The sequence below is a fragment of the Gastrolobium bilobum genome, unplaced genomic scaffold (genome assembly GCF_033153095.1).
Source record: "Gastrolobium bilobum isolate Gb01-03AN ecotype WA unplaced genomic scaffold, APGP_CSIRO_Gbil_v1 utg42413, whole genome shotgun sequence".
NCBI classification, from domain to species: Eukaryota; Viridiplantae; Streptophyta; class Magnoliopsida; order Fabales; family Fabaceae; genus Gastrolobium; species Gastrolobium bilobum.
Window position 1 is genome coordinate 10,303 of NW_026899412.1, and position 72,089 is coordinate 82,391.

At 37.6% G+C, this 72,089-nt stretch overlaps 2 protein-coding genes across 2 annotated transcripts; one reads left to right on the forward strand and one right to left on the reverse strand.

Annotated features, from left to right (window-relative positions):
• Nucleotides 1–1,744: 1,744 nt before the first annotated feature.
• Nucleotides 1,745–43,003, reverse strand: LOC133290382 (protein FORGETTER 1). Its single transcript, XM_061488453.1, has 27 exons — nucleotides 42,314–43,003; nucleotides 29,028–29,093; nucleotides 28,724–28,897; nucleotides 28,513–28,643; nucleotides 28,229–28,305; nucleotides 27,225–27,406; nucleotides 27,030–27,107; nucleotides 25,506–25,638; nucleotides 25,044–25,104; nucleotides 24,870–24,951; nucleotides 22,088–22,213; nucleotides 21,830–21,973; nucleotides 21,636–21,735; nucleotides 21,421–21,552; nucleotides 20,731–20,801; nucleotides 20,472–20,644; nucleotides 11,218–11,311; nucleotides 7,112–7,209; nucleotides 6,898–7,033; nucleotides 6,605–6,711; nucleotides 3,266–3,361; nucleotides 3,080–3,167; nucleotides 2,857–2,977; nucleotides 2,575–2,686; nucleotides 2,375–2,498; nucleotides 2,016–2,093; nucleotides 1,745–1,924 (listed from the first exon to the last, which is right to left on the reverse strand). The coding sequence occupies exons 1-27, from the start codon at nucleotides 42,818–42,820 to the stop codon at nucleotides 1,745–1,747; spliced, it is 3,471 nt and encodes a 1,156-aa protein (XP_061344437.1). The 5' UTR covers nucleotides 42,821–43,003.
• A 22,492-nt stretch (nucleotides 43,004–65,495) lies between these two features.
• LOC133290383 (uncharacterized) lies at nucleotides 65,496–69,935 on the forward strand. Its single transcript, XM_061488454.1, has 4 exons — nucleotides 65,496–65,741; nucleotides 65,925–65,999; nucleotides 67,491–67,565; nucleotides 69,837–69,935. The coding sequence occupies exons 1-4, from the start codon at nucleotides 65,496–65,498 to the stop codon at nucleotides 69,933–69,935; spliced, it is 495 nt and encodes a 164-aa protein (XP_061344438.1).
• Nucleotides 69,936–72,089: the final 2,154 nt, after the last annotated feature.

Sequence of the window (72,089 nt, forward strand, 5' to 3'; positions counted from 1 at the left end):
AGACGGGATTCAGCAGTTAAAACAGTATTTGTTTACTCATTTCAAACAAAGGATCTTGGTAAACTTCGTTACCTCTTAGGGATTAAAGTAGCACAGTCTAGGCAGGGCATTTCTATTTGTCAAAGGAAATATGCCTTGGATATCCTAAAGGAGACTGGTATGTTGGGGTGTAAGCCGGTTGATACACCCATGGATCCTACTATCAAATTACTACCTTGTAAGATTATTGGAGTGGGTCGTGAGTCACAGGGGCTTTACTATCTGGTTGTGTCTCGTCCTTCAGTGGCATGCTCTCTCACAGAATCTTCACAACTTATCCACAGTCGACTCGGTCGTCCAAGTCTTTCGAAGTTGCAGAAGATGGTTCCTCTTTTATCCGGACTTCAGTCTTCAGATTGTGTCGTATCAGCAAGGGGAGCATACACGCTCCTCCTTTGCCAATCGAGTCAATAAACGAGCTGATGCTCATTTCTCTCTTGTTCATTCAGATATTTGGGAACCAAGTCGTACTTTGTCTGTTTTAGGTTTTCGGTATTTTGTTACCTTTATTGATGATTATTCCCGTTGTAATTGGATTTATTAAATGAAAATCGTTCTAAATTATTTTCCATTTATAAAAAGTTTCCTGCTGAGATTTATACTCAATTTGGTGTTTCTATTCGTATTCTACGTAGTGATAAAGCTAAGGAATGTGTTTCTATTGATTTTTCTAATTTCTTGGCTACACAAGGTACTTTATATCAAACCACTTGTCCTTACACTCCACAACAAAATAGGGTGGCTGAACGTAAAAATAGACATATCATTGAAACTGCACGTACCCTTCTTCTTATTCATATGAAGAGTATACACTAAATAGAATAAATAACTATAGTAATTAGGATAATATAGCAAAGATAATTGTATTTATTATTTTTTGGCTATATAATCCATACTGTGATGTGTTATTTAGACACATGGATTATACTAAATGTCTCTTGCTCCATTGAATGCCAAATGTCTCTTGTTCCATAGAATGCTATTTTCTCTTAATTGTATGGGCATCAAAGGGAGGGAAAATTAGCACAAAACTCAAGTCGGATAAAGGAAACTTCTAATATAGTACCCAGAAAAAGGGAAACAAAAAACAAAGGAAAAAATGAAAGCAAACGAAATTATAAGGCTAGTTCTCACTATATTTATGAGATGAACCCTTCCTATATTCTACAAGGTCCCTTTTTAGTCATTTTTCTCTTCATCTCCCCCTCCTTATTTTCCTTTATCTCTTTTCCCCTTTCCCATCTTTTTTTTCTTACTTATTTATTTATTTTTTCCACACCTTTTTTTTTTAACTTTTTTATTTATATACATATACATTTTTTTTTTATATTTTTATATTTATTTATTTATTTATTTTATTTTTGGTCTTACTTTCTTACTCTTTTTTTGCCCTCCTATATATCTCTGTCTTTAGTTTACCTTAATATACCTTCCCTTTTGATTGTTTACCTCTATATATATATATATATATATATACACACACATATATATATATATACACTTAAATTTCATTTTTATCTTTTTTCAAACTCTTCATATCTTTCATTTGGGATCATCTACCACCGACCCCAGTTAGTTTGGGATAAAGGTGGTGTTAAAGTTGATGCATCTGTGAACATAAAATAAGCTCAGGGATTTAAATTGGCAACCTTAACACAGAAGAGACAGAGGTGCTCGATAATTAAAATCAACTTCAAATTTAAATTTAAGGAAATGAAATCTGAATTAAGGAAACAGGAATACATAACAAAATCCATGAATGATACCTTTCAAATGCTAAAATGAAATGACGTTTTCCCAACCATTCCCTCTTGGACTCGTAGAAGCCATCATTGGCTGAACCAAGCCCATCCTTCTGCTTTTCATTCAGCATGGTACTTGCCAACTGACATGTAAATTATAAATATAAGTTAGCATATTAAGTTTGTTGGTGTAAAGCATACCATTAGATTGCCCATGCAGAAAAGAACAAGCACCTCCCATGTGATTCCGCGATCCAAAATGAATGTAAACAGAATTGTCGAAGCCCCAGTCATTTGATCAACATGAACTGTCTGCATAAAAATAAAAATTTCTCCCATCCATATTAGTTATATAATAAAGTTAACATGAATAAGAGAGCGAGCCTGGAGCAATGGTAAAGCGGCTCATTGTGATTGAAAGGTCACAAGTTCGAATCCAGAATACAGTTTCTTTGCAAATATACAAGAATAAGGCTACGTATAAGGATTTCCCTCACCAATATCCTCGCTAGTCGAGATTTAATCGAGAGTGATTTAATAAAGTTAACGCAAATAAATGAGCTGAGCTGCGACGAGAAGTATAGTAAACAAACCTTTGGAGTCCCTTGTAGTTCAATGACATTAGCTTTCAAGTCAACAATGCCCGTGTCAAGGTTACCTTCAATGCGAGCATTCCGAACAAGAAGATCCAAGATACTCACAAAAAATTCAAATAGCCTGTTGATATAGTAGTATTTAGCATATTAATGAACCTAATACTAAAAACTAGAAGCATCATGTCATAAAGACAGACCTATTCTGAATATCAGGAGGAAGTCCCAAAAGCCGGTTGAGGAATCGTCCAACTTCATGCATATCTGAATCAATAATGCGACCAGATAACCTTCCAAGATCTTTACCATTACCTACAAATATAGGAAGCACGTGTTTAGTCATAAGGTTGGGCAGTCCATTACGTGGTATCACAAACAATACTTCAACAGTCAATGGCCAACCGTGAGAGACAGGTGAAAAATTTACTATTATTATCAAACCACTCCATCTAACTTTCAGATGAGAGTAATAAATGAATTACCAAGAACAGTGTCCCTAACTATTCCAACAGATACAAGAGCAGCTTTTGCCTGCACAATAAAATCTTGAATTGTATCTGGTCTGTCAGATGAACATCCTGGAGGTACAACAGGCAGAGAATCCTAAAAAACAATTTGTCAGTAGATGGATTTGAGCATCCTTATCCAATTCCTAATAGGCATTTCAATATACATATTTTGCATTTTCAAAGAATATTATGAAACCTGCTCCATTATTCCTTTGTACATAATCATCAGAGCCCTCTTTCCGTAAGCACTATCATAATTATAAGCACTTAACGAAGGTCCAGCCCTGTAAGCCATCAAGGAAGTCAGGAACAACATAGGCAAAGATGTCAGCATTCATCCATTCGAGCTAATTGGAAACAAAAACTGATAAATCCAACATGCCTGCGGTCCCCTTGAGTCAAAGCACCAAGAGTTTCTAATCTCTTAGCAACAATCGATGCAAACCGTCGCTCTCCACCAAGATTAGTAAAGAGTAACCTGTAAAGCATTAATGAAATAGAGATTAGGTAAAACCTGAGTAGCATCAAGATAGAGCATCAACAAAAAACTGACTGCAACCATTTCAGATCAGGTCTAAAGTTCTTCCATCTTAACTTTATAGGTTTTCATGTTAAAATAGACAGACAATTTACACCAGCAATAAAACTTTTGACAAAGCAAGAAAGCATATCTTGTGTCTTAGGTATAAAATAAACTTCCACATATGGAAACATATAAAAACAAACACATTGAGGAGTTTAGCAGAAAGAGGACATCAATACAACAAAGCTCGAAAGTTTATTAGTGTATCAAAAAGAGGACACCTTGGCAGCTACACTTAACAGGTTAAAAACAGATGTCTTGTTACAGATTCGTAGACCCGACACAGCTCTTTCTCCTGACATGTTCTGAGCAAGTTAAGATTTAAAACAGATGGACATTTATTCATGAATTGTAATTATACTGTTTCCTTTGTAGCAACCTTTATGCTAACTATGCTCAATGATTTTGGCAGAAACAAGGAGGCCAAAACTCCCCGGCAGTTCGTGGTTTTTTGCTGCATCTGGTTAGAAAGAAATGCACGCATAAAAGACACCTAGTTGTCCATAAATATGCTTTGAGAAAGGATTATGTTCTGTTGTAGATACAGAACTACCATATGTAATTAGTGACAAATCTTGACCTTTGTACCAACATTAGTCTGTATATTCGAAACATTTGTGCATCAATGAACAAGCAAAAATATCCAGATTCAGATTTTTAAGTTTCAACTTAGTATCAGAGCTCTTGATTTGAGAGATTTTGCTTTAGCAAAAACCGTAGTCAACCTTCATTGTGGCCAAGCTCTCTTGACCTATTGTCCATGCCTTCATTGCACCCAAAGACTTTATTTTTGGGCTAAAACACTGCCCTTTGCAAGCCACCAGCAGCTACATCATGCCTTGGCAATCCATTCCTAAGAAACCCACTTCCAATACCACGACGAGGCCTTAACCGTTGCAGACATTGCCGACCGCCACCTTCTTTCTGACCAAACAACCTTTCTCTATTTTGGTAAAAGAATATGGTATTATTCATGAATGCACGTGTGCATAATCAACAAAATGGTGTGGCTTAAAAAAAGAATAGGCATTTACTAGAAAGTAGAAATTACAAGAGCTATACTCTTCCAAATGATTGTTCCTAATTCGTATTGGGGGGAAGTTTATTAACAGATGCCTCCTTAATAAATTGGCTGCCATCTCAAGTACTTGGTAATGCCAGCCCTCTTCACCTTAAGACTACTATCTTTCCTTCCATCCTTGTCATGTGGTCTTCAGTCCTGTGTCTTTGGTTGTGTGGCCTTTGTCCATATTCACCACCAGCAAACCCTGCAATAAACTTGATCTTTGGGATTGCAAATTGTCTTCTTGGGTTATGCTCTAGGCTAGAAGGGATATAAATGTTATGACCCTTCTAATTGTCTCTTCTTTATTTCAATGGATGTCACTTTTCATGAAAATCTGTCATCTTCCTCATCTTCAAGGGAAGAGTTCTTATAAAGAACCACTTGAACCCAAAACCTTAAGGTACTGGGTGAGGGTCTTTTTAATGGTTTATATTATTTTCTAACACACCCCCTCACACAAGAGCTCTTTGGACTTGAAGCGTGGATATTGCATAGGCTCAATTTTATTTTATTTTGGGGTTTACCATTTGCTTATTTAATTTCACAAGTGGGGGGCGGTGAGAATCGAACTTGTGACCTTATGGTCATTAAAGCTCTGATACCATGTAAAGAACCACTTCAACCCAAAACCTTAAGGTATTGGGTGAGGGTCTTTTTAATGGTTTATATTATTTTCTAACAATTCTAGTTCACAGTTGAAACTCAGTCCTTCACTAATCGCCCATTCCTTTAATGTCTACCACTACTAAAATGCATGGACTAGTGCCTTTTTCAGGTGACTTACTTGAATTAGCTCTTGACCTAGGCTGGTCCACCACAACTTATCTATGGAAGTGTATACTAATGTTGATTATGCAGGATCCGTTATTTATTGGAGATCAACCACGAGCTATTGTTGGTTTCATTTGAGAATTTAGTAACATGTAGGAGTAAGAAACAAAACAAAGTAGCTTGTTCAAAGTGTTTGTGAAATGCAGATGCTTTCGAGCCCAAGATCCGGCTTTAGTCGAGGCAGCATGTTCAACAAAGCTCAACATCACCCATCCCAAGTATGGTGCAGCCTAAACAAAGCTCTATATTTCAGTAACCTAACCAACCATTCACCTTGAGGAGAGGGTGATTCGTGTGGGAGGAAGTATTATTAGAGATTCCCAAATATCAATAGTTACAAGTAGTTATATTAGGGTGCCAATAATTAGTTAAAATAATTAGTTAGTTAGTTAGAGAGGTTGGAAGAATAAGGGTTTAGCTTAAATATGAGGAGGGATACAAGGGAGACGGGGACATATGTAAGTTTAGAAAAAAACAGGGCATGCTCAGTTGTGAATGGGAAATACTTTGTAAGGGGAAACCCTTGAGGGAGATTTTTTTCCTTTGTTCTTTGTTTGGGAATCAATAAATACTACCAAAGAATTCTTTTTCCTTTCCTTTAACTGTTATTCTCAGCTCTTTCTCTCCAAAAACAAATAACCCATTTCTGGATTCCTAATAATTTTCTTCATATATAAACTTAATTTTTTATCGAACACCCTTGCATTCTATATGCCAAACACCACTGCACTTGCTGACATACACTCAAATATGGAGGGAAGCTCCTTTAAGAAACAATTTATAACAGAAATGATTATAATATATTCTGTTCCCTAACTGTACTTCCTCTATTTCTCCTCTTGCCTCCAAATGTCATCAATCAAAGTCTGTTAAGAATGGCATGGGAGAGCCCAAAACCCTTTACAAAAGATACTTCTATCAATGGGTCAAGCGAAAAACCACAATAAGTGGCTTGACACCACATCTCAACTCAAAACCATATGGCTCAAGCTGTATAGGTCTTTTTTGCACTTGTATGGTCATCAATTGGTTCATGTTTAACCGATGTGGGACTTCACTACTACTCACACTTGAATTTCTAACAAAATCTTTATCCGTTAGGCTCAGTTTTAAGTTAAATATTTTGCAGATATTAAACCGTAGAGAAAATTAATTAGGGTTTAGTCAACAGTAATACCAACATGAAAAGCAAGCAAACAGAAGGAACGAAAAACCCATTTTAATCAATAATGCTCAATGACCTGTATTGGGGTGCTGAAGCTTGATTCGATCGATGAGTTCTTCCAAACTGCTGAATTGCTCGATCAGCACTCCATGGAAGTTCTAGAGTTAAATGAACCCTTCTTTTCTGTTGTGTAAAGGTTGAAGAGCACAGAATGAGGAACACATGACAGGAAATGAAGCATAAAACAGATAACTAAAGTTCAGCCTATCACAAGTTTTCAAGCAGAACATTTGCATAAAACATCATAAATATAGGACAGGCAGCTAATGATATCAGGGATGAAAATACTTTGAAGTCAGTTTGACATACCTGATTTGTGGCTCTTCTATCTGCCTGCAAAGAAACACCAGCTGATCCAGCTTCAGAGATAATAGCAACTAATTTTTTACCGTCCATAAAGAGCTGCTTTTCGTGCATGTTAACCATTTCCATACTGACATCCTTTCTAAACGGACACACAGAAAGATAATTCAGCTACTATGAAATGTTTATCAATAATATAGGGAGACAAACTACAACTCACGTATTACGAGCCTGATAAGTCACTCCCTTTCCATTAGGGGCCCTCACAAGCATGCCTCTCCTTCCTGTCATTTCTGCAACTTTGTCAGGGCCTCCTAGCTGTATATAAATAACAATTATAGTAGCCAGGAAAGAGTTAGATTTTTTGTCTTTTTGGATAGACAAAGAAATTATTATTAAGAGGAAAAAGTATATGAAATGAAAGAGCATAAGACATCTCACAAGAAGACAACCAAAAGAGAATAGAACCTATGAGATTGACCAGTGTAACAAAGCATGACAATCTCTCTGCATGATTGACAGAGAAACACCTCTAAGGAATAACGTGACCATAACACCAAAAGGAAGCTAAAAGAATAACCCTATCCAAATGAAGTCTAGACACAGAAGCATTCCTTTCCAGCCATAAATGCCAGAAAACCGCAAAGACTGAGCACTGCCCATACTTATTAATGTCGGATAGCGGCGCGTAGCGGCTAACCCTCCAAACTGCTATAGCGCTATAGCGGGTAGCGCTACAATGCTACTGTGCAAAGTATACCTAAGTGATACACTAAATTGTACTCCACAAATATAAAACTTAAAATATGAAAATGTGACATAAAAAAGAAATTTGAAGGATCAAACTCAAACATAAATGATTTCAAACATTATAATTCAAATCACAAGCAAATTGAAGGAATTAAAGTCTCAAATAATGTAACACAACAAAATAAAGTGGCAAAATTAGTCAAAAATCGAACTGCCACGTAAGTGAAATGTCAAAATCAAAGAACTTAAGGAACTAATCATAATTGAAATCATGAACATCTAAATCTTTCATCTTCACTTTCACTTGTATCTAAGTTGTAAATCTCTTCCTTCTACGATGAGAACACTTTTATAGAAACTACTATAGTGGCACAATAGCGCCGCGATTCAGCTGCAATAGCGTCCGCTACACTTCGCCTAACCGTCGCGGCGCGGTTTGTGGCGGCCGACCGCTGCAACGCTATGCAACTCCGCTATAGCGCGCTAAAGCGGGGCTATTCACAAGTATGGCACTGCCACAGGATCTTAGCTTCTTTACAAGAACCAAAACCTCTAAAATTAATAAGGAGAACAATGCAAAACCTCTAAAACTTCCCAAAAATCTCAAACACCTTATTCCAAAAAAAAACCACAGCAGAACAATGCAAAACGGAGATGAGACCCAGTTTCAAACTACAACAGCACATTGTACACATATCAGGAGATAGAATTCAGGAAAAAACAAAAAAGTGATAAGGGAACAGAATAAAGAGAAAGAAATCATAGTGAGAGTCTGAGAGTTTTACTATTCTGAAACTGTTAACTGAATAAACTAAATGAACCACACAAGTTCTGTTACAGAACCAGTTGCAAGCCTGTGGCATGAGATGGGTTGCCCATTTGATACCCTTTATGAGTAACAACCAGACAATTCTGATCAAAACTCATGATCTTCCATTTTCATTCTGCCCTGATCTCAACCAAAGTCTCCAATCATTCCACTCCAAGAATTAGATCAAGACCACCTAATTCGAGGATATAGGCATCCACCAGGAAGTTGGTTGTACAAACTTAGATCACCAAGTTCTTAGACCTCCCCTGTGAAAAAACCTACTGACATCCCCTAAACTCACTCCAAACTCCTTGGTCATGGTAGCAGGCAGTCCCAAGGAGATCACCATTTCCTTGGAAATAAAATTGTGACTAGCTCCACTATAAATGAGGAGCAGAATTAGAAATCCTTTTAGGTGTTATTTTGGAGGAAGACATGCCCTGTAAGTTCATTCCTTCGTCATCCACTACCCGGCAAACCATCTCCCAATTGCCTTGATCACTAACTTCTACTGCCCATTGGGAACCCTCCTGCACAGTTCTCTACAGCTTCACAGATCATAAGTTTCAAATGTTGATCTGGACATTGATGTGTATGGCTATAATTTTGTCCAAATTTGAAACACAGACCCTTAATCCTTTGATCTATCAACTCCTGATAAGACAAGTTCTGTGTACCAGAAGCGTGGACTCCAGTACTTCTTTCTGGACCATTTCCTTGTCAAGGCAGCTTCTCAAAATGCCATTGTAGCGAGTTTACATGCTGGCCTGGTCAGGATATAGCAGTCCTAGAGTACTTTCATTCCTTAAACCACTCCGCATTAAACCCTGACTTGCGAGGGTGGGGTGAGGGCAATCCTTATACGCATCCTTCCTCTTCCATATTTATATAGAGACTTTTTCCCAGATTCGAACCTGACCTTTCAGTCACAAAGGAGCAACTTTACCACTGCTCCAGACTCACCCCCTTTACTTCATTCCCTATATCCCAAAAAAAAAAAAGTGTACTACATTTCTGTAGTAGCTGAACCCAGTGATAGAAATCCTTCTCAAGAATAGTATTTCACTGCCAACTGGTTGGACTCGTGAGCATTCCTGAATGCATTAACTTCCTCTCTGTTGGAAATATTATTCCTCCTTGCTACCAAAATAATCTTATAATAATCTAGAGGCTCAAGAGTGAAGACCTCTAATCCCATCTCCTTCGACCATCCCAAGAAAAAAACCAAGTATTGATCATCGGGCATGGGGAATATTGGCTGCTAGCATATTGAAATATGAATCCGCTGAACCTTCCTGCTTCAACAGGGAAAATGGATTACTATTTAATGTTTGCCACTACGACTGAAAATGCTCGCTTCAACTTCTCCCAATCCAAGCTTGGATCTATGTCCTTCATAACATTAAACCAATGCAATTCATTCCCTCCATGAGGAGTCTCCTGTGCAAAGTATCTTTCAGCTTGAGACACCAATCCAACAGGATCATCCCCATAGAAGACTGGAAACTCTAGAGCGAGTTGTTATACTCCCAGAATGAAGGTTTGCCGCATTCTTGCTCTGTTCACAGCCCATGCTGGAGATGTTGGACATGTTGGACAGAGACAACTGTTGACACAGGAATCCATCTCGCACCTCAGCGTGCAATGCTGCAATTCAATGGACTTGGTGATGTCTCCAATGCTAGTTTGCATACACTACAAACAATCACCACCCAAACTCTCAACGAAAGCACTAATTGGATAGGATTCTGGTTCCTATCAATAAAACCAAATTGTATAACTGAACAAAATTAGATCAATACACAGAAATGGCAGATCTATCAGACTTGTTTTCTCTTTCCGCTAACTAATGTTCCCTCTTAATTCCTCAGACAAGCCATTCTATACTGTTCGCCTGTTCCCAACTAAATTGTTTTCTTCGGCATACAAGAACAACTTGTAGGGGCTTTTTGGGCCCAGCTTTGGTGGCAGCTCTGGGTCAGTAGAGTTCAGATTCCTATCAGATACAATATTTACATACTATGCAATCATAACCAGTAGCTTCCACACTATAAACAACCTCAGTTAGTTAAGATGACATTGCTCATAATTTTTAGTTCCAAAAGCAAGTCACTAATCATCTTTATTAGGCCACCTAACGAAATAGGTCAAGACCACAACTAATCTCAAATAATTCACAATTCACATCAACAAACAACCAGCGTCAAAGTTGTTTCCTCTTTACGTAAACAATGAATTGTCACCAGATCAACATCAGCTAGATGATAAGAGTCCTTGAACAATTGATTACACATTTAATTGACAGAAAAAACAATGCCATAGACTACAGAAAAACATCTTCAAATGCAAAGTTAAACATTCCATCAAACTATGGGTGCAGAGAAACTTCCTGATCCCTAATATCATGCATTATAAACAAAAAGTGAAACTATTCTGTGTGCAGGCAAGGATGAAGAAAGGAGGGAGACTCAACTAAAGCAGCAATCTGCATTGGATAATTCAGTACACGATACACCATTTTCCCAAAAATGGGATGTTAAATGCTTCAAACAATTAGGGATATCAAACCGCACAAGAGCAAAGACCGGAAGTTCTAGAACTTCTACAACACCAATCTGATGAGGAAAAGGGCAGCATCTTTATTTTACTGCCCCCAGCATCTATTTATTCATTTTAAAATAAACTGTAAACTTTATAATTAAACTATTCTGCCACATATAAGCAACTGTTCTTCAAAAAGGGGGGATCAAGCTTGTGATCACTACCTGGTCAATAATATCATCCAAAGGATTATTTGGAAGATCCAAAGAACGAATGATCTCTAAAATTTTTGTCTTGCGTTCCAAGGCTGCATCATACCTGTAATAGTTTAATAAAACATTAATCACTTCATTGTTTTTTTTATTTATTTCCATTACCATATAAATGCGTGTGTACTTTGATCAGTTACTGTTGAAAATTAGCTGCTGTGTATTGGACTTGGTCTTAGTCTAGTTTGTGCTTCATCTGATCTTTTCTCTAAGTTAGTTAGTTGTTAGTCTTTTGTCAGAGTTTGTTAGATCTAATTATTGCTCAGCCTTAGTGCTGAATCACATCCCTTTTTTCTCTATAAATAGAGCTCTCTGTATGTCGCTTTGTATCATGAATTCATTTTCTCATAAATACTCAATGGAATTTCTTCTTCTCATTTTCTCTCTCTCTCCTTCATCTCTGTTATGGTCTCATAGCCTTCAATCTGAAGGCCTGATCCATTTTGAGTCAAACAATGTCTTCCACATCAGACTCTTCTCATTCAAGCAAAGAATCCTCAAAAGCAAATCGAGATTCAACAATGGAGAATTGAGATATGGAAAATAAAGCACCACAACTCTTCAATTTATGGAATTGACGGAGAACAACTATTTGTGTAATCAGATGGGGGAGCCTATTATCATGTCACACCAAATGCATCGGTTCTTGATGAATCCCAAAATACCACTTCAATTTGAGTCAGATGAAGATCTCATTAATGGAGTTCAGATTCCAGCATATAGAGTTCCAAGTTCCTTACACAATTGTTTCACACCCCACCTGATTATAAATTTCTTAAAATCTTTGGTTGTGCTTGTTTTCCTTTCCTTAGACCCTCTAACAAACATAAACTGGAATTCAGGTCACAGGAGTCCAATCACAAAGGTTATCTTTGTCTAAATCCAGATGGTCGTGGGTATATCTCAAAGGATGTTCTATTCAACAAAACCAGGTTTCCTTTTTCTTTATGGAAGGACAAAGCACAGTCTCCTAGTCTTACTCCTACTGCTGCCTCTCTTCCCCTTACTTGTCCTGCCTAAATACAACCTTCATCAACCATCTTCTTTTAGTATTGATGTAACAGGTGTTCCATCAAGTCCAGACACTTCCACTGCTAGTGAAAGTACAGCACAGGTTGTCACAACTCCTCATCACATGTCTACTGATTCTGCCTTGTCTATTTCTCCCTCAATTTCTACTCTTGGTTCAAATATGTCTTCTGCATCAACCCTTACTGCTCATAACAGTTCAGCCAGCTCTTTGACCCAAATCAGTTCAGGTCAAACTTCTTTATCATCATCTTCTTCTTATCTTGCTTCATCTTCCTCTGAATATCAGCCTTCCATCCCTGTTAGCCGTGCCTCTCCTACTCACTCCATTACCACAAGATCAAAAACTCATGCAAGATCTCTTGCTCTACTCACACACATGGAACCTGTTAGAATAGTTCATTGCATATATAGAATAGTCCCACATCTTGTGGGCTTAGCCCATTAAGTCATTTAGTCTCTTTAAATAGAGAACTCTTGTACAGTTATAATAAACAATTGTTCAATCTTAAGTTGGTATCAAAGCTCTTTGTTCTGGGAACTTTCGCTTCCGCTAAAACCCTAAACCCACTGCTTAGGTGTTCTCTCCTTCATCTATGTCGTGCGTCCCTCCAGTTTGTTTTTACAACTGTCAGAGTACTGTTCATCAACGGTATTGTTCATGAGGTTACTATTCATCGACGGTACTATTCATGCGGAGCGTACTGCTCACATCGGGTACTGTTCATCGACAGTACTATTCACTCAATTTTTCCTCCTTTTTCCAAATCTATGCTTGGTTCTTTGTGGGTCTCACATTCGGCGCGGTTTCTTCTTCATTGGATATTGTTTGCCTCCGTTTACTTGGTTCTGCAAATTTTTCTATTGCATTTATAATGTGTTTTAATGACAGCATCATCCCCTGATAACTCGGAGGTTAATTCTCCTCCTCCTCCTGCCAAAACTTCCTCAGGTATCATCTCCACTAATGTTGGGCCCATTACCTCTTCCAAATTGAAGGGTTCTGATAACTACAAGAATTAGGCCACCTCTGGTCGTGTTTGGTTATTTGGACAGGGGTATGGGCGTCATCTCACTGTTCAACCTTCTACTGTCCCTAAGGCTGAGAAATCTGATTGGGAAAGGATTGATATAATCAACTTCTGAGTATTCTTTGGCAGTCTATTAATCCAATTGTTTTGGATATTTTCTATTATTTTCAGACATGCTATGACGTATGGGAGGAAGCCAAACACCTCTACACTATTGATATCCAGCAGCTCTATTCTATTATGTCTCAGCTCATGAATTTGCGCAAATCATCTGATATTCAAATGGAAACATATGTTGAAAAAAGTCGATCTTTGATGCAAGCGTACTTGGACATGTTGCCTTACCCTTCTGATGCTTCTGCATATCAAAAACAGGTGGAAAGTCACTTTATGGTTACAACTCTTTTTGGTCTTCCCGAGGAGTATGATGTTGTCCGTTACACTATCTTGACTAGTGGGGATCCTAGTCTATCACTGACCTACCAACGCCTCTTGAAGAATAAGAAACCAATTCTTGCTCCTGATTCATCTTCTGTTGTTGATTCCACTGCTCTTGTTTCCCGTACTGACACTTGTGGGAACAATAGACGTGGTCGCGGTCGAGGCCAAGGCCAGGGCCTTGGCAGTCGTGGTCAGAGACCTTGTTGTAATTATTGTCAGCAACTTTGTCATTTTGAAAATCGTTGTTACACGAAGTACCCTCACCTGCAACCTTCTCTTGCTGCGAATATAGCTCAGTCAGACACTGCATCATCTGGTCCACTCCCTCACTTGCACCATTACTTTCTCTAACCATGCTCTCTCACTGAATCTCCACAACTTATCCACAATCGCCTTGGTCATCCAAGTCTTTCAAAATTACAGAAGATGGTTCCTCTTTTATCCGATCTTCAGTCTTTAAATCGTTTGTCGTGTCAGCAAGGGAAACACACACGCTCCTCCTTTGCCAGTCAAGTCAATGAATGAGTCGATACTCCTTTCTCTCTTATTCATTCATATATTTGAGGTCCAAGTCGTACTGTGTCTGTTTTAGATTTTCGGTATTTTGTTACCTTTATTGATGATTATTCCCGTTGTCCCTAGATTTATTTAATGAAAAATTGTTCCGAGTTATTTTCCATTTATAAAAAGTTTTCTGCTGAAATTCATACTAAAAAAGTTTCCATTTATTTAATGAAGTGTATCTGCATATGAAACTTCTCGTACACTTCTTATTCATATGCAGGTTCCTCTTCACTTCTGGAAGATGCTGTACTTGCCTCTTGTTTTCTCATCAATCACATGGCTTCATCTGTGCTCAACAATGACATTCCCCATAATCTATTGTTTCCAGATGCTCCTCTTTATCCTCTATCTCCATGTCTTTGGTTGTACCTGTTTTGTTCATGATTTCACTACTGGTAAGGACAAGTTAACATCTAATGCTAAGGAATATGTTTCTTTTGACTTTTCTAATTTCTTAGCAACACAAGGTACTTTACATCAAGTCACTTGTGCTCATACTCCACAACAAAATGGGGTGGCTGAACGTAAAAACAAACATCTCCTTGAAACTGCTCGTACACTTCTTATTCATATGCAGGTTCTTCTTCACTTCTGGGAGATGTTGTACTTGCCTCTTGTTTTCTCATCAATCACATGCCTTCATCTGTGCTCAACAATGACATTCCCCGTAATCTATTGTTTCCAGATGCTCCTCTTTATCCTCTATCTCCATGTCTTTGGTTGTACCTGTTTTGTTCATGATTTCGCTCCTGGTAAGGACAAGTTAACATCCAAAGCCTTTAAGTGTAACTTTCTTTGTTATTTTCGTATTCAAAACGGTTATGGTTGTTATTCTCCTGATCTTAAGCGTTATATTATTTCCGCTGATGTCACTTTCCTTGATGAACAACCATTTTATTCTATCCCATCTCAGTTGCCACAGATTGATCAGGTTCTTCATGTTCTTTTTCTTGACTTGTCTTTATCAGTTGCAGGTGACTCTCTCCCAGAGGAAAGACCTATTTCCTCCATCCCTACAAATCGCCATTTTCTCACCAATTAACGTAGTCAGAAAGTGCCTCCTGCAGACTTGACCCTGGGTGACTCATCGCCTTCTCCTGTCATCTCTTCCCTTCTAGACCCTGCAGCAGAGGCTCTTCCCATTGCCCAAAGAAAAGGTACACGTACTACTCATAACCCTTATCCTCTTTATACCTTTTTAAGCTATGACCGTCTTTCTACTTCTCATTACACCTTTGTTTATAGTCTTTCTTCTGTTTCTATTCCTAAGACCACAAGTGAAGCACTTTCCAATCCAGGGTGGCGCCAAGTGATGCTTGATGAGATGACTGATCTTCATTCCAATGGCACTTGGGATCCTGTTCCTGCTCCTCCGAAGAAGTCTATTGTTGGTTGTCGGTGGGTCTTTACGGTCAAAGTTGGACCTGATGGCCATGTTAAGAACCAATACAACCCAAGAGAGCTACATTAATGGTTTTTTTATATATCTGTAACACGCCCAATCACAAGAGAGCTCATTGGGCTTGAAAGGTGGATTATGCATCAAACTTAAGATTGAATAATTGTGTATTACAACTGTACAAGAGTTCTCTATTTAAAGAGACTAAATGACCTAATGGGCTAAACCCACAAGATGTGGAACTACTCTATATATACACAGAACTATTCTAACACTTTCCCTTAAGCTGGTGCATATACATTGTACGCACCGAGCTTGTTACAAATGTATTCAACCCAAGGACCTCCAAGAGTTTTACTGAAGACATTCGCGAGTTGATCATTGGAGTTAAAAAATGCAATTTGATTTCCCCTGACTGAATCTTTTCTCGAATAAAGTGACAATCGATCTCTATATGTTTGGTTCTCTCATGAAATACAGGATTAGATTATATATGTAGCGCAGCTTGATTGTCACAAATGAGTGTCATGGGCTATTTCTGTTCACAAAGATGCAGCTCCTAAATCAACTACTTTAATCAGATTAGCTCGCAGGTAGCAACAACAGTTTGTTTCTTACTTTTCCAATTCCTTCAAAGAAGACACAATAGCCTGAAGTAGAGCACCTATCCGAAGGTGATCCTACCCAATCGACATCTAAATAACCACAAATTTCTGTATTTCTCTGATTTGAATATAATAAGCCTTTCCCTAGTGCTCTTTTGATGTACCGGAGGATCCTCACAGCAGCATCCCAATGAGAATCACAAGGAGAGTCAAGGAACTGATTAGCCATACTAACAGCAAAAGAAATGTCTGGCCTAGTCACAGTGAGATAATTGAGCTTCCCAATCAAGCTTTTACAACGTCCAGGATCAGATAAAAGCTATCCCTGTTAGGGTAATAATTTGATAGTCGGATCCATGGGTGTAACAACTAGCTTACACCCCAACATACCAGTCTCCTCTAGGATATCTAAGGCATATTTTCTTTAATAGATAAAAATGTCTTGTCTAGACTGTGCCACCTCAATCCCTAAGAAGTAACGAAGCTTACCAAGATCCTTTGTTTGAAATTGACTGAACAAATACTATTTTAACTGGCGAATCGCCACTTGATCACTCCCAGTGGTAATAATGTTATTGGCATATACTAACAGATAGAGGCACTTATCAGGAGATGTGAACCTATAAAACACAGAACGATTGACCTTACTGCAGATTAAGCCAAAAGTCTGAACGGCATAACTGAAACGGTTGAACCATACCTGAGGAGACTACTTGAGGTCATATAAGAACTTACGAAGTCTGCACACCATCCCAGACTCCCCCTGAGCAACAAACCCAGGTGGTCGCTTCATGTAAACCTCTTCTTGTAAATCACCATGAAGAAAAACATTTTTAATGTCTAGTTGAGGGAGTGGGCAATGACGAACAGCAGTGAGGGCAAGAAACATGCAAACAGATGCCATCTCAGCGACAGGAGAGAATATGTCACTATAGTCAAGGTCGAAGATCTGAGTAAAACCCTTGGCGACTAAGCGCACCTTACGACGGTCAACATAGCCATCAAGTCCAACCTTGACAGTAAAGACCCACCGACAACCAACAATAGACTTCTCTAGAGGAGCAAAAACATGATCCGAAGTGCCATTGGAATGACGAACATTCATCTCATCAAGCATCGCTTGGCGCATCCTGGATGGGAAAGTGCTTCACCTGTGGTCTTAGGAATAAAAACAGAAGAAAGACTAGAAACAAAAATGCAACGAGGAATAGAAAGACGGTCATAAGCTTAAAGGTGAAATGGTTCTTTACATGGTATCAAAGCCTCGGTATCCCAGATTCGATCCTCGTCGCCCCCCATTTTCTTTATGAAGTTTCTTGACACAGGTGGGTTGGGCCTGATGCATCATCCACCTTTCAAGCCCAATAGGCTCTCTTATGAGGGGTCGTGTTAGAGATATATAAAAAAACCATTAATGCAGCCTCAACCATTAGCTTAAGCTTTTGGGTTAAATTGGTTCTTTACAGAACCTACTACCGTCAAACAAGCCTTAGCCAGTCCACAATGGTTGGATGCTATGAAGGCATAATTTCATGCCTTGCAAACTAGTAAAACTTGGAATCTTGTTTCACTTCCACCAAATAGTAAACCTATTGGGTGCAAATGGGTGTTTAAATTAAAGAAAAATCTAGATGGTACCATCAACAAATATAATGCCTGACTTGTTGCTAAGGGGATTCATCAACAAGAAGGTTTAGATTACACAGACGTTTTCACTGGTGGTTTGGCCAATCACAGTGCGAGTAATGCATACTCTTTCTCTTCCTTTTGGCTGGCCACTAAGACCGTTAATGGTGACTTGATTGAAGATGTATACATGCAGCAACCTCCGAGTTTTGAAGCTTCTGATAGAAGCTTAGTTTGTGAACTCAGTAAGGCATTATATGGGCTTAAACAAAAGCACCAAGAGCTTGGTTTGACAAGTTCAAGCAGGCATTAGTTCTTTTTGGTTTTTCAATCCAGCAGTTGTGATCCCTCTTTATTCATGCTTCGTCATGCCAAGAGATGTGTTTATATCTTAGTATATGTTGATGATACTATTGTTACAAGTAAATGATGTTGCATTTATTCAGAATCTCATCACTGATTTAAATTCAAAGTGTGCTCTTAAAGATCTTGGTAACTTGGAGTATTTCTTGGGGGTAGAAATCAAGAAGCATCATTTCGGTTTAGTCTCTCTCTCATAGTCTAAATACATCAGGGATCTCTTAGCTCGTTCGAATATGACAGATGCTAAAAGTATTACATCTCCTATGGCTACAAGTTGCATGTTGACAAGACATGGTTCAAATTACTTTGATAATCCTCATCAATATTGGTCTATTGTTGGTGCATTGCAATATGCAACTATTACTCGAACAGAGATTAGTTTTGTTGTAAACAAAGTATGTAGTTTATGGCTGAACCCTTACATGACCATTGGAATGCTATCAAGCGTATTCTCAGATATCTTAAAAGGGACAATTTCATATGGTCTCCTGATTCAACCTCCTCCAGCTGCCCTCTCACCTTGATAGCTTTTTGTTATGCAGACTGAGCTAGGGACCCAGATGACTGCAGGTCTACGTCTAGTGCTTGTCTTTTCCTTGGTCCCAATTATGTGCCTTGTGGTCCAAGAAGCAGACCTTGGTGTCTAGGTCCAGTACAGAAGCTGAGTATAAAAGCGTGGCCATTAATTCAGCAGAGATTCTATGGATTCAGTCTCTTCTTTGTGAGCTTAAAATATTGTGACAATATCAACATTGTTGCTCCTTCTCATATTCTTGTCCTGCATGCTAGGACCAAACATATGGAATTGGATATCTTTTTAGTTCGAGAACGTGATTGGTCCAAGGATCTAATTGTGACTCATGTTCGTGCTGAAGGTATATCATCAGAAACGCGGAAGCGCATCGTACCGATGCGATGAGGAATGAAGACACCGCTTTGATTACCTGAGGTGAAGTAGCGAGCGTGACACTTTCTCACGCTCACGATCTGCAGCAATGCACCACGAACGGTCGCAATTCCGCTCTACGATTGATCTTCCAGGCTATGACTCAAGGGGATCAGGGGGTCGTGTGGGCAACTGTTCAGATGATGAACGTCTGCCTCTTTGGTGTGTTTCTGATGACGGTAACCCTAGGAGGCACAAGGGAGAAAAGAGTGTTTATATACCCTGCCCAATCCAAAACTAACCCTAAGCTTCATGGGTTAAAATTGGACTTTGGGCTCACTCTCACTAAAGCTATTGGGCTTAACTGAAAAGAGCATACTAAACCCAACACCTGCCTCAGATCAACTTGCTGACACATTGACCAAGCCTTTATCTGTCCCTCAATGTGTTGCGCTCAGAGACAAACTCAGAGTTATGGATGCTTTTCAACTCCCTGACTCATGAGTTTGAGGGGGCATGGTAGCATATTAAAGCTTTGTAGTTTGTTTTATACGTGTGTACTTTGACCAATTATTGTTGATGATTAGCTGTTGTGTATTGGACTTGGTCTTAGTCTAGTTTGTGCTTCATCTGATCTTTTATCTAAGTTAGTTGTTAGTCTTTTGTCAGAGAGATAGAGACTAATGTTCCTGCCTCTTATCAACTTGCTGGCACATTGACCAAGCCTTTATCTGCCCCTCAGTTTGCTGAGCTCAGAGACAAACTCAGAGTTACGGATTTTTTCAACTCCCTAACTCATGAGTTTGAGGGGACATGTTAGCATATTAAAGCTTTGTAGTCTGTTTTATACGTGTGTACTTTGATCAGTTACTGTGGATAATAAGCTGCTGTGTATTGGACTTGGTCTTAGTCAAGTTTGTGCTTCATCTGATATTTTCTTTAAGTTAGTTAGTTGTTAGTCTTTTGTCAGTTTGTTAGATCGAATAATTGCTCAGCCTTAGTGCTAAGTCAGATTCCTTTTCGCTCTATAAATAGAGCTCGCTGTATGTTGCTTTGTATCATCAATTCATTTTCTCAGAAATACTCATCGGAATTTCCTCTTCTCTTTCTCTCTCTCCTTCATCTCTATTAATTTCCTCCTGATTTTGTTTAAAAAAGGATAATGTGTATTGCAGTTTCTTTTGCAACCAGTTATTCAACATAAAATGATAATTAACAGCATTAAACCAGACCCAAATAACTCGAGAAATGTTTAAATTCTACACCTCTTCTGGAGTTCAGTTATGTAGGCCTGTCTTGCTTGAAGATATTCATCTGTTTTTTCCTTGCACAAATGGCATGACCACTCTTCAGGAACAATATCACCAATTGGTGGCATCAAGCATTCGGAATGGACTAATTTACCACAGCAGGAGCACTGTAGCAATTTTTTTTTTTCCTGCAGGGAAAAATAAGTGATTCCTGCATCATCAGCATCAAAACATTTAACAGATATATGTATTGGAATAATCAAAGAAAAATTACCTCCTCAGTGGTGCAAATTTCACATATCTGAAACTCATCATCAGAATCAGTAGATTCAACAGCAGAGTCAGCTGCAGCAATCCAGAGGAATCTTAATAAAATGCAAACAAGCAACCCCGCAAGTTCAATGTCTTCCAAAACCATCAAATTTAACACAACATTTTTAATAGATATCGTTAGAAGAAAGAAATTATATTCTTTTAATAGCAATGCTGCCTTAAGGTTAACGTGCCCAATCAAAACAGCAAGTTCCATATACAATGACATGGAAAAGATAAATATAAATATCAACATCAACATCAACAACACCTTTATCCCAAATTAATTGGGGTAGATGGTAGATGAACCCAAATGAAAGATACAAAAAGGTTGAAAAAATAAAAAATAAAATAAAATAAATAAATAAATAAATATAATAGTAATAATATATATATATATATAAATAAAAGTAAAAAAGAAAGGGAAAAGAAGAAGAGGGGGAAATGAAGGGGAAAAGGACTAAAAATGGACCATCACAAATCAATGGTACTGAAGGGATACATATCAAAAGAGCAAAAACAAAACATGATACATTTCAAGATGCCAATGAAACAAAAAAAATCTACAATACAACTATAACAATATAAGGAAACACCATAGGAAAAAAAATAAGTACACAAGATTCATCAAAATTTGTTTCTGGAAACTCACTTTCAGATTCTTCATCACTTTCAACATCACTAGGAGGCTGCCACTTGGCTACTTTTCTGACCCTTCCTTTTACTGAAACACCAGGAGTTGCAGAGTGCCTCTTCCTTTGGAGCTCCTTTACCCCATCCTCTCCTATCACAGAATTGAAAACAAGAGCTAATAAATGCACAATAATGAAAATAAATGAGAATCATCTAGCAAAACAAGGCTCAAACCTGGGAGAAGTTCGGGTTTTTCTGGTAATGGATAATTTTCTTCCACAAATTTAAGCAGCAATTCTCGAGGTCCAGAAACAAAGTCATCAAGTTCAGAACCCTATCCAAAAAAATAATAAAACCTGTGAAAAAACTGAACTGCAGAAAACAAAAATTGATTTGTATGGAAATGAAAACAATATTCAAATAGATACATATTTTGTCACAGCTTCCTCTGTCCTTGCTTCTCCAGTACTCTGAAGACCAACAACTACACACTTGTCTTCAATTAATGCTTGCTTTGCTAGTCTCACAGTAGCAGGAACTTTAGCAGACATACACATGTGTCTAAAGAAACGCTACAGCATTACAAGGAGCGTTAACAAACAAAAGAATCAAAAATATTTTTAGTACGCATACAAGAGACAATAAAATAGAACTTGTATATTTAGGCAATACTTAAATTTTAATACCTGGTGGCTTGCCCAGTATAATCGCCATAGTTGACTAGAATTAGGTTTATCGTTTAGGAAGGCACTGGCTGATAACAATTCTACTCGTAATTCTGCCCAAAATTCTGCTGCCTTTTTATACATGTCCTAAGAAGTTTGATATGATCAGTAAGACCATTAAAAGAAAATAATGAATTTATAGGATATACGAATGCATCTACATACAATATAGATGGCTACACATGTTATAATTACATGAAATGAAAGTTGAACAGTCTACAGGCAGGAGATATCTATAGTTTTCTAAAACACCAATCCCATTCTCCTACCCTACTTAAAAGCAAAAGGAATTAAAATACACAAAAGAGAATGACAAAGTATATTCCTAATTCAACATACTGAAAATACCTATCAAATGTGAAATTGACATACATACATCTAAGTGAGTGTCTCTTATAATGTTGGTATTTGTTGATACAAATAAATATGATTGATAATGACAAGAAAAAAACCAAATGAAACTGATACGTCCCCACCTTTCAAGCAAGAGAAATAAGTGGGCTGAAGAGTCATGCTGAGTCAGCAGAGAGTTTGTTAACAAAAGAATATTCTAGAGAAGGCTAAACAGAAAACAGTTAGGGGCTTGGACATTGGCGGGAATTTCACAGGACAAAAGGAGTATGAAGGGAAAGTCTGGGTATCTTGAATCTGAATTGGGTCATGGGATTTGGGACAAAGTAGAGCCTCTCTAATTGCTCTAAACTATTATTTCCATTTTCCGTTACCTGTAATTTGTGTGGTACTGTTCAATTAGTTAAGCTTGGATTTTTTTCTTAGCTCTTTATACTGTTGAGACACTATTAGTAATACAAATATCGGTTTCTTCATCCATTTTCCTTATTTTGTGTTCTGTAAATTGTTGTTACTAGCGGGTTTCTATCAATTGGTACCAAAGTTATCCGATCCGGGTAGCTTTGAACCATGGCCATGCTAAGAAAAAATTTAAGGAGAAGAGAAATTCCCAGTCTATGGAGAAGATGATGAAGCTTGGGGAAGGCTAATCAATCTTGAACAATTTTTCCAGGCAAAAAGAACATATAAAGAAGAGAATTTAAGCCCGTAATTCTAGCTCAATTCATGAGACATAAAACACATGTCACGAATCAGTTCCGACTTCCCTCCATCGTCTCCCTCTTGGATAGCTACGAAGCTGTGCTCCACCATGATCCCTTCGAGCTCTACATCCCTGGGTCGGGTTTGGGTTTAGGTAACCCCATGTGGCCTTGGAATTCTCCCGGCCTGCTTGACTATAAGCAATTAGCTTTGATGGAGTTTTACGCTGCTGACTGGAGTTCATATGGGGAGCAAATTCTGACTAGACAAAGTGGGAGTACACAAGCAAAGTGGAAATGCAGGTCAGACATTGGGCATTCAACAAAATATAATTTTCCAAGGAAGGAAAACCAGTTGCCAGAAGAATTGCAAAAAGAAGGGCAACTGCTACAGGAATGGAGGTACATTTTATATCATACCATGGGGAGCAAGAATATTCATTTTGAGTCTTTCTTTCAGCTGTGGATTTTTCTTCATCAAATCTATACCCAAATTCTTAAATTTCAAACCAAAAGATTACATCAGTATTATGATAGTCAAAAAAAGTTGCTATCCTTTTTTCAAGAGGGCATAGTAAGTCCAGACAGTTCTCGAGAGGAATTGGAATCTGGACCCTGTTTTGAGGATGAAATTTCGATGATTATGTTTTGCAAGGTTGACAAGATTCACTACATTATCAAATATATGACGGATTCATAAGTTGGAATGACTAGTTCCATAGACCTTGAAAAGTACAGGATCATTGGAGAACAACTTTATCATAATGCTTGCGAACTGAATCTGAAGATTAGTTATTTAGAGACTAATAGATATTACTTTCCTGTCCAGCCACTTGATGTGAGTCAATTACAAGGTTGGCATGAATATATAGATTTTATTGAAGAAGAGCAATGGGAATCCGATACAAGTTATTTTCTTTCTCACATAAATTGGTTCTTACACTTAGAACAATGGAATCCAAGAGGTAGGTTTTTTGAAGGCTGAACTTCACCTTGAGGACAAGGTGAAAGCTTTAGGGGGAAGTATTGATCTATCCCCACCTTTCAAGCAAGAGAAATAAGTGGGCTGGAGAATCATGCTGAGTCAGCAGAGAGTTTGTTAACAAAAGAATATTCTAGAGAAGGCTAAACAGAAAACAGTTAGGGACTTGGACATTGGCTGGAATTTCACATAATAAATAGGAGTATGAAGGGAAAGTCTGGGTATCTGGAATCTGAATTGGGTCATGGGATTTGGGAGAGTATAGCCTCTCTAATTGCTCTACACCATCATTTCCATTTTCTGTTACCTGTAATTTGTGTGGTACTATTCAATTAGTTAAGCTTGTATCTTTTTCCTTAGCTTCTTGTACTGTTGAGACACTATCAGTGATACAAATATCAGTTTCTTCATCCATTTTCCTTATTTTGTGTTCTGTAAATTGTTGCTACTAGTGGGTCTCTATCAAAAAACACAAACCAAATGTAAGAAAAAGAAAAAGCTAATCACTTTATACCATACCACAAAACTAACAAACAGCATGCTGAAACTGGTTGATAGAATTCCTTTTCATTAGCTTATGCTCACCTCATTATTATTTTCAGATGCCAGTCAATATTTTAACAGATAATCTCCATCAGTATTTCTTCTGTACGACACTTGCAACTTCAGTAAATAATATTGTGTAAGTAAACAAATCAGTGCCTCATACCATCATTTTATCTTCTAATGGTGCTTCAAGAACTTCAAACTCAGCACCCTTGTAGCTAAGTGTCCGACATAAATACATCCCCCTACAATGAGAAAAGTGAAGCAAAACAATGTCTTTCATAAGCATATATGCTCACAAGGCCAAGGGTTGGTGTGTACGTGAAAATATTATAACCTTGCTTTCATGTCCATGGCAACTAGTTCTAAAGCTCCAACACCCCCTCTATCAAGAGCACCTGGATGTATAAATACAAGTAAGTTAACTTTATACATTTAGATGGGGCCATTGGGGGCAACTCATCACATGTAGCAAGCAATTATTTATGAATAAGAAGTTCTTGAACATTCTATACTATGTAACAATATTAAGTTTAATTAAACAATTGCAAAATATTAATTATTTCTCTATATATTCATATTTAAATGCCTTTAAAGTAATAATACAGGTAAACAATGGCTGTCAAGCAAACAGCAAGACGCTAAAATACATCATCAACTAGACTAGAGAAACTTAAATAACATCAAAAATGTTGCAGCAGAAAGTATTTCAAAAAAATAAATTAAAAAAAAAGAAAAAAGATCACCAGCTATGAATTGTATTTCATTAAAAAAAGGAAAGAATGTAGAAGAACACTACCTAGAAATTCACGGAAATCAGAGAAAGAAGTCCCAGCTCCCCAAAGACCAAGTCGAACCATATAACCCATATTTCGAGGTTCAGATGCACCAGTTGCTGAGCAATAAAGAACACGAGCTTCAGGAAGTCGATCCTGTGAATTAGACTGCAATAACTCAGAGTAATCCCAGTTTTCTATCCAACATTTCAATGCTAAATATTGCAAAGCAATAATTCGACTTTAACATTCATTGATGCAGATAGAGCAGGAGACTATAGACACATGCAAGAGACAAATAGAGGGGCATTAGGAAGCAGAGAGGTATTTGCAAAATAAGCCAGAAATAGCAGATAATTGTATAGAAGCCATTCTAGTTTCAAAACACAAAACAAAAATCAAAATCAAAATCAAAATCAAAAACAAAAACAAAAACAATAAACAAAAAAATCACTTTATGGATTACAGTTACAACTATTTATTTTCTATATGGCCTCAAGTTGCAGGGGTGGGGGAAGGGATGTTTGAGATAGTCAGCTTGTAAAGCCTTTGTTATGGGAGAGCAAAATGTCCCATCCAAACTTTTAATTTTAACAATTATAAGATAACTTCTGTAACCTTACAGATAAACCATCATTATTGTTTTTGATGCTGTTAAAAGTTATTAGCCACTTATCAACATATAATTAAAATTTTAGGGCCTATATCAAGTCATCTGATTATGTAAGTTGTTTTGACTTTTGAAGCAAAAAGAGCTTCGGAATGCCTTTGCAAATCCACTGTTATAATAGTCCCAAATCTGTCATGTATCTGTTAAAATCTAATTGAAATTACCTCAACTGATTATATTAATATTAACAGAAATATGAGAAACGGTCTCTGTTACAGTTAAAATAGAAATCAACGGCAACAAGCAGTAACGAAAGCAATTAACCGGTACAAAATAACAGCAAGGCACATATGAGACGCCCTGAATATCTCCCAAGCCTAGCCTAATTCCAATGACCCCAAAAGGTGCCTCTACCCATGCAGCAACACACCTAAATAACAAACTTCCAGCCTCCTACTCACGTAACCAATTCACTCTCCAAAAGGGGTGTTCCTCAGCTGAGTCAGCACCCTTCGAAGACCAATTAATCTTCCTCCTATTTTCATTTCGTACATAAGTCAGAATGGGTTTAGATGATTTGGGCTCCTTGGACCTATCAGTATCCTTTAGCACATAATATTTTTTGTAGATCATTGTAATTATTCTAAAATATTCTGTTATCATTGATTAATTGTTTTCTGCTTAGATATCTCCATTTTTTACAATGTACAATACTGCAATGTTCACATAGCTTCACCTTTTTGCAAAATATTCCAAAAGCATTCATTACATACATAAGAAATAACAAAATTAGGATTATAAACAAAGCCAAAAATATATAAAACGATAACAAAAATATACCATAACATAAACTCAGAGAGTATAATTTAGAAAAACAGAGCAAAGAATATAGAAACTTTTGGTCACTATTCCAAGAGAACAAGAATGAAGAACAAACCTGAATATCAACAACTGCTTCTCCAGTTCGTGTTGGCTGACTGCCAGATTCAGGGACCAAATTTTTTGCTTTGTGGCACTACAATGAACTCATTAAACCTTAGTAAAAAAAGGTAAAGAAATAAAATTGAATCCAAGAACAAATGACAAAATATACATTGGAAATAACAAATGACATTACAAAATATTTCCATACCTCATCAAAAATTACAAGACCATCAAACCCTGGTCCACACCACTGCACAAGCTGCTGGAGACGAGAACGACCTTTCTCAGAAGATGCTATGAGGCTATTGTATGTCAAGAAAACAACTCCCTCCCTGACCCCAACAGACTTCGAATCGAGCTTAGAATAAGGCAGTTTGTTCAAAGCATGCACTGGATTAAGGGAAAAGACAAAGAAGAATTTTAAATTCATAATAACATTAATTGCAATATAGACAAAACAATTGCCCAACTTTTAAAATTAAACTCTACATAAATACAAACATCTTAAATGGACTACAAAAAGAAATTTCTTCCAGAAAGTTTACAAAGAAATTTTTCATTCTTTGGATAAAAGAGGTATAATTGGATATAAGAATGAACCAAAAAAAGAGGACAATAACAAATAATGCACTACAAAGCAGCTAGTGCATATGACCCAACACAATAGCAAGGGATGAAGGGGGCTACGATCTTTATATACCATAACTCTTATTTGTAATAATAATCAAGGTCAAGTACTATTATAGTGCAACTAGTACAAGCCTAGCCCTTTAACACCAACACTACTTACGAAATTAGACTCCTAAAACAATAAAAATCCTAATATTGTAACAGTGTTGATCTTGTGGGCCATGAACCACACATACACATCCCTAATCTTAATTTCATATGTGAAATTTACAAAAATACTTCATGAACTACCCATACATATCCTAGAATTTGAAAAACGAAAAATATCAACAAGAAATAAATTCCATAATAAGAATTATTTTGCAACAATTACGTACTTAACAGCGTATGCAAACAGATTGATGAATATGCCATAAAAGTTGTGATACAACTTTCAATATTAACATCAACAACACGTTTATCCCAAACTAGTTGGGGTCGGTGGTCAATGAACCCAAATAAAAAGCAAGAAAAGATTGAGAGAAAGAAATAAAATATAAAAGATAACAAGCTTTATCCATATAAAATCACCAAAGAATATACCATCAATGCATGTTGCACCCACATCATCCAAGTCTCTTCTAGCATCAAACTTCAAGTCTGAACCAACAGAAATCCACCTGTGTAAGATCATTGGAAACACGAAAAAAGCATCAAAACATTTAAACTCCCTGAGTATAACCAGTCATTTGAAATTACAAACAAGCATGTTCATATTGCTCAGGTAAATGGGTACGAATGTGCATCCTGAGCATGAAATAGCGTTTATCTCAATTGTCAATAACACGCAAGCATGATTGCATGTAGGGACTGTGACCTAAACTCACAATGCTTTTCTCCTTCCATGGTGCCAGTTCTCCCAAATTAGACCTGCAACTGTTCGACCTTTACCCACACCAGCTCCATCTCCAATAAAGAATCCTGCTCTAGCACCACTGGGGAGGTGTTGAAGGTGTCTCTGTTATAAAAATAACATTATACACAATAAAGGCAAAGCAAAACATTATCATATATTGTCAATTATGTCAAAGAAGAAACCTGACAAGCATAGACCAATGTCTCAATTTGCAAGCATGACAAAGCCTTTGAACTTTCTAAATTATCTTTAGTTTTTGGATCATAAGTAGGCTCAGGTGGCTGCACTGCAGACAACGAAGATGTCTCCACAACGGGATCTGGGTGTTGAGGTCCAATAGATACTTTTGGTGGTCGCTGCACAAGGAGACATCTTAATACCACTAAAATGTGCTTGCATAACTTGAAATAACAAGTGAATTGTTAATTCAGCTAAAAGAACCTTCTAACACACAATTCAGTTGAAAGGAAACAATTAGTAACTCACATAATCTGTAAATGTTTCTCCAACCATGCCACCTTCATCTTCATCCCGCTCCACTTCAACAGCTACCTGATTTAATTTAATGCAGAAGAAAACAAAATATAGATATAAGAACTAAGAAGGCCAGAAGAATATACAAACAACATTTTCAAAACAAAGAGCCTTCACATAAAATCAACAAGCCATCAATAAATGAATAAAAGGAAGGAAAAGTCACTGGACTGCTGGAGAAATAATTGAAATATAAAGAGGGAAGAGGGGATGTCATCCATTCTCTTGCCTGAAGGAGGATTTAAATTTAACAAATTAATCTTCCTATTCAAAAACAAAAACACAAAAGATTTGAAAATATGAAATAAATACACAAATATATGCATATAAGTAAGTACAAAACAGTAGAATCAAGAACCCTCCTAGTCCCATGTGCACGTCGAAAACAAAAGAGGCAAGAAAGCAAAATTGAAAACACTTGAATATAAAATATTGTGTTGTGTATTAATCTAATACAAAGAGTTACAATATATAGAGACCCTAATGGGCTTAAGTGAGAAGCCCAGATCTAATCCAAAAAGAATATTTACAGATAGGAAGTAATCTATTCAAATCTAATCATATCTAATCGTATCTATTCTAACACTCCCCCTCAAGTTGGTGCGTATATATTGTGAGCACCAAGCTTATTACAAATGTATTCAATCCGAGGACCTCTGAGAGCTTTAGTGAAGACATCCGCTAGTTGATCATTAGAGTTGACAAAAGCTGTCTTGATTTCTCCTGACTGAATCCTTTCTCGAATGAAGTGACAATCAATCTCTATATATTTGGTTCTCTCATGAAATACAGGATTAGAGGATATATGTAACGCAGCTTGATTATCACAAATGAGTGTCATGAGTTGTTTCTGTTCACAAAGATGAAGCATGAAGCTCCTAAATCAACTGCGTTAACCATATTAACTCACATGTAGTAATTGTCATTGCACGATACTTAGCTTCTGCACTAGATCGAGCAACAACAGGTTGTTTCTTGCTCTTCCAAGAAATTAAGTTTCCTCCAAATAAGACACAATAGCCAGAAGTAGAACGCCTGTGTGAGGGTGATCATACCCAATCAGTATCTGAATAACCACAAATTTCTGTATTTCCCTGATCCGAATACAACAAACCTTTTCCTGGTGCTCCTTTGATGTATCGGAGGATCCTCACAGCAACATCCCAATGAGAATCACAAGGGGAATCAAGGAACTGACTAGCCGTACTAACAGCGAAAGACATGTCTGGCATGGTCTCAGTAAGATAATTGAGCTTCCCAATTAGCCTCCGATAACGACCAGGATCAGATAACGGCTCCCCTATCCGGGCAATAACTTGATATTGGGATCCATGGGTGTATCAATTGGTTTACACCCCAACATACCAGTCTCTTCTAGGATATCCAAGGCATACTTCCTTTGACAGATAGAAATGCCCTGTCTAGATTGTGCCACCTCAATTCCCAAGAAGTAACGCAGCTTCCCAAGGTCCTTTATTTGAAATTGACTGAATAAATACTGTTTTAACTGACGAATTCCAGCTTGATCACTCTCGGTGAGAATGATGTCATCAACATAGACTAACAAATAGATGCACTTATCAGGAGATGTGATCCTATAAAATACAGAATGGTCAACTTTACTGCGAATTAAGCCAAACGCCTGAACAGCAGAACTGAAGTGACTGAACCATACCCGAGAAGACTGCTTGAGACCCTATAAAGATTTGCGAAGACGGCACACCTTCCCAGACTCCCCCTGAGCAACAAAACCAGGTGGTTGCTCTATGTAAACTTCTTCTTGTGAATCACAATGAAGAAAGGCATTTTTTATGTCAAGTTGAAGGAGTGGCCAGTGACGAACAGCAGCAAGAGAAAGAAATAGGCGAACTGACGCCATCTTAGCGACCGGAGAGAATGTATCGCTATAATCAAGGCCGAAGATTTGAGTAAAACCCTTTGCAACTAGGCATGCCTTGAGACGATCAACATGGTCATCAGGTCCAACTTTCACAGTAAAAACCCAGTGACAACCAACTATAGACTATTCTGGAGGAGCAAAAACAAGGTCCCAAGTGCCATTGGAATGAAGTGCAGTCATCTCATCAAGCATATTGGATGGGAAAGTGCTTCACCTGTGGTCTTAGGAATAGAAACAGAGGAAAGACTAGAAACAAAGGTGAAATGAGGAGGAGAAAGACGGTCATAGCTCAAAAAGGTATAAAGAGGATAAGGGTTACGAGTAGTACGTGTACCTTTTCTTTGAGCAATGGGAAGAGCCTCTGGTGAAGGAGCCGGAGGGGAAGTATCAACAGCAGTGGGCGATGAGTCAGCAAGAGTCGAGTCGATAGGAGGCACAGTTTTGCGACGCTGATAGGTGAGAAGTGGACAATTCTCAGGTATGGAAGCAATAGGTTGCTCATCTGGAATAGATGTACCTGCAGCTGGGAAAGACAAGTCAAGAAAAGAACAGAAAGAACATGATCAACCTGTGACAATTGAGATGGGATAGAATTAAAGGGTTGTTGATCAAGAAAAGTGACATCAGCGGAAACAAAGTAACGTTTAAGATCGGGAGAATAACAACTATAACCCTTTTGAAGACGAGAATAACCAAGAAAAATACATTTAAAGGCTTTGGATGTTAACTTGTCCTTACCAGGAGTGAGATCATGAACAAAACAGGTACAACCAAAGACATGTGGGGATAGAGGATAGAGAAGAACATCTGGAAGTAACAAGTCATAAGGAATGTCATTATTAAGCACAGATGAAGGCATACGGTTGATGAGAAAACAAGAGGCAAGGACTGCATCGGCCCAGAAGTGAAGAGGAATGTTAGAATATTAGATATGATATGATTAGTTTTGATTAGATATGATTGGATTCTGTCTTATCCGTAAATAGTCTGACTGTATTCTGACTGTATTAGGATTAGGTTTGGATTAGGTTTGGGCCTTACACTTAAGCCCATTAGGGTCTCTATATATTGTAACTCCCTGACACAGATCAATACACAACGTATTCTTTTACATTTAACTTGGTACCAGAGCTATTTCGTTCTGGGAACCCTCGCTTCCGCTTAGAAATCTTGTTCTTCGCTTTAAAACCTAAGCCCACTGCTTAGGAGTCATCTTTTCTTTGCCGTGCGTCCTTCCGGTAAGACATCAAAGGCTGTAAGTCCTCTTCAGGCATCTTCTGCACGTGTCCACATCCCCAAACAGTCACCGAAGCACCATCAGCCACCGTCAGCCACTGTTCAGGCTGCCGGAGTACTTTTCCGGCGAGTTTTCAGTCTGGAACGAACGCGAACAGAACCCTCTCCTCCCGGCGGCCTGCTCTGTGGAAGTCCGGCCACCATCGGAGTTGTCACGCGCTCTCACGCGCCTCCAGTCTTCTCTGCGCGTGGGCTTCACGCGCCACATTCTGCCGGCGCGTGAGCACTATTCCGGCGACTTTTTCCGGCCGGTCTTGGACAGAGAAGCTCGTCTTCTCCTCCTCTTTCTGGATCTGTGGTTGGTTCTTTGTGGGTCTGACTTTTTGTGCGCACCTCTTCTTGATTGGTGATCAGGTTCGTTTCTCTTTATTCGGTTTGTATCTTTGTGATTTGATACTATGGCAGCAAACCTTCCAATTCATTCGGAGGTCAAGTCTCCATCTCCTCCTTTGAGAAATTCTCCCAATATCATCTCTACCAATATTGGGTCCATTACCTCTTCAAAATTGAAGGGATCTGTTAATTACAAGAACTGGGCCACCTCTGTTCGAGTTTGGTTCTTTGGACAAGGATATGGGAACCATCTCACAACTAAGTCTACTGATGTCCCTAAGGAGGACAAGTCTGATTGGGAAAAGATTGACAACCAGCTTCTGAGTATCCTCTGGCAATCCATTGATCCGATTGTCTTGGATATCTTTTATTCATTTCAAACTTGCACTGAAGTGTGGGAGGAAGCAAAAAACCTCTACACTAATGATGTTCAGCAGCTCTATTTCATCATCTCTCAGTTTATGGAATTGAGCAAATCATCCGACATTCAGATGGAGACATATATTGGCAAGAGTCGCTCTTTGATGCAGGCATATTTGGATATGCTGCCTTACCCTACTGATGCTACTGCATATCGGAAACAGGTGGAACGTCTCTTTATGGTTGCCACACTTTCTGGCCTTCCCGAAGAATATGATAATGTTCGTGATACTATCTTGACTAGTGGGGAGCCTGATCTATCCATGACGTATCAGCGTCTTCTGAATTTGAATAAGAAATCTGCTCCTGCATCGTCTTCTGCTGTTGATTCTACTGCTCTAGTTTCCCGTACTGATTTTCGCGGGCATATTGGAGGTGGACGTGGTCGTGGTAGAGGCCCAGGAGGCCGGGGCCCAGGAGGACGTAGCCCAGGAGGCCCAGGAGGTCCAGTCGGACGTGGTCAGCGACTTCGTTGTCATTACTGTCAGCAACTTGGTCATTATGAGGAACGCTGCTACACCAAGTATCCTCACATGCGACCTTCTTTTGCTGCTAATGTAGCTCAATCGGATACTGCTTCAAATGGTTCAGTCTCTCTCTCCTCTGAAGAATATGCAGCATTCCAGGCCCTTCTCAGGAAGTCCTCTCCTCAATCTCAGGCCTCTGCTTCAGAACTGGTAATCTTGTTGCTTGTGTTTCTCATTCTGCATCACTTGGTCCTTGGATATTTGACTCAGGTGCTACTGATCACCTCTGTGCTAATAAGGAACTCTTTTCTTCCCTTACATATTCTAATAATTTACCCTCTTTTACTCTTGCTGATGGAACTAAGGCCCCCGTTCATGGGATTGGACAAATCTGTCCAACCTCCTCATTGACCTTGACATCTGTCTATTACATTCCTCACATCCCTTATAATTTAATATCGGTTAGTAAATTGATCAATTCTCTTAATTGTATTGTCACATTCTCAAACCATTCTCTTAATCTGTGAGTCACGGGGTCTGTTCTACCTTGATGTGCCGAGTCCTTCAGTTGCTTGTTCTCTCACAGAATCTCCACAGCTCATCCACAGTCGTCTCGGGCATCCTAGTCTTGAGAAATTGCAGAAGATGGTTCCTCTTTTATCCGGTCTTCAAACTTTAGATTGTCAGTCATGTCAGCAAGGAAAGCACATACGCTCCTCCTTTGCTAATCGAGTCAATAAACGAGCTGATGCTCCTTTTTCAATTATTCATTCAGATGTTTGGGGTCCTAGTCATAGTGTGTCTATTTTAGGTTTTCGGTATTTTGTCACCTTTATTGATGATTTCTCCCGTTGTACTTGGATTTATTTAATGAAAAACCGTTCTGAGTTGTTTTCTATTTATCAAAAGTTTTCTGCTGAAATTCATACTCAATTTGGTGCTTCTATTCGTATTTTACGTAGTGATAATGCTAAGGAGTATGTTTCTGTTGACTTTTCTCACTTCTTAGCCAAACAGGGTACTTTACACCAAACCACTTGTCCTCACACTCCACAACAAAATGGAGTAGCTGAACGTAAGAATAGACATCTCATTGAGATTGCCAGGACTCTTCTTATTCACATGCATGTTCCTCTTTACTTCTGGGCTGATGCAGTCCTTGCTTCTTGCTTTCTCATCAACCGCATGCCTTCATCTGTGCTTAATAATGATATTCCTCATAACTTATTGTTTCCAGATGTTGCTCTCTTTCCTCTATCCCCACATGTTTTTGGTTGTACCTGTTTTGTTCATGATCTCACTCCTGGTAAGGATAAGTTAACATCCAAAGCCTTTAAATGCATTTTTCTTGGATATTCTCGTCTTCAAAAGGGTTATCGCTGTTACTCTCCTGACCTCAAGCGTTACTTAGTTTCCGCGGATGTCACCTTTTTTGATCAACAACCCTTTAATTCTATCTCATCTCCATTGTCACAGGTTGATCATGTTCTTCCTGTTCCTTTTCTTGACTTGTCTTTGCCAGATGCAGGTGCTTCTACTCCAGATAAGCAATCACCTATTGCTCCAGTACCTAAGGACCGTCCACTTCTCACTTATCAGCGTCGTAAGACAGTACCTCCAGTCGACTCGACCCCTGCTGACTCATTGCCCTCTGCAGTTGATTCTTCCCCTCCGGATCCTTCACCAGAGGCTCTTCCCATTGCTCAAAGAAAAGTTACACGTACTACTCGTAACCCTTATCCTCTTTATACCTTCTTGAGCTATGATCGCCTTTCTCCTCCTCATTTCACCTTTGTTTCTAGTCTTTCTTCTGTTTCTATTCCTAAGACCACAGGTGAAGCACTTTCTCATCCAGGATGGCGCCAAGCGATGCTTGATGAGATGACCGCACTTCATACCAATGGCACTTGGGACCTTGTTTCTGCTCCTCCAGAGAAGTCTATAGTTGGTTGTCGCTGGGTGTTTACTATGAAAGTTGGACCTGATGGCCATGTTGATCGTCTCAAGGCACGCCTAGTTGCCAAAGGTTTTTCTCTCCAGTTGCTAAGATGGCGTCCGTCCGCCTATTTCTTGCCCTTGCTGCTGTTCGTCACTGGCCACTCCTTCAACTTGACATCAAAAATGCCTTTCTTCATGGTGATTTACAAGAAGAAGTTTACATGGAGCAACCACCTGGTTTTGTTGCTCAGGGGGAGTCTGGGAAAGTATGTCGTCTTCGAAAATCCTTATATGGTCTCAAGCAGTCTCCTCGAGCATGGTTTAGTCGCTTCAGTTCTGCTGTACAGGCGTTTGGCCTAATTCGCAGTAAAGTTGACCATTCTGTATTCTATAGGATTACATCTCCTAACAAGTGCATCAATTTGTTAGTCTATGTTGATGACATCATCCTCACCGGAAGTGATCAAGACGGAATCCATCAGTTAAAACAACATTTATTCAGTGCATTTCAAACAAAGGACCTTGGGAAGCTGCGTTACTTCTTGGGAATTGAGGTGGCGCAATCTAGACAGGGCATTTCTATCTGTCAAAGGAAGTATGCCTTGGATATCCTAGAGGAGACTGGTATGTTGGGGTGTAAACCAGTTGATACACCCATGGATCCTAATGTTAAGTTATTGCCCAGACAGGGGGAGCCGTTATCTGATCCTGGACGTTATCGAAGGCTGATTGGGAAGCTCAATTATCTTACTGTGACTAGGCCAGATATTTCTTTCGCTGTCAGTACGGCCAGTCAGTTCCTTGATTCCCCTTGTGATTCACATTGGGATGCTGCTGTGAGGATCCTCCGATACATCAAAAGAGCACCAGTAAAAGGTTTGTTGTATTCGGATCAGGGAAATACAGAAATTTGTGGTTACTCAGATGCCGATTGGGCAGGATCACCCTCGGACAGACGCTCTACTTCTGGTTATTGTGTCTTCTTCGGAGGAAACTTAATCTCATGGAAAAGCAAGAAACAACCTGTTGTTTCCCGATCTAGTGCAGAAGCTGAGTATCGTGCAATGGCAAATACTACCTGTGAGTTGATCTGGTTAAAGCAGTTGATTCAGGAGCTTCATCTTTGTGAACAGAAACAACCCATGAGACTCATCTGTGATAATCAAGCTGCGCTACATATATCTTCTAATCCTGTTTTTCATGAGAGGACCAAACATATAGAGATTGATTGTCACTTCATTCCGGAAAAGATTCAGTCAGGAGAAATCAAGACAGCTTTTGTCAACTCGTCTAATCAACTAGCAGATGTTTTCACTAAAGCTCTTAGAGGTCCTCGGGTTGAATACATTTGTAACAAGCTTGGTGCTCATAATATATACGCACCAGCTTGAGGGGGAGTGTTAGAATATTAGATATGATATGATTAGATTTGATTAGATATGATTGGATTCTGTCTTATCCGTAAATAGTCTGACTGTATTCTGACTGTATTAGGATTAGGTTTGGATTAGGTTTGGGCCTTACACTTAAGCCCATTAGGGTCTCTATACAGATCAATACACAACGTATTCTTTTACATTTAACTAGGAACATGCATGTGAATAAGATGAGTCTGTGCAGTCTCAATGAGATGTCTACTTTTACGTTCAGCTACTCCATTTTGTTGTGGAGTGTAAGGACAAGTAGTTTGGTGTAAAGTACCCTGTGTGGCTAAGAAATTAGAAAAGTCAACAGAAACATATTCCTTAGCATTATCACTACGTGAAATACGAATAAAAGCACCAAATTGAGTTTGAATTTCAGCAGAAACTTTTGATAAATAGAAAATAACTCAGAACGGTTTTTCATTAAATAAATCCAAGTACAACGTGAAAAATCATCAATAAAGGTAACAAAATATCGAAACCCTAAAACGGACACACTACGACTTGGACTCCAAATATCTGAATGAATAATTGAAAAGGGAGCATCAGCTCGTTTATTGACTCGATTGGCAAAGGACGAGCGTATGTGCTTCCCTTGCTGACATGACTGACAATCTAAAGTCAGAAGACCAGATAAAAAAGGAACCATCTTCTGCAATTTTGAAAGACTAGGATGACCGAGGCGACTGTGAATGAGTTGTGAAGATTCTGTGAGAGAACAAGCAACTGAAGGACTCGGCACAACCAGGTAGAACAGACCCCGTGACTCACGGCCCACTCCAATCGTCTTCCCCGTACCCGAATCCTGCACAGAAACAGAATGGTTTGAGAAGGTAACAATACAATTAAGAGAGTTGATCAATTTACTAACAGTGATTAAGGGATATCAAGAATGTAATAGACTGATGTCAAGGTCAATGAGGAGGTTGGACAAATTTGTCCAATCCCATGAACAGGGGATTTAGTGCCATCAGCAAGAGTAAAAGAGGGTAAATTATCAGAATATGTAAGAAATGAAAAGAATTCCTTATTACCACAGAGGTGATCAGTAGCACCTGAGTCAAATATCCAAGAACCAAGTGATGCAGAATGAGAAACACAAGCAACGGGATTACCAGTTTCTAAAGCAGAGGCTTGAGACTGAGGAGAGACCTTCCTGAGAAGGGTCTGGAGTGCTGCATAGTCTTCAGAGGAGAGAGATATTGTACCAGTTGAAGCAGTATCCGATTGAGCTATATTAGCAGCATGAGAAGGTCGCAGATGAGGATACTATGTGTAGCAACGTTCCTCATAATGACCGAGTTGCTGACAATAATGACAACGAGGTCGCTGACCACATCCTCCTGGGCCACGTCCACCCTGGCCTCTACCACGACCACAACCACCTCCAATGTTCTCGCGAAAGTCAGTACGAGAAACTAGAGCAGTGGAATCAACAACAGAAGACGATGCAGGAGCAGATTTCTTATTAAGATTCAGAAGACGCTGATACGTCATTGATAGATCAGGATCCCCACTAGTTAAGATAGTATCCCGGACATTCTCATATTCTTCGGGAAGACCAGAAAGTGTGGCAACCATAAAGAGACGTTCCACTTGTTTCCAATATGCAGAAGCATCAGTAGGGTAGGGCAACATATCCAAATATGCCTGCATCAGAGATCGACTTTTGCCAACATATGTCTCCACCTGAGTGTCAGATGATTTGCGCAGATCCATAAACTGAGACATGATGGAATAAAGTTGCTGAACATCATTAGTGTAAAGGTGTTTTGCTTCCTCCCACACGTCATTGCAGGTTTGAAAAGAATAGAAAATATCCAAGACTGTCATAGAATACTCAGAAGCTGGTTGTCAATCCTTTCCCAATCAAATTTTTCTTCCTTAGGAATATCAGTAAATTTAGTTGTGAGATGGTTCCCATGTCCCTGTCCAAAGAACCAAACTCGAACAGAGGTGGCCCAATTCTTGTAATTAAGAAAACCCTTCAGCTTTGAAGAGATAATGGGCCCAACATTGGTGGAGATGACATTAGAGGAACTTTTGGCAAGACGAGAGGGAGGACTGGTCTCCGAGTGAACAGGAGAAGATGCTTCCATTATAATAAATCACAAGGATAAACAACCAAGCGAATAGAAACTAACCTAACCGCGAATCAAGAAGAGGTACACACAAAAAGTGAGACCCACAAAGAACCAACCACAGATCTAAAAAGAGGAGGAGGAGGCGAGCTTCTCTGTCCAAGACCGACTGGAAAAAGCTGCCGGAACAGTGCACACGCGCCGGTTGAAGGTGGCGTGTGAGCACCACGCGCAGAGGAGACGAGCGGCGCATTGAGGCGCGTGACTGACGCGACGGTGGTCGGACCTCCACAGAACTGGTCGCCGGGAGGAGACGGTCCTGATCGCAGGTTGTCTGGGCTGAAAACTCGCCGAAAAAGTTCTCCGGCGGCCAGAACAGTGACGGACGGTGGTTCCGGTGGCAGACAGAGGTGCTGACGCGTTCGGAAATCACTCAAAAGGGGCTTACAGCCTTAGATGGCTTGCCGGAAGGACGCACGGCAAAGAAAAGAAGACTCCTAAGCAGTGGGCTTAGGTTTTAAGGCAAAAACAAGGTTTTAAGCGAAAGCGAGGGTCCCCAAAACAAAAGAGCTCTGGTACCAACTTGAATATAAAATATTGTGTTGTGTATTAATCTAATACAAAGAGTTACAATATATAGAGACCCTAATGGGCTTAAGTGAGAAGCCCAGATCTAATCCAAAAAGAATATTTACAGATAGGAAGTAATCTATTCAAATCTAATCATATCTATTCTAACAAAAACATCAATTCAAAATAGCAACCCAACTCCTAGGCAGGCACAACCTACATATACTTTTAAAACAACCATGAGGAGAATGCTTCTAGCAAGAAACTTCTTCCTCCACAAATTTTTGTGGAACAGGCTTGTCTTCCTAGCCTCGTAGTGGATTTTTACTCATGGGTTTATTGAGTTTTTCTTAGTCACTCTCACACAGAGACTAGCAGGCTGCATTCAAATCTTAATTGTTTCTTTTTCTGTTTTTTTTATCCCTCGTACCCCTGAACATCAGATCTCATGGCAATCTCAACATTATATAAAAGATCTAGGGTCTGCTTAGTTGATTAGGTGAAAAGTTACATCAACATCAACATAAACATAAATAACACCTTTATCCCAAACTAGTTGGGGTCGGTGTTAGATGAACCCAAATGAAAGGTACAAAAAGTTTGAGAAAAAGATAAAAAAAAAAATAAAATTAAGTGTATATACATATATAACATTATACATTAAAAGCAGTAGACAATTAAAAGAAAAAAATATAAATATAAATATTTAGGAGGACAAAAAAGAATAAAGAAATAAAATAAATAAATACAAATAAGAAATAAAAGGAACATAGGGAAAAAAAGAAAAGAACACATAAATAAATAAATATGAGAAAAAAGATTGAAAGGAAAAATGAAATAAAAGAAAAAAAGGAAGAAAGAGAGGGAGATAAAGAGAAAAAGGACTAGAAAGAGACTATCTAGAACATAGGAATAAAAATAGGTCAAACCTTCCACCATGTTTATAGCTTTTCTCCAATCCGTCCTAGGACACACTGTCCGCCAATCTATATCCCACTCCATTAAGTCTTGTCTTATTACTTTCTCCCAGGTAAATTTTGGTCTACCTCTACCTTTCTTTGTATCAAGCTCTTGGTAACAAACTTTTGTTCTTACAGAAGCATCCAGGGATCTTCTCATTACGTGCCCAAACCACCTTAATCTATGTTCTCTCACTTTTCAGCCACCGGTACTACTCTTACCTTTCATCGAATATCTTCATTTCTAATCTTATTCATCCTCGTATAACCATACATCCACCTTAACATCTTCATTTCCACTATGCTCATGTTGCTTATGTGCTGGCCAACATTCAGCTCTATATAACATTGCAGACCTTATTGTTGTTCTATAGAATTTTCCTTTTAGCCTAAGGGGAATTTGTGGTCACACAAAAGCCCAGATGCACCACGCCATTTCACCCCCTGCTCTGATTCTATGATTTATATCCTCATCAATCTCTACACCTTTTTGCAAATTTGATCCCAGATATCTAAAAGCATCTTTCTTGAGTACCTCTTGTCCAAGCATATGCAGGGAATCTTAATCTCTGTCTCTTGTCAGAGAAAACTCACACTTCATATATTCAATCTTGCTCCAACTCAATGTAAATCCTTTAGACTCCAAAGTATTTCTCAACAACTCTAGTTTTCTATTAAAACCAGCATTGATCTCATCAATAAACACAATATCATCTGTAAAAAGTATACACCATGGCATTTCCTCTTGAGTATCTTTTGTTAGTTAGTCCATAACTAAGGCAAAGAGATAAGGACTTAGAGCAGAACCTTGGTATACACCTACTATGAGGAGAATGCTTCTAGCAAGAAACTTCTTCCTCCACAAATTTTTGTGTACAGGCTTGTCTTCCTAGCCTCATCACATTTTTACTCATGGGTTTATTGAGTTTTTCTTAGTCACACTCACACAGAGACTGGCAGGCTGCATTCAATCTTAACTGTTTCTTTTTCTGTTTTTTTTATCCCTCATACGCCTGAACATCAGATCTCATGGCAATCTCAACATTATATAGAAGATCTAGGATCTGCTTAGTTGATTAGGCGAAAAAGAGAGGATAGAGTGAAAATATTTTCAACCAAAGTTTTGGCTCAGTGTGAAAAATGAGTACACTTAATTTTCCACCCCGTATTTCTGTTACACCAAGTAAGTGTAAAGTTATTTTCATTCCAAATTTTCCACCTTCCCACTTTCCACCTACTTGTAAAAGATAACAGATCAAAGATCAAAAAAGCAGGTTTTATCACAGGAATCATAGATTGTTGCAGACTAAGGGTCACCTAATTGCAAAATTTCAAGGCCCTAATATAATTTCACTTCCCTGAGAAATGAATCCAAATCCAAGTTTACAATGCATGAAACTTCTATTAATAGCAGTTGCACACCCACCTCGGCACTGACACTAGACATCTTCAACCTAAAATGATGAAAAAATTCCACGCAAAAGATGGACTATAGTGGTAACAAACCCGGAAGGTCACAATCAGTACCTTAACAAGTTCGACTCATATTACCCATAGTAAGTAGTCTATCCCTATTTTCTCATTAATAAACTATTTGTTTCCATCCCAAAAAACAAAATAGCATATTCTATTTACTCTTCACAATTCTCGTCCATCATTATTAACATCTTTACCTTATCAACTATTAAGCATACTCCTCACTAGCTACATTATCTTATCAACCACCTTTACTAAACAGAATCAGCCTACACAGTAAAGCAGTGACAAAATCATCGTTTGCCATTTTACAATTCCAAAACACAATTTTCAGAGTTACAGAGAGCAATAGAAGCCAGGGAACGGAGCCAAACCTCGTTGACTTCTTCGGGAGGAGGCGCAACCGCCGAAGGGAAGAACTGCTTGACCTTGGAGACATCGACGGCGAGGTCAACACCGCATTGAGGGCAAGCGAAACGCGCGAGGCCGTGAGGGACGTTGAGGATGGCCTTGCAGGAAGCGCAGGGAAGCTGGATCTTGGTGGGATCAATGCCGTGAGCAGGCACGTGCGACGGTTGCTGCAACTGCGAAGGTTGGGGAGGGGGAGGAGGAGGAAGCAGCGGCGGATGCGGCGGCGTTAGCGGCGGCGCCGTCGGGTGAGCCCTAGCCATGAGCTCCGGGGGAAGCATCTGCGGCATTCGGCAAGTCGGGCAAGCGAACTCGGTCAGTCCGGGGGCAACGGTCAGGATCATGCGGCAGCCGGCGCAACGGACTCGGACGCTCTCAGCGGCTGGCTGGGACGGCGAAGGAGTCGGCGGAGGGGGAGGGGGAGGGGGTGGCGGTGGCGCCAGCGGCGGCGGTGGCACCGATGGCTGTGTCATTCTTTGTGGGAAGGAATCGGATGAGAGAGCGCGAAAGGGTTTCGGGAAAAATAATGGGTTTGTTTGGCGGGCAGAGAAATTTTTTTCTTCTTCTACTCTCTCCGTGTCTCTTCCTTGGCTTCGTGTGTCTTCGTGTGTGTGTGTCTCTCTCTCTCTCTCAACTGCTTTTCGTTGTTGTGTGGATTGTTGTTGTTGTTGAAGTGTTAGGAAATGAAGCCCAAATGTTTTTTCTTTATAAGAGTTGGGATTGGATTATGGAAGTGTGTGGCTTGTTAAGGAAGTTGGGCTCGCTTCTTTCAAACTGAAATAGTGCAGTGACATAACTACGGGACAAATCATTGAAAACATTTTATTTTTTTTCTTGTTCGTCACTTACTGAACTTTATTTTGAGTGGGTTTGTCTTTAAAGTAAACTAGTATGTTATCCGATGGACCAAAAAAAAAAAGAAATGGGTTCATCTTTCTTGTAGAAGTTAACGTAAATTGTAAAAGTATATCTCTACATTTTATTTAAATTAACATTACGAGGTATCTAACTTCAACTTTTTGTATATATAGAGTTAGGAAATATTTGAATTAATACGTTTAATAATCTAACAAACACTTTATAGTTGAAGTTGAATGTGGTAATTCAAAAGATCATTCATGAGCTTGATTGCATAAGTATTAATTGAGTAATCAATAAGAATTAAATTTTTTATTAGTTCAAACGAAACTCTACTCCATGTATAAAATTCTATACTTGTAGGCTTAGTGATTCCTTACGGTCCACCATACTTTGCAATGGCATCTTGTTTGATCATTTGATATAAAATACAAATGTCATTTATTAGCTTGTCTTATAGTAATTCAAAAATTACGTATTTTAACTAGGCTTCTTTTAGTATTTATCAGAGATAGACTTTCATTTATCATAATATAATTGTTCATTTTGTTTAGATGCTTATTTCTGAAATATTTGCAGCAGTAAATCCAATGATCTTAGTCGCACAAAGACGGGTTTGTTAGACAGTAAATATAAGGAAAAAAATGTGTTGGCAAGCAAGCGAGGTGGGTGGGCCCTTCGGGCCGAGCATATTTTGTCATATCTAATTGTCAACATTTTATATCAACATGGTTTGTTAGACAGTAAATATAAAAAAAATAAAGTGTTGGCGGGTGGAGTTGGTCGACCCTTCGGGCCGAGCCCATTTTGGCATCTCTAACTGTCAACATTTTATATTAGCATGTAATATGTTTTTATATTTATCAACAACAAAAAATTCTTATAGTTGCGTCTATATTACTATCGATTTGTATTTTTTATAGTTGCCTTTGAATCAACTTTATCAAGTGTGTGTATTTGTGACATATATATCAGATGAAGAGTTGATAAATATTTGAGTTATTACGTTTAAGATTCTAACAAACACTTAGCCACACAAAGACGGGTTTGTTAGACAATAATTATAAGAAGAAAAATATGTTGGCGGGCGGGATGGGCTGAAACCAATTTGCCACCTGTAACTATCAACATTTTATATCAACATGTAATAGGTTTTTATATTTAAAAATACAAAAAAAAAAATCTATAGTGATTGCAGATAAGTTATCTGCATACACTCCCAAAACCATATCGTTTTGGGTTGAAAGATTAAAAAATTGTTATCAAAAAAAAAAAAAGATTAAAAAATTATAATGGTAAAGACTATTAAACCCTGAAGTAATTTAAAATTATAAAAACACATTGATTTTCGCCTCAAAATCACGTCGTTTTGGGCTTGATGCAAAAAATTATTCGCAGTCACTGCAAAAAAATGAACCCTTAAAAATAATAAGTTATGTCTGATTTATATTCTAAAGTCACATATAATTTAAAATATATATATATAATTTTAAGTATAATTTTGCTTTGATTTTAACTTTTAAGTATATATATTCAATTCTTCGGTTATACTTATTTATAATTTTTATATTTTTATATTGGTTATACAAATATATTTAAAACGTTTATGTTAATTTTTTTAAAGTATAAATATGTCATTTCTTATTTTTCATTTAAAATTAAAATTAAAATTATTTTTTATCAACTATGTATATTTTTTTATAATTTCAATATTTTTTTGTTTAATCTATAATTTTATATTAAATTTGAATTTATTATATATATCTTTTTTCCCACCACAGAAACATTAAATGCTGAACTCTTTTCCCAACCATCAACTTCAAATTTCAAATTTAAAAAGTTTGAATTTTAAATATTAAATATTTTTTACCCAAAAGATATAATAATAAATATAAATAATAGGCTTAACAATTTTTCATGCAGAAAGTAGTGGGAAGCATTACTGTAAAATAGTTAATGACAAATATTTTTTCACGATGTAAAAGTTAGATAGTAACTGGTCACTGAATGGTCATTCATTTTTATAATGATTAAATTTTTATAATTTATTTTTGTAATACCCTATATTTTCTTTTAATAAAATAATAATAATAATAAATATTTTTTGGATAATAATGATATTTAGTATTTTTGTAATTAATAATATTGGTATTTAATATCTTTAATTAATGAGTTAATAATAGTTAAAATAATAAGAGGTAAGATAATAATAGTAATATTATTTGATTTATGTGATAATATATATATATATATATATATATATATATTAGATGATAAATTATGATTAATTGATTGATGATTTATGTATTTATGTTTGATTAGTAATGATTGATTAGTAAATTGTTTAGATATGATGAGTCAACAAACATAAATTGTTTAGATATGATGAGTCAACAAACATATATTGTTTAGATATGATGAGTCAATAAACATAAATTGTTTAGATATAATGAGTCAACAAACATATATTGTTTAGATATGATGAGTCAGCATTGAGTTAGTAATGTATAAGCCCTAAACTTCAACTATAAATAGAGACCTAGCTTAACCAAACCAATTCACTCTCCTCTACTACTCTCTCTCTTCTCACTCCAAAAAGCTTATTTTAATTATTTTCAATCTTTATATTTTTTTTTATCAACCGGTTCTCTACCCCAAATTACTCTTTTCTTCTAGAAGTTAGCGCGGAGACCAGGTAATCCTAATCTCTAGGTGGTTGTAGATTCGTTGTGTATGAAATTTTTATTGTGTGTAATCCTAATCTTTAGGTAGTTATATGTTTGATATGTGTAATCCTAATCCTTAGGTTATAATTTTGTTTGAAGTTTATTAATAGTAATCCTTATCCCTAGAGAGTCATAGATTATATTGATATGAATTTCGGTATATGTAATCCTATTCGTAGGTTATTTCTTTTATATAAAACTTGGATGTAATCTGAATCCTTAGGTGTTTAGGTTATCTCTATTATATGAAATTTGGGCATAATCCTTATATGTAATCCGTAGATGTTCTTAATAGTTTGGTATGAACATTTCTATATATATAGGTATTTGTTTTTTTTTTAATTTAAATTACTACATATGATAATTAGAATATTTTTGGAAATTTTTTTATTATTTCAGAAATTATGATTATGTGCAATATATGATATAAACTTTTAATTCATGTGCAATATATGGATCTTATTGAATAATTATGAAAATTATGGAATTATACTACTCTTTAAGAAAAACTTTCCAAATATGTGTTTTAATGATTGAATTTAAATATTTATATTATTAATAACTATGATAATTGATGTGATGGGATTATTTGAATGACGATGATTGGATTTAGATTTTCTATGATGAATGTTGAAGATTTGAATTATTATATCCTTGAATAAATTGGAAAGTTATGATAATGATCAGATTTGGATTTTACTGTGATGACTGTTGAAGATTTGAATTATCATATCCTTGAATAAATTGGAAAGTTATGATAATGATCAGATTTGGATTTTACTGTGATGACTGTTGAAGATTTGAATTATCATATCCTTGAATAAATTGGAAAGTTATGATAATGATCAGATTTGGATTTTACTGTGATGACTGTTGAAGATTTGAATTATCATATCCTTGAATAAATTGGAAAGTTATTATGATGATCAGATTTGGATTTTACTATGATAGATGCTGAAGATTTGAATTATTATATAAATTCGAGAATTTATGATAATAGTTGTTTGAATTATGATACTTTGGAAAATTATAATGCCGTTGAGTAACTCATTTAGAGATGATAATACTTAAAGAATAAATAATTATGATTGAATCTTTCCTGATTGTGTGTGTTTGTAATAAATTAATGGTGGGAAGATAGCTTTGGGATGGTACCTCCCAAGGTGATGAACACAACTTTTGGGCTTTATGCCTCCGATGTGAAACTGATGTGAAAAAGATTATATCCGTTCTTTCCAAAGTGGTGTCTGGCAGGGTTTCCCGGGATACTAGTAGCAACTTTGGGAAGAGGTGTGCACACTAGGAAGATGTGAATTGATTATGGCCAATATGATTTGTTTGTGACTGGCAGGGTTTCCCGGGTCACAGGGTAGACTGGCAGGGTTTCCCGGGTCTACCATGGTTCTCTTCCCACTAAATATAACGAACTTAAACATTATTAATAATGAAATTTGTTATTTGATTTGATTATGAAGAATGTCATTGAGTTGTGAATATTATCATATTATGACTAATGTTGTGCTAAATATATTAGTTGATAATTACCAAATACATTAAATGAACTTAATAAAGATAAATATTATATAATGGAATTTTGATTATTATATTGATATTTGATTTGATTAATGTGGAATTGATTTGAACACTATTTGACATTTGATTTAATTTGTTATTACTCATATTAATTGTATTTTGATTAGGATTACCAGCTTTGCTGACTTTTGTGTTTGTTTGACTGCAATGATCCTGCGGCTGCGGGGGAGCAGATTTTCAGTGAAGCATGTTGCAAAGGATGGGGCTAGCTGTGGACAGTGAGGATCACGACTCGAGTATTTCAAGCTAGTTTCTAAGTTTAGAAATTTATGAGATTTAAATAAATGCATAAGACATATTTCCTTTATTTAAACTTTAGTCTTTGGTTTTATTTTAATGTAATAAATTTAGCCTTGCACCTGTTCATTGTACAGGTGCGGCGGTAACATTCCCCAAATTAGATTTTGATTAGCTTCCGCAATATTTCTATTATTATAATTGTGAAAAAAAAAATGAATTTTGACAATTTATTTATTATAAGATTGTTTCATAAATTGTTAGAAATTTGGGGTGTTACAATTTTTTACAAAATGATAGATATTTGTTACAGAATTTTACATTTAAAAGTTATTTTTTTAGCTTTTTGAATTATATTTAATTAATAAATTCATATGCTAAATATTTTAACATATTTTAAAATAGGATTTGATAGTTAAAAATTTATGAATGTAGCTAATAACAAGATGAAACTATCTTTCTTCATTTTAAATTGCATGCTAATTTATTAAGCTCATGTTTCAAGAAAAATAATTTAAGCTTACAACTAATTAGTTCTTTTAGCAATTCTTCAATTGGGTTTGACTATGGAATGCAATAATTCAATAAAGGATTGTCAAAGGATTATATACTCAAATGATTATGAAATTTAGATAATGAATAAATGGATGGTTTTATAGCAAGATTCAAAAAATATCTCATGAACTAGGGTTTGATTGGAAAGCTTTCCTGAATAACTGCTCAGTGTGGATCTCACTAAAAAAACAAAAAACAAAAGAAAATAAAGAGAAAGTATAAGCTTTTTATTCTTAGCCTTATAACCTTTAGGATTTTTTTGTTATTCATTTTCGAGCACTGGTGCACTTTAATTTCTATGTAAGGTAACACTGATATATATTGATTAAGTCTTTCGCTTCATAATTTAATTATTTTGCGCTTTAAGTACCACATCTAAGTTAACTAACCGGTTGCAAATGGGGTGTTACATTATGGTATTAGAGTAAAACTTTCTAGGGAAAGACCTTATATGATAGGTTGAGTGTTGTTTAGTGATTCGTAAAGTTTGATATGATGATATATAGCTGAATATTGAAAATGAGTAACGAATCATTCTTACGTATGATGGTTATAGGATAATGATAAACACCAGGTTACACTTTGATGGCTAGTAGAATATGGAATATTACTGAAAGATAGCTTGTTTTACGAAATGATCTTACGACAGAGATTGAGGTTAAGTGAGATATTGGTACTACTGTAAGATTATGACTGAACCTCTAGCAAAGAGACTTGAGGTAATTTGAAATGTTAATGAGGATGATGGTGATTCACCTTCCTTAAAGTATGGGGACATGTTGAATAAGTTAAGAGATGAAAATTTGTGAAAACCTATGGATGTGGATTGTATGATTCTTATGAAAAAGTCCCAAGCATAAAAGTGAGATGTAGATTTGCATGCTGAGTTAAGGGAGATTGATTAAAGTCACAGCGTGGATTCTTATTGAGAAATTCCTAGTTAAATTATGAAAAGTGCATTAATAATGTGTACTATACTTGATAGTAAGCTAAGATGCAAAATCTTGAGGCATGAGTGTTTGATAAACGTGAGGAGAATCAAGTATAGAAATAGGTGTATGTTGGTATGAAACAAAGTCGTGTTTCAGATGTGGCAATCTGGGCCACTTTGCTAATAAGTGTCTATTCAAGATAGAACAGATTGCAAGTGTACAAGCAGTGGTAGGATCTCAAATAGGAGGTCGAGTTTATACCTTGGAGCCCCTTAATGAGAAGAAATCCTATGTGAATATGATTTGTATATGTGTCTAGTTTGGATCTTTGAACAATAAATGTTTATGTTCTAAGATTTAGTATCTGGTGAGTGATATACTCTTAGATGTGCCTTGTAGGGTTAAGTACCTAGTGAATGGACTTACCTATCTGATTTGTTTGGTTCATCTGATTGATTAATATGTTTGTGTCTAAGAGTTAAGGTGCCAGATGAGTGGTCTTCTCTTATAAATGTCTTAGAAGAGTTAAGGAGCATGTATAGTCCTCTCTCAAGGTACCTGATCAGTTTTAGACCATCCTTGAGGTTACTAACTCTTGGAAGTCATCTGTTTGATATGATCTATTTGATATGATCTGTTTGATAGGGTATCATGATTTTATATTGTAACCGAGGAATAGGACCGAATTATGTGATTTGTTAAGGATTAAATTATGTGTTAAGTAATATGAGATTCTCCAATTTGGGAGAATAGTTAAGTATGGACCTTCTCTAAATGAATAATTTCTTGAGTGTAACTCCTGAAGGTGTCTAAAAGTAGAAAAAAAGAGTATGGCCCTTCCTTGGGGGAATTCATCCTTTGGGAAACCCTGGGAATGGGTATATATGAACTTTCCTCGGGAATTTCATCCTTTGGGATAGCCCTTGGAAGTCTCAATTATTCTATGATTTGAAATATGTTAGATATATGATATGTGATTAGTCATTTTTTTTACTAAGGAATTTGAATATGGTATATTCCTTAAGTACTAAGATGCTCGAAAGATTTTGTTATGCTCCATGAGGACTTATGTTCTCAGAGATCTTGTTAACTTCCGTGATGGCTTTGGTTCTCAGAGGTTCTTGTTTGGACTATCTAGGGAGAGATTTTAACTTCTGGATGTTCTTTTTAGTCTGATATATGTTATGGGATATCTGATTATGATCGTTTAACTTCCCTTGGGTATTGCGATGCTCAGGAATATTTTTATCTTCTATAAGGATCACGGTGCTTGGAGTATTTGTTTTCTCCGTGGGTACTAGGGTGATTGGAAGATTTTCTCAGGACTACCTGAAGAAGGACTTAAACTCTTGGAAGTCACTTGTTAGTTATATGTGTGAGGTATGAAATTAGAGAGAAGTTTACATGACTTATAGCTAGAAAAGCCAAGTCATATGCTCAAGTAAATGAGAATATAAAGTATGAAATTGGAAATCGATATGAGTTGAATAAGTATTGATTCAATATTAGATATAAAGATAAAGACCCTTGATAGGGGTAAGGTAATATTGTCCCATAATATTTTAATATGATGATATTAGATACAGGGGCATTTGAAAACTCATGTGAGACCTTTGAGAATTCTGGACATAAGTGAAAAGAGATTGAGAAGCAAAGTTATATTGATAGTTAAAGTTCAGTTAAAAGGCAGAATGCCTGAAGAGGCTACTTGGGGGCAGAAAAGTGAGGTTCTTAGGCTTTATTATGAGTTATCTGCCAAATAAGTTTATGATTTCGTGGGCAAAATCTTTTAAAACATAGGATGAATATAACAACCCACACTAATAAGTTTTGGAAATACAAGGCAAGTATGAGTATGATTACTAAGTTTTGGGAATTATGGAGATAAGTAAGTTCTGACGCAAGTTTTGATCATGTAATTGACATGATAAAATAATTAAGGATACAATTCATACCAAGCAAGTCAATTAGGACCCTAATGGTATTATTTGGAAAAATTATGGGTCAAAGTTTAAATATGTGAAAGTTTATGAACCATTTTGCAATTACGCAAAATTTGGCCTAAACTCGATTTTGATGGCTTAATCAAATTGTTTAGTCAATTTAGTGGGCTTAAAATATGATTAAATTAATCTAATTATATTTAGGGAAATTAATTTGAATAGGTTAAAGTTAATTTAAAATCAACCAATAGAAATTTTAATAGGTCAAATTACTTGGAAAAGTCAACAAAGTCTGTATTATAACCTAAGCTTGTGAAGTTTCCTCTCACTTTCGATGCTCATATATTTTCCTTTGCATCATCAAAGTCTTTTAAGACTTGAAGGTCAAATGTTGGTTTAATATGACCAAAAGGAATTCAAAGAATAAAGTTGACAAGTCAAATAAGTAAAAGTTAAGTAACTTAGTAAAAGTTACCATGCATTGTCGGTTCTTTCCTCTTTTCCTTGTTTCCCACGAGCTCTCCTCCTTTTTTCTTTCTAGTGTGCAGTGTAACAGCCCATTAGGTACTGGTAATGTTATAATAAATTATGATATTAAGTGCATTTACAATCACAATAGTTCATTTAGAAACACGGTAAAACTTATTTCTTTTTGGTTTAACAACTTTTTCATAAAACCCTCTTTACATATTAAATCATTTCATTACCGTGATTGCAACTCAATTAAACACGAAATAATTAAAATATTGCTCAACATCATTTTATACTTTTATAGACCTAAAGGAAAGGCCCCATGACATTCATTTATAGTGTAATATCATTTTCAATCACAGGGGTAGCGTGCTTAAGCGCCCAGCAGCGCGTTGCGTTACCTAAATCTTGCTTCGAGGAGAGCACTTAAGAGCTCACAAGGGCGCTTGAGCGCCCACCGATAGTGAATTTTTCACGCACAGGTCTGTTTATGCGCTTAAGCTTGCATTAGTGCGCTTAACTTAATTGCTAACCTCACATGTATTTTTACTTCACCGAGCGCGCTTAAGGGCCCTACGCCAGGCAATATTCCCCTATTTACCCGCAAAGCGCGCATGTAGCGCACTTAAGTGCTCTCTTCCGTGAATCTCACCAATTTCCCCTGCCTCAGCATGCTTAAACAAGCTTATGAGCACTTAAGCGCTCAACACCTGGACAAGGCACTATCTCTTCTGTTTTCATGTGGTTTACTTGGGGAGCAACTTCCTCATTTGTCATGGTATCTAATAGACTTCACAACCATCAAGAATTTACTTCTCTCAACAAAATAATCATAACCAATAGGTCAATGACCCTTTATTCATATACATGTTTCAATTGCAATCATTTACATAATCCACCAAACTAATACCTTAATATACCAAATATGGCAATATACATCTCTCATGCTCAGTCAAAACCAATAACAACATGTGAGGTACATATAACTACTAGTCTTAAAATACAAATCATAATCAATGACTTTAGAATTGACTATGAACAACCAATGCATGACAAGTACAACCTCATGCAATACCATGGTCATAACTTAAGTCCATGATACAAAATAATGCTATAATGTGCATCAAATGAAATCTATCCAAAAAGCTATATAGTCCATATGCACTGTATATATCCATCTCCGCTTGTAAGCAGGCCTCTTTCCCAATGCTCCAACATGATCAATAGTACCTGAAATGATGTCCTAGACGTGGAATGAGATATACATATATATCTCAATAAACCAATGGTTCTAGAGAGTCACTCCACCCACTAGCTCACTCAATGTGCATGCAATCATAAAAATATGAATAATATAACACACAATATTACATCACAACTGGCACACATCCAAGAACATCCACACGAGGATTCCATTCAAGAATCCCATCATATAACTCTCGAGAACCTTCCTAGCGCCTCTCCCATAGTTGAGACATCTCCACGGCAAAACCCGATTGGAACTCCTAATGGAGACCTATCCAACAGAAGTCCCACATTTGAATCTCTCTAGTACCGCTCCCAGAGACAGCCCAACGGTAAAACCCGACCGGAACTCCCCAAAGGAGCCTATTCCAGCGGAAGTCCAAATAATCACATCTACTGGCCAGAGATCACAAACAAAATATCACACAACATGCCACACACATGTCATTCAACATGTCAATAATGCATGAACATTCTTTATCACATATGATCAAAGAGCACACATCCACCTACTACTTCCAAATTAGGCAAGGTGGAACACACAAGGGGATTAACCCCAGGACAACAGAAGTTTACCTCAATAAGAACTCCCTTTGCTAAGCTCTCCAACGTCATGCTCCAAGCTCAATCCTTTTTTATGTAATCCGTGAGAGGCAACCTACATTGATCAATACATCATGTCCAATCCAATGCTTGACAACATACAAGCAAAACCAAAACAACATGAAACTCCTCTTCACAACCCTAACTCACGGCCTACAAGGCCAAAATAGCTTTACATGGGATTTTAATTACAATCCAATCACTTTAATCCTTACATTAGCTCACCAATCAAGCTATTTATACACCAACATATCACTTATCAACTCACATTACATTGCAACCCAATTTCCCTCAAAATTAGCCTATATGGCCGATGGGCACAATGCTCACAAACCAAGGGATTTTCCAATTATTCTATCATATTTTGCTTTCATTTAACATCCACATTAAAGTCCCCCCAACAACCAACAATTAATTCCACTAACCATATTTATGATTCCAGTCATATTTCCATCTTTTTCTCCATTAAAATTTCACTAAGTTACAAAATCATATATCACCATAAATTTTATTGGTTCAATCATCATCACTCATCATTATAAGTATTAAATTCCAAAAAGACACTACCATTAAGTGCTCCAAAATACCATAACCCACAACACATACACTTTAGGTCATCCATTTTATGTTCTCTAGAAAAACCCAAAGAAAGTTTGAATACTTACCACCAATAGCTTCCTAAGGCTCCAAGGATTGTTAATCAAGTGTTCAACCAAGCCAAAGCACCACCAATGGCTCTCTTTTTCCTCAAAATCGTCACCTCTTCCCCAAGAAGGATCTCCCCACACAACGCTCTCCACAAGATGCACTCAAGATGAAAGTCACTCATAAGATGATGGGGAACAACTTTGTAGTTGAAGGCTTTTTCTAAAAGTGGCTAGAAAATAAGATGGTAGCTTAAAGCTTTCAAATGCCACAAAATGGCTTACTTGGTATTTTTGGATAGGGAGACTGTAGGTAGGAGAGGGATAAACCAGATTTTGTGACTCAAATACTTTTTTACATGTTTTTCAATTCATTTAAGTGGGAAATAGGTCTTACATGTCACTTAATTCACTTAAACCTTCCACTTTAACTCACTAATAATAACTAAATTTATAATTAATCAATTTTTATCCAAACTCCACATAATTTATATTCTAGAACATAATTTCATTTTTTGTGTTTATCGGTAAAATTTCACCACAATATTTTATCCGTTGAAAAATACTATTCATCAAATTTCTCAAAACATACCTATCAACTCCAAATTTCATACTGAATCCATTTCCAACATTATTTTCACCAAATAATGTCCAAATTTTTTATTTCACTGACTAGGGTTATATATTTGGCAATTTATCATTTTGCCCCTGATGAGCATTTTGACCCAAACTCTGGATTTTCACTAAACAACCCCATAAACCCTCAATTATGCATTTAATATTTTATTTTAATTATACGATGTGTTATATGGAGAGGAAGGGCAAGCTAGTTCATGGAGATTTAGGCATATTTAGCTTAAACTTATTACACAAAAGTTGTAGTTTTAGGTCTTATTGAAAGTTGCCTCTTGTAGGTCATGAACATAAAGGAGGGAAAATTTAAATTTTTGTGTGCAGAAGAGGCAACATTTACCCACCCTCAAGCATGTTCAACCCATGGATCATGCAATAGACATATTCTGGGTTTAAAGTTGATACCTTTATTCGAATTAACGTTCTTGATCAATTCTTCAGACTTGAAGAACACAAGTCCTCCGACGAAGATTCACCCCACCTTGTTGTCTTGTAAGAGAAGAACACTTCTTCGAACACCCAATGCCCTTCAATGGAGGTCGCTAGACTCAAGAGAAGAGAAGAATGTGAGTGGCGCCAATGGTGATCCTAAGAGAGGGAAAGATGGTCGTCATACTGATGTGTGTGTTGGCTAGGTGTAACAGCCCGTTGTACACCGGTATTGTTAACATTAATTGTGATATTAAGCGCAATTACAATCACAACAATTCATTTATAAAAATGCGAATAAACTTTTTCAGATTATTACGCGAGCATTTAAAACAATAAAAAGCGTAATAATTAAAAGTTGTGACCATAACTGTAAACTCTTGCGGAATACTTATTTAAACTATTTTTATATCTTATTTTACTTATTATAATTTACTAAGGGGTTCCCATAAACCCACTTAGCCACTTTCTCAATCTTACATTTTTGCCTATCCGAACATGGTTCACTAATTATTTTTCTGCGAACACACCACGCAAAACCAGACCTTCCTCTCTAGTTATATTTTTTTCTTACTTAATTACCTTTCTAGGAAGCTATCACACACTCTATTTAGAGCTCGTTTGCTCCAGTTATCGACGTTTGAAGTTGGACAAGCCAAACTGCCAACCAACTCCAAAATAGCTCAAAACCACTCTCACTCCACGAATTACTGCAGATAATCCACTAATCCAATTGCTCTCAAATTTTTATACTAAAAACTAGACACTTCAACCTTCAATTTGATATATAATACACTTAATTTGACTGAGAAACTAAGCGGGAATAAAATTCCCAAAAACTGCCTGAAACAGCCCCTGCATAGGTGTGTTCTGGACAGTCCATGTTCACAAGCTTCTACAGGGCTGCGTGTAACCCAGAATATTCTAATATTTTAAAATCATGTAGGGGACATCTCAAGCTTCAAAATGGCATATGGCACGTTCCTATCGGACCTCTGTGGAGGGAGATATGCTCTCTCAAATTTCGTCTAAAATATGCCAATTCTACAGAAAATTCGCCAGAGTTTCCTTTGTTTTTCCTAAAATCCCCAAGTTGCAAATGCTCACTAGTGTCTCAATTGTACCTAATAACTAATGGGTGGCACACACAAGGACCAACAATGCCTTGAGGCTCTTACAACCCAACTCAGTTTATATTTATTACACAATATAGCTCACTTTACAATCCTTAACTTGTTTCAATCACCAAAGTCCATTTTCATGCGAATTCTCAACATACAAGTAATTATAAACCTAAAATAGGCCTAAAGCCCTTCCGTCATAGTACCTCATGCATCCGTTGTACAATTACAACATTTAACTCACATGTTACAACTTACAACTTCAAACTTTAAATTACAACTTACAAATTCACAACTTTAATTTATAACTTGAAATATAAAACTTGAAATGACATATACACTAGACTTAGGAAAAATGACATGAACAAATATGACTATGAAACTCATCCTACATACATATGGGATGTTCATGCCCTAAGTCTAGCCTAGGCCCAGTGGCCACCAAAATGCAAAATATGAAAAGTGCTCCACTAGTCATCCTACGGGCTTCTTGCCCGCCGCTCCACTGCCACTGCTGCCTCCTGAAATAAAGCCCCCAAGACGGGGTGAGATATACGAATATATCTCAGTAACCCAGAGGTTCTGGAGAAAACTCTGCCCAATGGCTCACTTCGATGCATATAAATAATATAGAACAACCACTTTTAAAACGGGATATAGCAAAGGATTTAGAGAAACTTGGGAATATCGGGATATAAAATACGACGAAGCTGGAATGGTAGCTACCAATACCATGCAACATCCTCGGCATATAAGCCTATGGGTCTCATCCAAGGCGTGTTCCTAGAACATCAACCAAGGTACCCCTCCCATTCGCATACACCCGAGGCTTCCTAGTGTGCTCTTATCCGGATCACACACCACGACCCTGGGTCAACTGGAACTCCCTCTCGGAGACCTATCCAGTGGAAGTCCGAACTGCCCGAAGGCTACACTGTCTACTGGCCAGAGACTCGGTATATAAGTACCCTCATAAATACTACACGCATGCTCATGTTATTCTACACTACTCATACACATTTCCTACCATCACCCTTAACGGGTATGGTGGAACACACAAGGGGAACAAGCCCCAGTACCAAGAGGTTACCTCAATATGTTCCTCCACTTAGCTCCACATCAGCTTATTCTCCAAACTTGTTATTCAACAGAATGCCTACACAGAGGACATTCCCAATTACTCAAAAACTCATACAACACATGCCAATTTACAATTATACATGCATTGATCCAACCACTTACCTCAACCCACTTGGTCCAGGACCAAGGGCAATTCACCGACTCACAGTTTGGGGTTCAAATCGACGTACGATAACCTATATATCCATGTACGAATCGTCAGTACAAGGCAATTCCATCAAAATGCGAAAAACATCAAAATCACCCCCTACACCCTTGTAGGTTCGGCCTTCTTAGGCTTAATTGACAATTTAATTTTCTAAATTTTCTTTCTTATTTTATTCTACATCCTTAGATTTCCAAAAGGCTAAATCAAGTGCCGTTTTTCCATTTTACGCCTTTTAAGCATCGTTTTGCTTAATAATTCACTCTAGGATCCTTTATGACTCTTAACACCATTTATTATTTTTCATTGATTCTTCCACTTTCCAACCACCACACAACCCATTTAAATACCATTTAATATATGATACATCATCCAAGCCATGCAAACAACATCAATTCCCTAAAAATTCCCTAAATGGCCAAATTATACATAGGTAATTTCCAAAGGATTCTCACTCAATTTTATCCACTCCACACCTCATACAATCTCATTATACCAACATATACTCATCCAACAACTCACCACTAGAATCCTATCATATTTTCCAACTTCAAAGTCATGACACCTCAAAGTATTCTAAGTTACAAAGTCATATTTTTCACCTAAAATTTTCATTGCATTTATGTCTAATATACATTATTCTAAGACACATTCATGTACAAATTTTTCCCAATTGAGCTCTCTAAACACATCAATCACAAAATCCCCCTTTAGGGTTCAATAATTCAATCACCACATTCAACCGTTTAAAATACAAGGAAACTCACCCAATTGCAAGGCACAAGGCTCCTCCTAACTATACTCCACCATTGGAGCACCTAGAAGCTCCATGAACACAAATCTACAAGCTTGAGCCACGGCCTTGAGGAGGAGATTTCGCAAAATGTAGCTAGATTCAAGGCTTGCCAGTAGTGCCAATGTGTTTAGAAGGCCATTTACAACAAATTTCAACACAAATTTTGTTGGATTTGGTGGAGAAATGAGTGATTTAGGGAGAAAAGAAATTTTGAGTGAAGATAGGTAATGGGGAGGGGGAGCCGCGGGTTTGATGAGGGAGGAGGGAAGAGAAGACGATGAATAGTGAGGGAAGATGATGTGGCTTAAGTGGATTTGAGTGGGGAGGGTCCCACCGCCACCTCACGCGATTTAAAACTCATTCGGATTTCCACTAAACGTCCGTAATTCAAAACCTATTTAGAAACTCTAATTTTTAATATCAACCATTGTCATTTAATTATACTTGATCAGATGAATCCTGAGTTTTCCGGTCGTCGGAGAAAACACTGTTCTAAGCTGTTGCGCGCGCCGTTGGCACGCTTCCCCAAACTAACTTAATTCCATCAAATTTTATCAGAAATCATATTTCCTAGTTCTGTAAACCATTTATAACTCATATTTGAAACCTAGAGCTCAAAACTCAATCGGCACGTTTTACGGGCAATCGTACCGTGATATTTTTACCCGGTAAAAACACTATTCACTGATTTTTCTGAAACTTGTCTACCCACTCAATTTTTCGTTCTGAATCCATTTACAGTTATTTTTACCATCTGAGACCTTCTACTCAATTTTTTGTTATCTTCCTAGAGTTGCGTGTTGGCTAATTATCGTTTTGCCCTTTCTTTGTATTTTGGCCTAATCTTTAGGATTTTCATTAATCCATCCCTTAATTACTTATTTAATATTTTAATATTTAATTTAGAATTGCGAGGCGTTACACTAAGGTTTCAGTGGAGAAAATTAGAGAAGAAGAGTTACAAAAAATAAGGAATAAGGGGACTATATATGTGGTGCCTCATTAACCTACAACTAGGTCAAATCAGCGCTCTCATCAAATCCCAATCTTATTGGATAATTTCCTTAACTTTATCCAATTAATCCAATTGATTGGTTTCTTCAATTTTAGCCAATTAATTTTATTAATTTGTTTCCTTAATTTTGGTCAATCAATCTAATTGATTGATTTCTTTTATTTTCTCCATCTTCATTAAATCTAATTTAATTACTATATTTAAATTCAAATTTCAAGTTCAAAATTCAAAATTTGGATTCAAATTATTTTTATTAATTTAACATTTAAATTAATTAGGTTACATCATAGATCAACTCCAACTTGGCACATGATGCCACTACCCTTTCTTGGCCCAATATGTGAGCTTTACCAACTTAGGCCCATTATCTTTTATTGGGCCCAAACCACATATGCGAGAATTCAAGACAACTTAAGATGTTTGTGTGCGATCCATCAGGCCCTTCATAGCCACTGACATAAATGGGCCTGAGCCCATTAGGCCCAATCCATCTAATGACAACACAGTGCACTAGCAATGCTTTGTTGCCCTAGAGCTAATTGAGTTCATCGAATAATCAACCTCTTATACTTATTTGGTTACCATGTGAATTGTCCTTATGTCTCTTTTATTCGTCCCTTTGACTTAGGTAAAGGAAAACGTATCAACCCCTGCGGTCTAGGGTTAGCTTTTGCCGAAACAAGGAATCTTCATTTACAATGTTGGTCGAGTGGGCCATCTTATGACTCATTTACTATGCATATATTCCTGAGTCCCGTAAATGTTATCTCGATTTCACCATTCTACGGATAACCTAATCTCTCAATAAGATTGATGAATTCGTTCGGCTTGTCACACTAGCCCTGAGTCCTTAGGGCATGCCCAAGAATATACCTACGAGTTTCCATGTTTCAGGCAGACAAGGTATATAATCAAAGCAAGCCTTCCAAAGCGCAAGTCTATATGACAACGTTAGGTTTAAGGAAAGACACACCAAAATAATAAGAGACATTACCTATTGATACTATAACATTTCGCATTTCTAAAATATGTATTTATATATTAAATGTGGATTAAATGGTAGGATTAGTGAAAATCCTGAAATTAGGGTTAAAATACAAAGGAAGGGTAAAATGGTAATTAGCCAATCACGTAACCCTAGGAAAGTAAAATTGAGTAGGAAGTCTCAAATGAGAAAACTAACCTTGGAAATGGATTCAGAACAAAAAATTGAGTGGATAGGCAAGTTTCAGAAAATTTTGTGAATAATGTTTACGAGGTAAAAATATTGCGACAGTTGCACCGTAAAGCGTGCCGAATGAATTTTGAGCTCTAGGTTTGGATATAAGTTATAAATGGTACATAGGACTAGGAAATATGATTTTTGGTGAAAATTGATGGAAATTAAAGTGTTTGGGGAAGCGTGCCCACAACACGCGTAAAAGCTTGAAACTGCGATTTCTCTGAACAACCGGAAAACTCCGGATACATCTGATCAAGAGAAATTAAAGGACAATGGTTAATGTAAAAAAGTAGAGTTTCTAAATAGTTTAGAAAATTATAGCCGTTTAGTGGAATAGGCAGAAGATTTGAATTAATTTGAATTGCGTAAGGTGGCGCTAGGACCCACCCCACTTAAGTGACCTTTAAACACATGGCATTGTGTCACTATTCATCATCTTTTTCTCCTTTCTCTCTCATCAAAATCGTGCCTCATCCCTTTCCATGGAGAACTTGAGTTAAAGACTTCATCCTCTCATAACTCACTCAAAACTCACTCAAATCCAACAAAGTTTGTCACCAAAGTTGAAGGAAATCATCATCCAAACACAACCATGGTAGTCTTCAGTCTTGGAACTCACTAAATTGGGAGAAAATCCACACTTTCAGCCGCGGCCATTGGAGGAGATTTGGTGTTCTTGAGTTGTGTGTTCAAGCCATTACTTGGATATCATTTGGAGAAGTCTTAGGCCTAGCTTGTGGGTAAGTTTTAACACTTTTGATTGGTTGAATTGATGGATCAAAATTATGAACCCTAGAGTTGAATTGAATGATTGATGTAGTTAGAGAGCTCAAATTGAAATTGTATATTAGATGAAAGTGGCTTAGAATGATATTTTAGAATGATAGAAACCATAAAAATTATTGAGGAAATAATTGTATAACAGAGAAAAATTTGATGTGGGAATTCAACACTTTGTGAAATGACTTTGTGTTATGATTGTGTAATTGAGTTGTGGAAAGTTTGTATGAGTTAATTATAGGATTGTAAGGTGTGTAAAAGTGTTGAATTGGGTTAGAAACCCCTTGGTAGGCTTTCCCCTAGAACTCGACCATGATTGGGTATATTGGGCTTGATGATGCAAAAATTGTTTAATGGATGTTGAATAATTAAAAATGGTGTTTAAATGAGTTGTGTGTTCAGTTGATACATTGGAAATTAAAGGAAAAATACTTGGAGTGGGTGAGAGTGTGCATTCGAACCAATTAGGGAGATTAGGAAAATTGGGGCTTGAATGGTTTTAGTTAATCTGAGGACTTGAATTAGTGTTAGGGTAAGCCTAAGAAACCATGGGAACTATAAAAAATAATTAAGAAAATTGTTTGATAAATTAGGCCTAAATGGCCGAACCTATGCATGTGGGGAGGTGGGAATTTGGTGCTTTGTAATGTTGGTTAATTGCACTGTGTGTTGATGATCCTCGTTTGATCACTGTAGGTTGCCTCCCACGGAAGTGAATTTGGAGCTTTGAGCTTGGTGGGTTGCAAGGGATTTTGGTAAGTTGTCATGATTATATGCATGGATATTTAATAAGAATGTATATGATGAAAGAGCAATAGGCCCATTTGAGGATATGATTTATGTTTTATGCCAAAAGAATGCATGCAATGGAATTAATGTGATTGAAATGTTTTAAGATTTGATAATGTAATCAATGAGTTATAAAGTAAGCTTTTGATATAAATTGTGAAGGGTTGTAAGAGCACTAAGGCATTGCTGGTCCTTGAGTGCCACCCATGTTTATTAGGTACAAATTGAGGATAGATAACACACTTTTAAAAGTGGGATATGTTGGAAAAAAAGGAGACTCTGGCAAAATTTCTATAAAATGGCATATTTTGAGTGAACTTTGGGAGAGCATATCTCCCTCCACATAAGTCCAATAGGGATGTGCCATACACCATTGTAAAGCTTGACATGTCAACTACCTTTTGCCAAAATTTGAGAACCATAGGAGTAGCACGTTGCCCTATAGAGGTCATTGAACACAGACTGTCCGAAAGTCCCCTGCACATGGGGCTGTCACTGTGCGTTTTTGGAAAATTTATTCCCGCTTCGTTTATTGGTAAAATTAGGTGAATGATATGTCAAATTGAAGCTTGAGGTGTCTAGTTTACCGTATAAAAAGTTGAGAGTGTTTGGTGGAGTGGTTTGTCCGAAATCGCTCAAAGAGTGAGGGATGTTTGGAGCCCTATTCGAGGTTGGCTAGGAGATTTGCTTGTACAACTTCAAACGGTGATATCCGACGAAAAAGAGAATTATGCTAAAAGATGGGAGGTTCGCGACATGTGGATTTTCTGCAGTAACCAGAATACCGAACCATGTTTGGATAAGTAGAAACCGTAAAAGTGAGAATTATGCTAAGTGGGTTTATGGGAACCCCTTAGTGACTTGAGAGAAGTATTATATGATAACTAAGAAATTTATATTATTATTCCGCAATGAGTTTTCAGTTACGGTCACAACTTTTATTTATTTTGCCTTATTATTGTTTTAAATGCTCACGTAATAAAAAGGAAAAAGTTACTCGCATTCTTATAAATGAATTGCTGTGATTATAATTGCGTTTAATATCATAATCAATGTTAACAATACTGGTGTACAATGGGCTGTTACATTTTATGGTATCAGAGTAGTTTACTAGGGAACTCTGATTATGTATGACTGTATTTTGTGTTGCATAGCTATCTGTGAACTCTTTATGATTAATGTATATGTGATTCCTCAGTGTGGGTCTGATCAGCTCATTTCTTTGTGTTACATGTACAGATATCATGAGGAGGGCTCGTGGTCGCCGTGGGACACGAGGTGCAGATCCTCCAGCGCCTGATCCAATTACTGCAATCCAGAATGCTTTGCAGACGGAGACGACTGTGAATAGAACTATGACTGAGAACCTGATGAAAAATAATCAGGAGATGATGAATGCCTTCATGACTGAGATGAGGGCTGAGAGAGCTCGGCATATGAGGGATGATTCCCCTCCACATACGGCTACGGTGACTCCTACACCTACGCCATCTGTAACACTTCATCAGGAGAGGAGTGGGGCTAGTCACCATTCTGGTGAGGCTAGTCAGCCCACTGTTGATCCAATATATGTTGCTCAATCCTCTGGGGTACTGAACAGTCGAATGCTGGTGCTGCTGATGAGCAGAGGCTCATATCTTTCATGAAACATAAATCGCCAGCATTTCAGGGGTCAAAGGACCCGAAGAGAGTTACTACCTAGCTGATGGGGATGGACAAGATATTTTGGGTAATGAGGTGCCAGGATCCTCAGAAATTGATGGATTCAGTTTACATGCTGGAGGATGATGCCCACGAGTGGTGGTGCAACGCATCTCGCCCTTTTATTATTCAGGGAGAAGAACTGACTTGGCCTCTATTTGAGAGCTTATTTCACGAAGAATATTTTCCCAGGGATGTCCGGGAAGCGAAATAGGGAGAATTTGACAAGTTAGTACAGGGTTCCATGACTGTAGATGCATATTTAGCTGCCAAGTTCAATGAATTGGTCAAGTTTGCCAATTATGGGGGTGTTCTGCCTACCCCAGAATTCTTATCTGCAAAATTTCAGAGAGGACTAAACAAGAAAATTGCAAAGCGTATGTCAAACACTGCTGTTAGAAACTTTGTTGACCTAGTGACCCAGTTCAAGAGGGTCGAGACTGTATATGGCAGATATCCAAAATCTAATACTGCCAAAGATCAAGAAGTTAAGAGGACAGCTGGTCCTTCTGGTTCAAATTATAGAGGTAGCTCCCATTAATATAATAATAGAGGTAGGGGGTTGCACGTAAGGCAGCCTCCGGGAAAATTCAAAGGAGGTGGTGGTCAGAGGGGTGGTTTCAATGACAGGAATTCTGCTCCTCAATGTGATAAGTGTAAGAGGTATCATCAGGGTCCTTGTACTGCGGCTCCAAATTCATGTTTCAAATGTGGTAAGGTTGGGCATTTTTCCAGAGAGTGCTATAGTAACACTGGGCAGGCTGCGAATCTCCAGGCCTTGCCATCTGTCCCGACTGTGGGACGTGTGTACACTACCAATGTGCAGCGACAGAGAAGGCATTGAATCTTGTGAAAGGTATAATTTTCATCTCTAATATTGATTTATCTGTGCTGTTTGATTTGGGAGCGACACATTCATTCATGGCAGAATATGTGGCGAAGGGATTGAACTTAAGGGTAACACGAATGATTCCCCCTATGCGTATTACTACTACTACAGGAGAGGTTAGTGATCCCTCCTTTATTTGTAAAGAAGTTGGGTTTGTCTATGAAGGCAGGGGTTACACTACTGATTTGATTATCTTGCCCCTGGCCTCTGTTAATTTGATTTTGGGTATGGACTGGTTGTCTCAAAACTGCGCAATGATTGATTGCTACAGAAAGAGGTTGATACTATCTCACGTGAAGCCCTATGTGTGTCCGTCTCCTTATCTGTCTGTCTGTCAAACTATTAAAGCCTTGAAGACTGGTAATCTGGGTTATTTCTTCTTGGGTGGATTGGTTGGTGACAAAGAGTTAGAAATTTCAAGTATTCCGGTGGTTAATGAATTTGTTGATGTATTTCCTGATGAGATACCGAAATTTCTACCTGAGAGAGAGAGAGATTGAGTTCTCTATTGATTTGTTGCCCTATGTGGGGCCTATCTCTTTGGCTCCATACCGGATGTCGCCACTAGAGTTGGCTGAGTTGAGGAAGCATGTTGAAGAACTATTTGCAAAGAACTTTATCAGATCGAGTGTGTCTCCGTGGGGAGCACCGGTGATATTTGTGAAAAAGAAAGACGGTAGCATGAGATTGTGTACTGACCATCAGCAGTTGAACAAAGTTACAATTAAGAACAGATACCCGTTGCCACGTATTGATGATTTGTTGGATCAGTTGAGGGATGCCTGCGTATTTTCTAAGATTGATCTCCGATCCGAATACCACCAGATCCATATTAAGCCGGAGGATGTGCCTAAAACGGCGTTCCGATCCAGATACGGACACTTTGAATATCAAGTGATTCCTTTTGGGCTTACTAATGCCCCTACGGTGTTCATGAATTATATGAATCGCATTTCTAAACCGTATTTGGATCAATTCGTGATAGTATTCATCGATGATATCCTGATCTATTCCAAAAGTAAAGAGGAGCATACAGAGCATCTGAGGACTATGTTGTAGGTGTTGAAAGATAAAAAGTTGTATGCCAAGCCATCTCAATGTGAATTCTAGTTATCTGAGGTGCAATTTCCGGGTCATGTTATTTCTGCTAGTGGTGTTGCGGTGGATCCAAGTAAGATTGAGGCGGTAAGTGACTGGGAATGACCTAAGATTGTGACTGAGATCAGGAGCTTTCCGGGTCTTTCTGGTTATTATCGCAGGTTTATAGAGGGGTTTTCCGCTATGGTATTGCCGTTGACCCGGTTGACACGAAAGAATACTCCTTTTGTGTGGACCTATAACACCTCGTATTTCTAAATGTATAATTATATGTGGTAATATTGATTAAAAGGGTAGGATTAGTGAAAATCCTGAAATTAGAGCCAAAATACGTAAAAAGGGCAAAATGGTAATTTACTAAATACGTATCTCTAGGCATGAAAAGTTGAGTAGAAGGTCTCAAATGATAAAAAAAATGCTGAAAATGGATTCAAGACGAAAAATCGAGTGGATAGGCAAGTTTCGAAAAATTTGACGAATAGTGATTTTTCCGATGTAAAATACTGCGGTATAATTGTAACGATAAGCGTGAAAATATGATCAGTATTTTTAGGAAGTAAAAATATGACGTGAACGAGAAAAATACGTAGGTTATAAATTTGTGGATTAAAATAGATGATTTAAGAAAGGTAAATGACGTGTGGGACCCACTTTAAGTGGATTAGGTGACTTAAAGTCACAAAATATGATTTCCTACCATTTCTCTCTCCTCCCTTCTCTTCTTCCCCGTCGTGACATCCATTGGAAAGGCTTAGGGTTGGTTTGAAATTCTAACTCTTTTTCTAGACACTTTTGAGAGAAACTTTCAACTACAAAGTTGTTCCCCATCATCTTGTGACTGACTTTTATGTAGAGTGCATCTTGTGGGGAGCATTGTAGAGGAAGAAAAGCCCCTAAAACAGACACAAAAAATTGGGGATTTTGGGGAATTTTTGGGGTTTTTTTGTGTTGAACCATTGGTTGGAGATCACTCTCTTGGACCATTGGAGTTTATTGGTGGTAAGTTTTTCCATTCTCTTTGAGTTTTCATGGAGATCATAACATTGATGAGGGTTTTGAAGTTCTAAATTGAGTTATGGTAGTTAGGAGCATTAAATGGTATGTCTCCTTTGAAATTAAATGCTTAGGATGATAAATGATGATGATTGATGCAATAAAAATTATGGTGATTTGGAAAATTATAACTTAGTGAAAATTAGAGTTGATATTGATGATTTTGTGAAATTGGTATGTGGTAAAATTGAAGAATTGAATTATGGACCATTGGTATGAACTAATTATAGGATTAAAGGAGGTGTATAAGTGTTAAATTGAATAGAAAGTCTTGGTGTATGCTTAATTAAGAAATTTGAACCATAGGAGGATTTTGGGAAAAATGATGTGAGAATGTGGTTTAATCAATGGTTGAAGCATTGGTGAATAAATGGTGAGTTAGATTGATGATCTAAAATGGTTGAGTTAGTTGAATTAATTGGTGAGAAGGCCATTTGGCTTAAGTGGCTATAATTGGTTTAAATCCTAGTGAAAATTGATTGGTTGTTTGCAATTGGTTGATGGTCAATGTGTTTGATCATATAGGTTGCCTCTCACGGACGCAATAGTGGAGGATTGAACTTGGAGCGTACATTTTGGAGCATTGTGCTTGGAGTTGAGGTAAACCTTTAGAACTTGGGTTTAGTCCCTTGTGTGCTCCACCACACCTAGTGGAAGGTTGTGGTTGGATTTTGTGCTTTTGGCATTGTGTGAATATGTATGTTCATGCATTATTGCTTGATTGTGTGACATGCTTGGAGCATGTTGTGTGTGAAATTTTGTGATCTCTGGCCAGTAGATGTGTGTTGGTTTGGACTTCCGCTGGAGATATCCTTTGGGGATTCCAGTCGGGTTTTGCCGTGGGGCTGACTCTGGGAGCGGTACCAGGATGATCCAAACGTGGGACTTCCGCTGGATAGGGCTCATGAGGAATTCCAGTTGGGTTTTGCCATGGGGTCGTCTCATCCATGGGAGAGGCACTAGGATGCTTCCCGGGAGTTATATGATGGGGTCTTTGAACGGAATCCTTATGTGGATGTTCTTGGATTTGTGCCCAGTTGTTTGGTGATTTTGAATGTTATGCATTTTACATGATGTTATTGTTGTACATTGAGTGAGCCATGGGGTGGAGTGATCCTCTAGTACCCTTGGTTTACTGAGATATATTTGTATATCTCACCCCACGTTTGGGGACATCATTTTATGCTATAGTGAGCATGGAGGAGCTTCGGGCAAGAGGCCCGCTTAGAGGAGGATTCTAGCATGATGTGCATATGGAGAGCATGACATTTTGGAGGAGCATATTTTATGCACATATTTAGCGTTTTGGACTTAGATCATGAACATATTGCATGTTGAGATTTCCATGCTTTTTAGGTGTTCATGGCTAGATTCTAAGTCTATGTAGTTGATGTACATTATGCCTTTGGTCTATATTTGTATTTTGGTTGAGCATGGGACTTGTCTATGGCCAAATATTTGGTGTTTGAGGCATTTGGAAGACTTGTGATGTAAATTGGCCATTTGAGGTTTAAAATGGCAATGGAATTGTGAATTTTTGTAATCGATACATTGATATTAGAAAATGCATGATGGAAGGGCCTAGAGCCTACATTAGTACTTGTGTAAGAGGTATGTGGAGTATTAAAGTGTTAGAAATAGAAAACATGATCCATTTTGCAAAGAAAAAGCTGTCATCTGTCATTTTTACAGTAGGATAATCGATTACTTTTCCTTGGTAATCGATTACCTGAAACAGGGGACGCAAAATTGAGCTACTATGTTCAAAGTAATCGATTACCTTGACATAGGTAATCGATTACCTAGTTCAGTAATCGATTACCTATGTCTAGGTAATCGATTACCCAAAATAGGGGAGCCCAAATTGAGCTAATGACTTTTACTGTAACCTTTGGTAATCGATTACCTCAAGGATGGTAATCGATTACCACAGGGTAAATTTCAAAAATAGTGTTTTTATAACCTAAAATAAATGGTATTGCTTAAGGAGATGATAATTAATATGTTTTATGCTTCCGCAAGTTTTGCAATTACAATTACGGCGTTGTTTTAATTAGTTACGGAAAGGAGTTATTGTTTAAAGTTAATGATGTAATAAAGGAAAAAAGTTTACCCGTAATTTAATTAACTCAATTACTGTGATTGTAACTGCGCTTAATATCATATGCAATGATAACATTTCTGGTACATAACGGGCTGTTACAGGACCCAGGAATGTGAGGACTGTTTTCTGAAACGTAAAGAGAAATTGACTACTGCTCTTGTGTTGACTCTTCCCGATCCGGAAGGCGAGTTTGAATTATACTTTGATGCTTCCAAGAAAGGTTTGGGGAGTGTTCTGATGCAAGAAAGGAGAGTGGTGGCTTATGCTTCTAGGCAATTGAAGCCTCATGAGAAAAATTATCCGACGCACGACTTAGAGCTTGCTGCTATTGTATTTGCCTTAAAAATCTGGAGGCATTTTTGTATGGGATGAGGTTTGCTGTGTTCAGTGATCACAAAAGCTTGAAATGTTTGTTTGATCAGAAAGAGCTGAACATGAGACAACGGAGATGGGTTGAATTCTTAAAGGATTATGATTTTGAGCTGAAATACCATCCGGGTAAAGTTAATGTGGTGGCAGATGCCTTGAGTATGAAGTCTGTCAGTGTGTCTCATATGATGATGTGGGATAATGAAGTAATTGAGCAGTTCCGTGATTTGAGAATAACGGACTTCTTTGCAGGTAGGATTTGTGACATTGAGCTGATTAGATTTGAGAGTGAGTAGCTGGAGAAAATTAAAGAAACTCAGATACGAAATGATAGTATCAAATACTTGAAAGGCCAGAGTGGCATATCTATTAATGAACATGGGTTATTACTGTATCAGGGCAGGATTGTTGTGCCCAAAGAGCTAGCAGAGGAGGTTATAGTTGAGGCCCATAAGGGTCAGTATGCTATTCACCCAGGTGCTATAAAAATGTATTAAGATTTGAAAGTTAAGTTCTGGTGGCCCGGGATGAAAAAGGATGTGGCAGATTATGTATCAAGAGTATCAGTTAAGTTCTGGGTGCTTAGTTTGTCAGAAAGTTAAGATAGAATATCAGAAACCTACTGGTTTACTTCAGCCACTGGATATACCAGAGTGGAAATGGGAGAGCATCTCTATGGATTTCGTTGTTGGGTTGCCTCAGACTCAGGCTGGTTACGATTCAATTTGGATTATAGTGGACAGACTTACGAAGTCTGCACACTTTGTGCCAGTGCGAGTGGATTTCTCTACGAAGAGATTATTAAAATTATATGTGAATGAGATTGTAAAGCTCCACGGGATACCAGTTAGTATTGTCAGTGATCGGGGCCCGAAGTTTACTTCACGTTTTTGGGGAGCCTTGCAGTAGGCTTTTAACACTCAACTCAAGCTGAGCACTGCGTATCACCTGCGGACTGATGGTCAGACTGAGAGGACCATACAGACACTTGAGGATATGCTGATAGCTTGCACACTAGAGCAGGGTACTGCTTGAGACAGGTACTTGTCATTGTGGAATTCTCAATATTTTTCACTCCAGTCTGGGCATGGCACCGTATGAAACATTGTATGGACGAAAATGTCGTACTCCTACTTGTTGGACTGAGGTATGTGACAAAGAGAAATTTGGTCCGGATTTTGTTCAAGAGACTACAGTACAGATTGAAATGATAAGAGAAAAGCTCAAACAGTCACAGAATTGGCAGAAAAGTTACTATGATAATAGACACAGATCGCTGGAATTTGAAGAAGGTGACCATATATTTGTGCGGTTATCTCCGATCACGGGCGTAGGCTGTGCTTTGGGCGTAAGGAAGCTGAGTCCTCGATTTATTGGGCCGTATCAAATTATGAAAAGAGTGGAATTAGTGGCTTATCAGCTTGCCTTGCCCCCACAGTTGTCAAATCTACACGATGTTTTTCATGTATCTTCGTTGCGGCGTTATGTTCCGGTTGAATCACATGTGGTGATACCGGATGATATTGAAATTCGGGAGAACCTAAATACTCCTGTAGATCCTATTGACATCCTTGACCGCAGTGAAAAGAGGCTGAGAAGAAAAAATATTCCTATGTTAAAGATTCAGTGGGAAGGATGCACACCTGAGGAGGCTACTTGGGAACGAGGAGGATGAGATTCTCCGGCTATATCCTGAGTTAGCGGACAAGTATGATTAAATTTTGCGGACAATTTCAAAAAGGAGGGGTGAATATAACACCTCGCTTTTCTAAAACATGTATTTATATATTAAATGTGAATTAAAGGGTAGGATTAGTGAAAATCCTGAAATTAGGGTTAAAATACAAAGGACTAGTGGCTGTTGCATTTGCTGCTGCTGCATTGGCTGTGGAGGTGCAAATTGTTGAAAATTTTGCCTCTGTTGTGAAGGTACAAATTGCTGCCTCTGCTGGAATGGTGCACTTATCTGATTCTGGCTCCATTTGAGATTGGGATGATTTTTCCAGCCAGGATTATATATATTGCAGAATGGATTGTTTTGCTGCTGCTGCTGCTGGTACTGTGGCTTTCCAGGAAAAACTGCAGCAACATACTGATCAACTTGGAAACTGTTGTCTGGAAAGGAAGGACAAGCATCTGTAGGGTGAAAAATTGGATTCATAGCAAACAGAAGCAAAAATAAATCTACTAAAAATACTAAATGAACTCAGAATGATATGAGACCAACTCTCATAAACTCTAAATGACCCTACGGACTCAAAAATCAAATAAAGAATTTTCAAAAAATAAAATAAAATACTAAACGAACGAATTCGGCAAAACTAGGGCCTGCTACGTGGGGCATAGCCGCACAATTTTTGACAGGGATGATCGTCTTCTTCAGGTCACCAATTTTCAGAGCGATCAGAGCAAGTTGAACAAGTTCAGAAATACTTGATATGTCCTGAAACGACAAAGAAACAACAAAAACGGTTAGTAAACAACAGAATTTGGCAAAATTAAGGGTCACTTCACACCCTGTTAGGGTGTGATTTATGCTCAGAAGGTCGAATTCCTTTGGGAATAGAACTCCCAGAGCCAATATCTCAAACTGAAGTTTTACCGATTTTCCCAAATTTTCCCAAAACTGCCCAAAACGTAAACCGTAATGC

Excerpts from the sequence above, each read along its gene's own strand:
- LOC133290382 (XM_061488453.1), bottom strand. The coding sequence starts at position 42,820 with ATGACACAGCCATCGGTGCCACCGCCGCCGCTGGCGCCACCGCCACCC. Across the intron at positions 29,094-42,313 it reads CTCCCGAAGAAGTCAACGAG|GTAGCTGTTGAAGTGGAGCG; the intron begins GTTTGGCTCCGT and ends AAATTAAATCAG. Across the intron at positions 28,306-28,512 it reads CATGGAAGGAGAAAAGCATT|GTGGATTTCTGTTGGTTCAG; the intron begins GTGAGTTTAGGT and ends GATCTTACACAG.
- LOC133290383 (XM_061488454.1), top strand. The coding sequence starts at position 65,496 with ATGAGATTGTGTACTGACCATCAGCAGTTGAACAAAGTTACAATTAAG. Across the intron at positions 65,742-65,924 it reads GGCTTACTAATGCCCCTACG|TTATCTGAGGTGCAATTTCC; the intron begins GTGTTCATGAAT and ends TGTGAATTCTAG. Across the intron at positions 66,000-67,490 it reads ATCCAAGTAAGATTGAGGCG|GTTGCCTCTCACGGACGCAA; the intron begins GTAAGTGACTGG and ends TTGATCATATAG.